The sequence below is a fragment of the Oryctolagus cuniculus genome, chromosome 9 (assembly GCF_964237555.1).
Source record: "Oryctolagus cuniculus chromosome 9, mOryCun1.1, whole genome shotgun sequence".
Lineage (NCBI taxonomy): Eukaryota > Metazoa > Chordata > Mammalia > Lagomorpha > Leporidae > Oryctolagus > Oryctolagus cuniculus.
The window spans coordinates 3,239,578-3,310,639 of NC_091440.1; the positions used below are offsets into that span (position 1 = coordinate 3,239,578).

General features: G+C 53.7%; 1 long non-coding RNA gene across 2 annotated transcripts; it reads right to left on the bottom strand.

Annotated features, from left to right (window-relative positions):
• Window positions 1–16,375: 16,375 nt before the first annotated feature.
• Window positions 16,376–33,315, bottom strand: LOC103349111 (uncharacterized). Of its 2 annotated transcripts, none has more exons than XR_007920868.2 (3): window positions 33,225–33,315; window positions 18,268–18,627; window positions 16,376–18,171 (listed from the first exon to the last, which is right to left on the bottom strand). It is a non-coding gene; the product is annotated as an uncharacterized lncRNA (long non-coding RNA). The 2 variants fall into 2 exon arrangements; XR_007920867.2 differs by having other exon boundaries at window positions 18,268–18,696.
• Window positions 33,316–71,062: the final 37,747 nt, after the last annotated feature.

The following is a 71,062-nucleotide window of genomic DNA, read 5'->3' on the forward strand; positions in this document are numbered from 1 at the left end:
GTTCCCTGGCCCAGGCAGACAGGGCTGGACTGCTCACGGCAGAGCCGCGGTGGATGCTGGGCCAGGTCAGCCCCACAGCTCAGGACCTGGCTTGCAGGCCAGGGGAGATGTCAGGAGCCGAGCGCATGCGCGAGCCCGGGGCACCTGCACGCCAGATGCGCAGAGCCGCTCAGCCTCACGTGGGCTGCTGTGTGGCCACACCCAGTCGCAGGGCCTTGCTCCGGTGGGGCAGAATCTTGGGCCTCTTGGTTCTCCTCTTCCTCTCTCTTTTCTTGCATTTTCTGCTTTTCCAATGGATTCAGTCCTTAGCTCTCCAGTCTCGGTTGCCTTTAGCTGACACTCCCCTTCCCCTCCTAATCTGATCGCACGGAAACCCTGGCAGATCCCCAGGCTTCTCAGCCCTGCCCCGCAGGGCCTGGCCGTCACCTGGAATGCTGGGCAACATTCCGGAGCTCCTTCCTCTCCCACCAGGCCCCTGCTGAATTCGGGAGGCTTGCGATGGCGTTGGGGTTACGCTGCAGGCATGTGGGGGGCAGGGGGGCACAGAGGCGCCAGTGCAGAAGGGAGGAGGTTCTGACGCAGCGGGGACCGGGCTCCACTTCCGGGGGGGGGGGGCTTTGAACAGAGGCTGCATTCTGTGGCCTGCCCTGGCGCCCACACAAACACGCCTGCTGCACAGGAAGTTTTTATGAACGGTTTGGAGCCGACAACAATGAACGCAAGAGCAGAAAGGAGAATGACGGCGGGGCTTGAATCTCAAAAATGTCAAGATTCCCATGCGTTTTGCGGCCTTCTGAAACAATGCAGTGAGCCGAGCCCGCGGACAATGCTGCCCTGTGAGGAGCGGCCCCCGCTCTGCTGCTCCCCTACCGGACGACATCTCAGCAGCACGCCGCCCTGGTGGTCGCTGGGCGAATGCCAGCTTAGTGAGAAATAATCTCCGCCAACAAACTTTGGCTCCACTGCTTTTCATTCCTGTTTTCTTGGTTACTTTAACGGGGACAAGGGACCATCGGATGTCACTTTAACCTCTTGCTCCTGTGCTCACAAACAAAGCTGAACAATGCTATGAATGTACGCGCGCGCTGGTTTTTCACTTCCAAGCCAAGGACCCCACCAACATGACCTGGGAGGTGAAGCTGAATGAAAAAGACAAATATTGTCATGCGTTGGGCTACTTGCATGTAATGGCTCAAGAAAAATAAAAGTGGAATAGTAATGTTTTCTTATAAGGCTATTTGTGCTTATATTTTGGACAAAGGAAGTTGGCTAAAATTCTTCTGTCACTCTCAGTGGTCATGATCTATACGTGATGCAAATCCTGAACCATTTCTCCTGGGACACGGACGGAGGCAGATGCCTTCGAGCCTCTGGGCACAGCATCTGTGCCGACTGACGAACACGAAGATGTGTTTTGTGCATGCTTCTGTTTGAAGTCACCTTACTGGATGTATGCTGTTGGCGCCTAAACACTGAACCCACGGCCAGCAGCATGGCTCTCATGCCATCTCATGTCTCAGTGAAGCTTGTCCAACGCTACCCTTTCTGGGTTTGTTTTATGATTTTATTTATTTGAGAGGCAGAGTTCCAGACAGGGAGGTGGAGAGAGAGAGAGAAAAGTCTTCCATCTGCTGGTTCACTCTGCAAATGGCTGCAATGGCCAGAACTGGGCCAATCAGAGGCCAGAATCCAAGAGCTTCTTCCAGGTCTCCCATGTGGTGCAGGGTCCCAAGGACTTGGGCTGTCTTTCACTGTATTCTGAGGCCATTGGAGAGAGATGGATCAGAAGTGGAGCAGCTGGAACTCAAACCAGTGCCCACATGGGATGCTGGTGCCACAGGTGCCACGGTGCCGGCCCCCGCAGCACAGCCTTCTCCCATCTGGGAATGGTAGCACCATTCTTGGGACCACTGTACATAGCAAAATCCCCAACAGACGTGAGAAACGTGGCAACCGGGACCCCTGCTCACACTGAGAGCTGGGACAAGATGGAGGGGCATCACCTTGTCGACTTGAGCTGATGCCTCGAGTTTGGGCCACTGCAGACTGTCCCCCGGGGACCCTGAAAGGACTCCGAGTGGTGACTGGGGGGCAAAAGCAGGTGAGTTTGCAGAAACAGCAGCGGTGGCTAACGGAAGGCTGGCTACTCTGCAAGGTCAGTGTAACGCATCTGTCTTCTGCATGAAAGCAATCTGTGTGGACACCCCAACGTCACCTCTGAACCCAGCTTTCAAATATTGCTTGGGAGCTGGAGCTGTAGCATAGTGGGTAAAGCCGCCTCCTGCAGTGCCGGCATCCCATATGGGCACTGGTTCGAATTCTGGCTGCTCCACTTCTGATCTAGCTCTCTGCTGTGGCCTGGGAAAGCAGTAGAAGATAGGCCAAGTCCTTGGGTCCCTGCACCTGCATGGGAGACGCAGAGGAAGCTCCTGGCTTCTGGTTTTGGATCGGTGCAGCTCTGGGCATTGCAGCCAACTGGGGAGTGAACCAGCAGGTGGAAGACCTCTCTCTCTCTCTCTCTCTCTCTCTCTCTCTCTCTCTCTTTGCCTCTCCTTCTCTCTCTGTGTAACTCTGACTTTCAAATAAATAAATAAATCTTTAAAAAAAACTCTCTTGGGATTTTTAGCAACTTCCCTTGGCTAGGACTCTCCACACTCACCCTCTAATTCACTAAGCTTCCCTTTCGTGGTGCGGCGGAAGGAACATGTGGCAGGTGCTGGCCGGGTCCCGCCCACATCCCTCAAGGCACCCTGAGTGTAACTCAGGAAGTCTCAAGTCTCGGCCTTTACACTGTCTGTTTCTTGCCCAAGGACGCTGGGGACGGCAGGTAACCAGCAGCCCTCAGCACTCTCGGCTTGCCCCTGCTTGGGCCAGCGCACCTCGAGTCCCCAGGCCTGCGTGCATGGCTCTGCGCCTCTTCCCAGAGGGACATCAACCCCATGGAACCAGGGCCCACCTGCGGCCCACCTCACTTGATGACACCTGTGGGGGCCCTGATTCCAAAGAAGGCCACGCACACTTGAACACACGATTTTCAGGATGTGGTTCACCGACAACAGTGCCTCCCAACCCTGCTGGACACAAAGTAAGTGCTAAATGAAGACACAAGCCCACAAGCAGAGGGGTCCCCTCTGCTCCGTGGTCCCGTCCCTGAGGATTGAAGGCGGCTATGACTCCCACTGCCATCGCTCATCGTGTCTTTGCAATTCCCTTCCCACCGCCGACGCAGGACAAATCCAATTACGGCTGAACTACAGGGAAATACACAGATCACGGTGTAGGAAAACCCAGGGAAAATAAAGCGCGAATCTAATTGACATCTCCTAAACGAGTTGTGTTTTCAGCCCTAAGTACTTAGCTTTCTAATGGACCCTGAGACACTCACTTATCGTTTATGGAATATTTTTAACCCCTGGGTGAAAGTAACAACCACTGAAGGTGTGGATTTCCTCCAGGATGACAATATAGCTCAGGTACAATCAAATCAAAACACCCACGTGGAAACTGTGTCTGGCCTGGCCCGGCTGGGGGTTCGCACATTTCCAGGCGCCACCCACACAGCTACATTTGTGCTCCCTGCTGGGGACTGTGGGTTAAGGGGGCTGATGGGATTTTTCTCCAAGTCAGACTGTATGCTGTTACAATTACAGTCCTGGAAGTGAAAACCACCGTGTAAATAAACTGATCTGCCAGAGGGCAGAGCCTGCCGCGGCTGCTCTCCAAGTCCGTTTTCTGTCCGGCTGCTTGCTTTGTGAGAGACTCTGTTTCCGTTTTGAATGCTCTGTTTACGCCGCAGCTGCCAATGCGAGTGAAAGCAAATTAGCCCGCGAAGAGGCTGCCGGGTGAGTGTCGGTGCTGTGCCCCAGCGCCCCTGTGCAGCCACCGCTGCCCTCGAAGCCTGCAGAAGAGCCATGTGAAAGGGTCACACCTACCCTGCCCCCCCTCCCCGCACCTGCCGCTGGACTCTGCCCCACCTCTCCTGCCCCGCCCAGTGGGACCCAGGCAGTAAAGCGCAGCCTCTGTACAGGGAGGAAGGGATACAGGGGTGGGCACGAGGGCAGGGCCAGGGGACCACGAGGGCTGGCTTCTGAGGATGCTGACTCATGTTGGGGCAGAAGAGTGACGAGCAGGAGGGGAGGTGCCATGGCATGCAAGCTCCACCCCCCACCCCTGACAGAGACCTGGGAGACTGGGTTACAGATGCCTGGGGACTGCGAGGGCTGCACACTCCATGCACCGCCACACACCGGGGCTGCTGTGGGCAGTGAAGGGGGGAGAGAGAAGGGTCAGAGCAGTGAGCTGCCATGCCAGACCAGCTAGCCAGAGTCTGTGACCCACCTGTGCACCCCTGTGACAGCAGCTCCGGGAGTCTGGGGACGCTGGCCCACAGTGCCCGCCTGCCCTGAGCGGGGTCTCCTTCCTGCCTCCCCTGTGGCTGCCACCTGGTCTCAGGCTCAGACCGCAGAAGGAAGGGAGCAGCTACTTCGCAGGGCACCTGGCTCCAGCCGGCCCCCGAGACCACTGCAGAGGGGTCTCCAGGTACAGAGGCACGGGGAGGAGCTCACTTCTGCCTGGGGACCTGTGGGGCCCAGGCTGGGGCAGCGGCTTGGCTCAGGCCGGCCTTGAGCAAATGCATCAAGTCGCCTAGAACCACGCAGCCAGGGCTGGGGCGGGAGGCACAGGCTATGGGTAAAACGGAAACGCTGCAGGTCAGCAACAGAGGAGAAGATCCTCAAGTGTTGGACACGAGGGCAGCAAACGACGTGGGACTGTGATGTTCACTTGCCTGCTCTCACAACTGCACAACAGATCCCCCGGTACAGCCGCGCACCCACCCGTGGGGGTGTGACTAGTCTCACGTTTCAGGTGGCAGCTTAGTCGGGATCACCTCGGGCCCAGTGATCGCGTCTCTGAGAAGGCGCCCTAAGGCAGCAGACCTAAACCTGCAGAATAAATACGTTTCATGGGTTGTTACAAGGTGCAAAGGGAAAAACAGTTGAGGAACCATTCCAACAACCACCCACCCGCTTCTGCAGGCTGCTATGCTGCATTGGTTAATGATCATGGGGACTTTGTAACAATACAGAAATAATCAAAGGATATTAAAATCATACACTAAATGCTTTAAATGCAGTATCAGGTAGAACATGCAATGCCACGTGGGAAGAAAAAAATGCATGCAAACTTATACATCATTTTCTTAAAAAAAAAAAAAAGCAAGCTTGTATCTGCTTCTATTATGTCAGAGTCTTGGAACCGACTGGTGAGAAGCAGTTGGATACTGGCCCCTACACGACTGGTCCAGTGAACCACGGCTTCCAGTGTAAGTCACCAAGGCCACGCCCCCTGAGTTACAGGTGCTGTGCCCAGCTCCAGGGCAGCCAGACTGAGAAGTCTTTGGGGCTGAATTTCCTGATGAGACAGACAGCCCTGTGCTACTCCTCCTGGCAGACAGCTGTCTCTTCCCAAGAGCAGGTGCGCGGGTGTCCAGGAGCAGGGTCCGGTGCAGGCTTCTGGCTGCGTGCATTGGGGGCTTCAGCCTCCCAGCGAGGGTCCTGCTTTTCTGCCCTGTGAGCAAGGTGCAGGCAGCGAGGGTCTGCCGCGCGGCCCAGGAGGGCGGGCAGGAAGAAGAGGAAGGAAGAGAAGGGGAGGAAGGCTGCTTCCGCAGGATCACACAGGAGACAATGAGCCACAAACTCACGGGTCCCGAGTCAGCCTCCTGGGACAACCCTGTCAGCGTTGCTGACGCTCAGGACACCAAGGGAGCCCCCAGCCAAGCAGGGATACTGAGAGAGGACCTGAGTCCCTCGTGGGCTGGCGCTGAGCTGTTCCCTCCCTGATCAGGAAGCAGCATCATTCCCCAGCTGGGTTCCCAGAGCCCTGGGGAGACGGCGGCAGCTTAAACAAGTGGAGCCAATAAGGAACCAGCAGCAGAGCGCGGTGGGATGGCGCCCGCTCAGTCCCTGCCCTCTGCCCCGGGGGCTGCCTCAGGCCCTCCCTTCAGCCTGCAGGCACAGCTGCCTGGGTAGGGACAAAATGTGACACAGGGCAGGGCCAGGATCGCAAGGGAAGGGGGACAAAGGGAAGCAGGAGCCCCTGGGCTGCCTTCTCCCTTCCCGGGCAGCCCTGGCTCCTGTCCTGTGCCCGCCGGGGCCAGCTGGCTGTAAATCAGCATCCGGTGCCTTGGTAAATTACAGAGCTCTTTAGAGAATTAGCCCGCCTCTTGTGAAACATCAGCCATAGGGGGTTTGACACAAGAACAAACACACGTGCACGCAAGCACACCGACAGCCAGCCTTGATCATTCTCACCGACAAAACGTCGTACATATTTACGGTGTTGCTGCCTGCTGGTTTGAAATGTGCATGTGCTGTGGCGTGGAGAAATCAAGCGAATTCACGTGCATATTATCTCGCACATTTACTTTGCAGTTAGAGAAACAGTGACAGAGAAAGAGAGACAGAGAGAGGTCTTCTATCTGCTGTTTCACTCCCCACATGGCCGTAACAGCCAGGGCTGCACCAGGCTGAAGCCAGGAGCCGGGAGCTTCATCTGGGTTTCCCACGTGGATGTCAGAGACACAAGGATTCTCCTGCTCTCCCAGGCGCACTGGCAGGGAGCTGGATGGGAAGTGGAGCAGCCAGGACTCGGGAATGTCAGCTCGGGCAGTGGATCACCTGTTGTGCTACAACACAGGCCCGACCCTGACTTTTAATAGTCACCAAAGCAGACGTGGCGGGGAGTGGAATGCCAGAGGGGCACACTTACAGCAAAGCTCAGAACAGAGCGAGCCCGTGGGAGGCTGAGGACTTGTCGGGCGAAGGCAGCCGAGGAGGGGCCCTGCTTGGCCAGGACTGTCCACCACCAAACCTCCCGGCTCCACGTCCTTGGGCAGTGAGGGTCAACCCCAGAGGTGGGGCTGCCCAGAGGCCGCGACGCCAGCACAGGAGCTGTTCTGGGGCAGAAGCCACCGAAAAATCAACCCTCCGAGGAGACAGAGAACAAACCAGGGGCCCTGGACGTAACAATGCGCCCACCTTTCTGGCCTCACTATCTCATGCAATATCAGGCCACAAATACGGGCTAAAAATGTGCTGCCAGCGTGTGTTGATGAGTAAACATTGCTTTGCGGTCTCCCACCTTTCTCATCTTTTCTTAAAGCCATTCTCAGTCTGTTGTGACCTAGATGCAAACATCCGCCCAGGGCTTTCTGCCTCCACTGTGCCTTGATTTCACTTAGGACATTGCCGGAAAGACTGCTTGTGCCAGCTCTCCTCGGGGGTCTCCCTCACTGTCCTCTGAGGTACTCAGGGGCCCAGCAAGAAAGTGATGGTGACATCACACAAACGAGACGGCTGCATGGAATGCCCAGGCGGAGGCCAAAGCCTGGGGAATCTGTTCTCCTGAGTGCTGGGGTTGGAATGGCTGGATAAGATGGAAGCCTGCACGAGGGCCCCCCTGCAGATGGGGGTCTGCCGGGGCTTCATAAGGGAGGCAGGAGTTGAGGGGTTAAAACCCCCGACTGTTGGCTAATAAGTAGAGGCACTGCGTTGGCTTCCTGGGTCTGCACAGCCGAGAAGCACCACACAGCAGGGGCTTCAACAGAAGTTGGCTTTCAGTCTGGCTTCCAGAAGCCCAAGGCCAGGGGGCCTCAGGCTGGTTCCCTCTAGGGCTCTGGGAAGCCTCTGAGCCAGGGCCTCCCCCAGCTTCCGGCGGTGCTGGCTGTGCACAGGGTCTAGGTGTGCACCGTCACCCCCGGGCTCTGCTTTCTCTCCCTGTGTGGGCACAGATCCCCCCTTTACAAAAGGACGCACTGATCTCGGGTTGAACCCCTTCTAATGACTTCGTCTTAGCTTGATGGATGAATAAAGCCCGCATTCGGGGGCCACGGAGGCCAGACTTCACTGTGTATTTTGAGGGGACAGAATTCAGCCTAGAAGAGGCACTGGTGAGAACCGCCCCTCGTCCCAGAGACGTGCTCCGTGTCAGCTGTCTACTGCAAAGAGCTCCCAAACCTCTGGCCTGAGCTCCTGCATGGCCAGGGAGAGCTTCCCAGTGCACTAGGATTCAGTATTTATCCCGATCCCTCCTAACCCCACCTACACAAGGGGCAGCCATTGTGATGCTAATTAGTTTTACCAGCATTTAGTTCTTGGCAGTGGAAGGCCTGCATGTAATTAGTTTGTATGAAAAACAACCCTGGCAAATATTAAATATTTAATAAGGAATATTTAATAACTCAGAGTAGCTGCATGTTATACTTGGCCACGAATCTACAATCCTGGACTCAGAGCAGCCCGAGTTATAAAGGATTCGTAAAACGCAGATGCACCCGACACTTTCAGCCTACCTGATCCAGCGGACTCTGGCCCTCAGGCGACCCTCATCACTCCCGGGGCTCCTCCCTGCCGGCATCCTTGCAGGCTGTGCACAGGCAAAACCAAAGCGCAATAATACTAGTGCATCTCCAAGCAGACAGCAGGTGTACGGACCTGATCCAGATGTCCGGTCCTGAAAGAGAGACAATGTATTCTTCCCCAAGTCCCAATTCTTAAAAGTAATCTTGTTAGTAAGCGATATATACGAGAGAGAGCGAACATTCCAGTGTCCTGGTTTTCTCCCCAAACGCCCACAGCCATCAGTGCTGGGCTGGGATCGAAGCTCTGCAGGGCGGCGTGGACTCCATTGCTGAAGCCACTTTCTGCCGCCTTCCAGGGTCTGCACTTGCAGGGGGCTGGAGTCAGGAGCCAGAGCCAGGAATCAAAGCCAGGCCCCCCGATGTGGGACGAGGATGTCTTCACTGCTGGCCCAACGCCTGCCCCAGGAGTGAAGTTCAGGAAAGTCCTCGTGCACTGTAAACCCTGGCCCAGGTGGAACCCTGAGCATCCCATTGCCAAGGTCGCTTCTTCCAACACTGCGAGTCTTGCCGGCCTGGACAGGTGCACCCTCACCCCCAGACCTGGGAGGAGTGTTTCGCAGTGCCTCCCGCTTGCTCCCCTGCTGCAGGCACGTCCCTAGGAAAACCTGCCCCTGGGTGTGGGCTGGAGCCAGCAGCCTGCTGGTGCTGAGCAGAGAGCGTGCAGTGTGCAGACGTCCCGAGGCTGGGAAGACGCCTGTGCAAGGAACGCTGGGTGGCCCCGCCGTCTGCCTGCCTCACGGCACGGCGGGGAGCAGAGGGGAGCTGGGCAGGTGCAGAAGGGGCCCCCTGCGAGCAAAGAAGCCAGAGTGGGGAGGGACCAGGCTTGCTCCTCTGTAGCAACTCATTCTTTTTTTTTTTTTTTTTTTAAAGATTTATTTATTTATTTGAAAGTCAGAGTTACAGAGAGGCAGAGAGAGAGAGGTCATCCATTCGCTGGTTCACTCCTCAGATGGCCACAACGGCCAGAGCTGAGCCAATCCAAAGAAGCTAGGAGCCAGGAACTTCTTCTGGGTCTCCCATGTGGGTGCAGGGGCCCAAGCACTTGGGCCATCCTCCACTGCTTTCCCAGGCCACAGCAGAGAGCTGGATCAGAAGTGGAGCAGCCAGGACTCGAACCGGCGTCCATATGGGATGCCGGCACTGCAGACAGCGGCTTCATCCGCTAGGACACAGCGCTGTCCCTGCACGTCTCTAAGACCCCACCAGTGCACCAGCACACAGGGGATCTTGCCACCGGTAGCAAACCATAGGCATCCATGGCGTTCGGCAGAAGGGATGGGATGTTTACCAAATAGGGCAGCTAACAGCGCTGCGCTGGTGGCCTCTCCTCTCTGTTTTCACGTTCCTGCTCTGATAAAGCAAGCTAGAAAAATCGCAGGCCAAGGTGCTGAGGGCAGCCTGTAGGAGATCACAGGGAGGAACCACCGCCATCAGTCTGACCTCCACGGGAAGCCGGTGCTGCCGGCCACTTCAGGAGTGACCATGGTTGCGAGTCATCCCGGCACAGCCTTGAGACAAATGCAGCCCTGATGGCACTCCGATGGCAGCCTGTGAAGCCCCGAGCAAGGGCCTCCAGCCGCGCCACGACTGGCTTGTTAATCTGTGGAAGCGGTCAGTTAGTAAATGCTGCTGAGATGTTTGACAAAGGGAATTGAGTTCCGCCCAGCTTCCCGAAGCCCTGGGCCCACAGTGCGGCTGTGTTGGGACAGGGCCTTTAAGAAGGAATCCGAGGCTGCATGAGATCGTAGGCTGGGACACTAACCAATCACTGCAGAGAGAGGCAGAGAAGCAGGGTCGTGCGTGACAGAGGGCAGCCCCAGCAAGCCTCGGAGAGAGGCATCCAGGGACAACAGACCTGCACCCCCCGGCGGACTTCCAGCCTCCAGCACTGCGAGGAAGCACACTCCCGCCGTCCACACTGCCCCTGGGTGGAGTTGTGCTGTGGCAGCCCACACAGGCCGCTATGGTCCAGCTGCTAAGTCTGGGAGTCAGCTGTGGACGAGCAACGCGACAGCCAACAGGGTCCCCATTCCCCCACACTGGGAGCGTGCACTGGGTTCCCGCTCGCTCTGGGCTGGGAGCAAGGTGGAGCCATGGGTTACAGAGCGGTAAATACCCAATGCAACAGCCAACGCACAGCGAGGTAGGGTCATTTGTCACACAACTACAGATCTACACAGCAGCAGGCACGCCAGGCTGGGATCAACGTAGTTAGCACAAGGCAAGACTTCCGGTTCTTACAAATCTCACAGTCTACAAAGAGATACCAGCAAATGAAGGAGCTAAAAGACAACAGCAGAAGGCCCAGGCTGTGGCACAGTAGACCAAGCCTCCACCTGCGGTACTGGCATCCCTTATAGCTGCTGGTTTGTGTCCCGGCTGCTTCTCTTCCAGTCCAGCTCTCTGTCATGGCCTGGGAAAGCAGTAGATGGCCCAAGTGCTTGAGCCCCTGCACCCACATGGGGGACCTGGAGGAAGCTCCTGGCTCCTGGCTACGGATCAGCGCAGCCATTGTGGCCATTTGCGGGGTGAACCAGTGGATGGAAGACCTTTCTGCCTGTCTCTCCTTCTCTCTGTCTATAACACCATCTTTCAAATAAACTAATACAGTCTGTAAAAAAAATCCATGGCAGAATTATGTGACTAGACAGAGGAGGCGTGGACAGAGGGGGAGGGAGACCGTCTGCTTTTGTGAAGGCTTAACGTGAGCCGCGGCACCGTGCTGCATGGCTGCCTGTGGGTGCCCCGCGCCGTACGAAGCAGCACAGAGCCATCGCCTGGGCTGGTCCTCCGGGGGACCCGCAGAAGCTATTCCTCCATCAGCTGCACCCAGGAACCCAGTAACCGAAGCTGAGGGAGGTTGAATCACCCAAGGTTGAGGGGTTCCTAGGATGTCAACAAGCACGCTCGGGTCTGCAAGGTGTAAGAGAAGTCCCCAGAGAACCCAGGCTTCCAAGAGGCCCAAGACAAAGGCAAAGGGGAGCAGTGGCGACAGGGAGGTGTGAGAGACAAGGAAATGGATGCCTGCCGGCACAGAGAGAGGCTTGTGCAGAGGCCGTGGTGTTTGCTGCCGGGGGCATCAGCCCAGACCCTTAGGTGGGCTACAGGCTTGGGGGTCTTGGGCGATGGGCTTCCCTGGTTCAGTGAGAGCAGAGACAAGATTCCCGTGCTGTGAGAGGGAGGGGAGGAGGTGCTGGCACCAGGAAGTGTGGCTGCGGAGTGACCCGGTCACCACACTTGAGGTCACCACACTTGACCCGCTGCCGTTGGCTGCTCGGAGGCTCCGCCCGCACACGTGCAGGCATCCAGCTCTGCCTCCTTGAGGCTCCTCCCCCTTCCCAGCTGCCCCAGACCTGGGCCTTCAGCCTGCGGTGGCGGGGGATGGAGGCCACAGGACCTTGTTTCAGCTAAGGGCCAGCACGCCACGCGGACACCATGTTCCCGTGCGTCACCGCCCGTTTATCCTCCGCTCCTCTGAGTCTGTCCCCAGCACTGCCGTGCCAGGCAAGACAGGGGAAGGCTGACAGTTGGGGGTCAGACCAGTGGTGGGGCCCCCCTCACTTCCCTCCTCCTACCCATCCTTCAAGGCCAAGGTCTGGACAACTCTTGCTTGTCATGCCACATTTATTTCTTTACTATTCAACTAATCCACCAAGTGCGATTTTATTTTGGTAGACAGCCCTAGAGCTTGTAAATTATTTTAAAATATCTTTTTGTTTGGTTCATTTTTTTTTTCATCAATCAGATAACAAAGGTCATGTTTGAATCATGACATTCTCGAGGAAGTTTCTAGAACCCTGGTCTTTCTGCAGCTGCTGGTTGGGGACATGGAGCCTACAGGAGACCCCTCAGTCCACCTGCAGGAGGAGACCCGGATTGCCCTGGGGGCCTGTCCTGGTGCACACAGCCCCACAGCTGGCCCAGCAGGGTGGGGAGACAGTGGCGCAGACACAGAGCAGAGCCTTGTTGGGTGGAGAACGCACCTCCGGCTTCCTGTTCTCATCCTGAGACTTTACGTCTCCACTGCTCTCAGGCTAAGCAGTGATCTTGGGGACAGAACCCGCAAGGACAGAAGGGACAGTTCGGGGCCGGCGTGAGGGTCACTCCTCCTTGAGTGCAGGTGGTGACTACTGATTTGCTCAGAGATGGACAGTGTGGGCAGCCTGCTCGGTGTCGGTCACGTCCGCTGAACAGAACGCGGGGACGGAGAACAGGAGAGGCGGGGTAGCCTGGCACCCACCTCCTGCTCACGGCTCGGCTCTCTGCTTTCCGCTCCTTCACCAGCCACAGCAAAGCTCAGTGCACAGCCACAAACAGCCTTCCTGGGCCCTGGGCACTGAGGGAGGTGTGGGGCCAGCTGTGTGGACCTCACGTCCACGCTTGCAGGAAGTGTGGGCGCCCGCGTGTCCTTGGAGCAGTGGTGCACTCTCCACCACTTTGTGTGAAATATTGGCTGAATGGGTCTGAGCAGAGACCGGAGTCCAGGGCTGCGTGAGTGACAAATCGAAGCAGGAGTCAAGGACAAGGCCGTGGGAGAATTAGACTTCCTCGGTGTCTGTCAAGACGGGGGGCACTGACAAACCTGAACTCCAGCGCACGGGACACCAGAGCTGCATGAGTCTACACCGTGAGTACCAGCCCGGCTGTGGGGCCTGGCTCTAGTGAGTTCTGTTTTGTTTTATTTTGTTTTGTTTTTTGTTTTGTTTTGTTTTTTTGTTTTGTTTTTGACAGGCAGAGTGGACAGTGAGAGAGAGAGAGAGAGAAAGGTCTTCCTTTGCCGTTGGTTCACCCTCCAATGGCTGCTGTGGCTGGTGCACCCCACTGATCCGAAGCCAGGAGCCAGGTACTTCTCCTGGTCTCCCATGGGGTGCAGGGCCCAAGCACTTGGGCCATCCTCCACTGCACTCCCGGGCCACAGCAGAGAGCTGGCCTGGAAGAGGAGCAACTGGGACAGAATCCAGCACCCCAACCGGGACTAGAACCCGGTGTGCCGGCGCCACAAGGCAGAGGATTAGCCTAGTGAGCCGCGGCGCCGGCCTTCTAGTGATTTCTTACAGTAGTTCAGGTTAGAATTCGCAGCAGATTGCGACAGCTCTGGGTCACGGTACCCATGTGGAAGGCAGGGTCTGGAGCCCCCACTGCAGTGCTGGGGTCCGGCGGCCCGGTGAGGAGGGGGCTGGAGTGTCGCGAGCAAGCGGCGGGAAGACACTCTGCAATGGGAAGTGATTAAAGAGCCAGTGGCGTCTTTTCATGATGAAGGATTATGCAGAGTGGAAACGTGACAAAGAGTGTGGAAGCCACTGCGTCTCCTTAGCTTCCGTGACAGCTCTGTGTTACATGTCCTTGCACTTCCTCGTCTGTCTTTGCCGAGTCGACAGGATCTGGATATCTCTAAGTGCCACAGTGATAGAGAGACCAGCAGTCTATCCATTGCCGGCTAGTGGGTCACTCATATTTTAGATCCACTGCAATCAGAGGCTACAAAATCTAATCAAGGGCTGCACTGTTGCATGCCTGTGAAGCCATTCCTTTGAAATATTGTTTTCTTTTTTTCTCTTTTATCACAAGAAAAGGCCACTACTTACATCGGATTTTAAACCTCTATTATTGAAACATTCAAGAGAATTTAGAGGAACCTCATCCTATTGGGCTCCCAGGACTGGAAATCTCAATATTAAACCTGAGAACGTTTTCCACATGGCAAAGAACAAAGTTTACTTCCTCTTCTTCCTCAGATTGGAGGTGGCTGGTGGATAGCATGCATAGCGCCATGTAAGAAGAGAAATATTTCTGTTATAATTATTACCTTTTTGCAACAATTTTCTTCTGCATTGTTGCTGAAGCCAGCACATCAAAGAGCGGGCCTAGATTCCATGTGGGGACCTAAACAATGATGGGCGTGCCCAACACGCTGGGTCCTGCTCATTTTTGGTGCAGATTTTCCCCATTCAGGACCTACTGATTTCTTATGATACAGGACATCTAAATGGGGGTTTGTAGTTAAATACTTGGGGTATATCCTACATACTGTGTCTTATCTTTTGGCAAGCTAAAGACTAGTGAGCCCATGGTGATTGTTGTAACTAGCCTACCATCAAGCAGCAGCCCGAGGTCATCACCATACGTCTTTACCTGCTGGAACCTGACGTAGTACATAGACTACTGAACTGCATGTGAGAGAAGACAAGATACAGAGATGTTTTCAGAAAATGATACACGTGTTCTTGTGTGGAACGAAGCTGTTGTGTGTGCATATGGAAAAATAGCATCGAAACAACTCCATCGCCTTACACACACCCTAAAATGGCTTTTCAAACACCCTCAGTGGGTGGTTCATAAAATCTGAATTTCTGGGCATGACATTGCTTGGTGCACGAGCGGGCACTCTTCCAAATCGGTGACTTTTTGCTGCTGTGAGCCCCTCGGATGGAGAGACCGTGTGGGTGCATGGTAGCAGGTGTGCCCTTCCTCAGGCTCTGTCAGGGACCTCAGTGAGCGCCAGGGAAGAGTGGGCAACACCTGGCATACCACACTAGCTTCTAGATTCTTCTACATTCACAGCTCTCTAAAGCTGCGGAAGCAGGAAGAGGGTGTGGGAAGAGATAAGACTCCTACAGATATTTTATGTTTCTTGATTTCATGAATAGTGATCGTGATATGGGCTGAGGTGTAGCCCCCAGAAAGGTATGTTGGGGTCCTAGCCCTTCCTACCTATGAGTGGGAGCTCCCGTTTAAGTGGGGTCTTTGTAGGATGGGGCCTTGGGCCAACATGACTGATGGTCTTAGAGATGGGGTCACCCCATGTGAAGAAGAGACGGCAGGAGGCCACGGGCTGGCAGAGGCAGAGGCTGGAGTGACGCAGCTGCCAGCCCAGGAATGCACAGACCTCTGTTAGAAGCCAGAAACAGAGAGGGAGTGAGGCCTTGAGTTGGCCGGATTCGAACCCCTGGCCTGCAGCTCTGTGAGACAGGCGGCTGCTGCTGCTGAAGCCTGCACGTCTGGGACTTGGTGACACTGCCTGGGAAACACCTGGGGCCTGCTGGCTCCCTCCGTGTTGCAGGCCTGGTGCTGGGCCAGCTTCGCACCCTGTTCCACAGTCACTCCGCCACTGCCGCTATGACTGTAGTCTGCCATTTTACAGACCATGGGGAGTTCCATCGTCCCGGCACGCGGCATTAGTGTCACCTGCGAAACTGCAGAAGTCCAGTGCTCGGCCCCTCCCCAGACCTAGCAACTCAGAAGCCCTAGGGGATGTCAGCGGGAAGCCATACGAGTTCAGGAAACTCCCCGGGATGGGGATCGGATCCAGCACCCTGAGCCTGAGCTCTGTGGACCCAGACTGGCCTGAGACAGACAGAGCTGGGGTTGGGTTCAAAGGCCCATGCTGACACTGGATTAACCGTGTGTGCACACAACCACACACACACGGGCACTCACATGGACGAGCAAACACACACACACACACACACACACTCCAGGCACCCCCCCTGCACACGCAGGCATCACATCTGGCCCCTCACTTCTGTTGGGGGGAGAGCAAGAGGAAGAGACAACGTGGGGCCTGTGGGTCCTCTCAGCCAAACCACGGGCGGGCGGGCCATCTGCACGTAGCTGAGTTTCTGCTGTCCCCCAGGGCCTGCTGGCCTGGAGGATTTGTCCCGACAACTACCCAGACCCCCTTAATATGTGTCAGGGCTGAATGCTAAATAGCCCAGACCAAGTCCCGCCTCCTTGGAAGAAAACTGAATAGGTTCACTTAAAATCCTGCATTTGCCTTCTTGTTTTCCCCATCTTCAAGGATTTGTGTTAATTAAGAAAGGGACTTGACCCTGCCAAATGCAAGCTCTCTTGCAGAATATTTTTACCTTCGTCATTGTCCTGATTCCAATCTGGGAATCATAGCGCGTTTTCTTTCTTTTTTTTAATTTATTTATTTATTTGAAAGAGTTACACAGAGAGAGAGAGAGACAGAGAAAGAGAGAGAGAGAATCTTCCATCCAGTGGTTCACTCCCCAATTGGCCACATGGCCAGAGCTGTGCTGATCTGAAGGCAGGAGCCAGGAGCTTCATCCAGGTCTCCCATGTGGGTGCAGGGGCCCAAGGACTTGGGCCATCTTCTACTGCTTTCCCAGGCCACACAGCAGAGAGCCAGATTGGAAAGTGGAGCAGCCGGGACTTGAACTGGCACCCACATGGGATGCCGGCACTGCAGGTGACTGCTTTACCTGCTAAGCCACAGTGTCGACCCCCATAATGCATTTTCGACACAGACAGACCTCATTCACTAAGGTAGAACAGCCATTCCCTGTTGATGACCTGGAATAAAAGAGCAAAGTAGAGCACAGTTCATGTTTTTACATTTTTTTCTGTAGTGAGCCTTAGCCAACCGTCTCTGGCTAATACAGTACCTGTATGGAATTCGATATCTGTAACACTGTTGATATAAGAATCACATCAGAAAAGCCCGTTCACCTTGTGTGGGAAGAGCTGAGGGAACCACCTAGGGAAGTTTCCTACCCGAGGCTTTGGGAGCTGCCCGGGATCCCGTGTGTGAGATCACTGGTTCACTCCCCAGAGGGCTGCAACAGCTGGAGCTGTGCCGATCAGAAGCCAGGAGCCAGGAGCTTCTTCCGGGTCTCCCATATAGGTGCAAGGGCCCAAGGACTTGGGCCATCTTCTACTGCTTTCCCAGGCCACAGCAGAGAGCTGGATCAGAAGTGGAGCAGCCAGGACTGGAACCAGCGCCCACATGGGATGCCGGCGCTGCAGGTGGTGGCTTTACCCATTATGCCACAGCACTGGCCCCAAGATGAAGTCTTGTAGCGGCTTTGGCAACCTCTACGCAGGGCCAAGCCCAGCTGCCCCTGCCTCCCTCCGCGCTCTGGACTGGGTCTGCCCTGAGCTCCTGTGCCTTCCAGTCACGGGTCCCTGGCAGCGCAGAGAATAACCACCCTTTAAAGAGCCGCTGATTTTCGTATCATTAATTTCCTGCTCCGAGAACTTCAGTGCCTTGTAATTACCCAGCTGTAGGAACACATAAGACGGCACTAAATTTTGCTTAAGTACAGCCCATTGCCAGAACGGAAGCCCAAATATGTAATTAGACTGGCATTAACATCCGCGAGCCGTGCAATTTCCCAGCGGCACCGGGGCTGGGGCATTGGTGAAGGGCAGGCTGTCTGGCCAGCGGTGCCCACCAACGCCAGCCTCCGAGGCCGTGGAGACGGTCGGATTCCACTCCTCAGTGGCTGCCAAGAGACAGGCGTCCCCTTTGTACGTGCACACCAGCTCTGAGCCCATAGATGGATGCAAAGAATAACGAGATTACAGCATTCTAGGCTGGACCCCACGCAGGAAGTCCATCTTGTCCAAATATATTAATCACCATCGCGCTGTTCCCAGCAAACCTTGCTAACAGGGCAAGGGTCACGATTTTCCATAATGCATTCCAAAGGAACTCTTTAGGCAAGGAAAGGAAGCCGGTTCCTTTGATCTGTCCCTGCGTGTCCCGCTGATGAGGAGGCACAAGGACTTCGTGACAAGTGTGCTGTCTCATCATCGGTCATCATGTTTAGAAATCCACAGTGTAGCCACGTGAAGGCCTTGGGTGAGAAGATAATAAACACTTTCTGCTCCGAAGTTGCTCCAGGCACCCGACGTGGTCTTCAGAAACAAGATGATGTTGTCAGTGTCGTGGGCTGCTGATCACCTGAGCTCTTTGACCTGGAAGAGGCGGGCGTCCGCCACGGGGGCTGGGGGGGAAAAAAGACCCTGATTACTGTGAATGAGATTCCTCGTCATCCAGCCCCCCGCCACGGCTTTTCCATGTCGCCTGTCAGGTTTCCTACCAGCGAGGCACCGAGGGGAACCCGTGCTCTGGGAAGCCGTGGTGCTGCATTCTTATGAGCCGGCAGGATCGCCTGTTTCTCACGGCGCTCACCACGCGTGGGAATGTGGGTTCAATCATCTCCCCAAATCAGTCTTTCCACCCAACGCTGAAAACTGGGGTCTTGGTGTGGGCTGTTTTAAAGGTCATAGATTAGCAACAACTGAGAGAAATTCCCCACCGGTGCCTTCTTTCTCGGTCTGTTCTGTTCCTGTTTAGAATGCGCGGGAGCGACCAGCCTTGTTTCCAAGCCTTCTGTGAACACGATTCCAGCGCTGGGTTGAGGGCTGCCCGACACCGTCCCTCACCGTCCGCAGCGGCCCTGTGGGGCGGAACAGGGTGCGAGCCCTGCCTGTGGTCTGCAACTTTTCTAGTGGCTGCATGTTTAAAGCTAAAAGGAAATAATACAGGAATTTCATTCTAAGAATGTGCTATTTCAGTGAGTATGTCCAAATTATTTTATGTCAACATGGAATCAACGTGTGCTTTTAGTAGCCTGCGCTCACAGCACGCCCCAGCCCAGGTTTCACAAACTAAGCAGAGGGAGGAGGGAGTGTCCACCTGCACAGCGCTGGCCCCGAGGGCACCACCCTCTGATTCTCACTTGAGAAGCTGGGAGACTGTGCTGAAAAATCCCCCAGCTGAAATCCCTTACGTGAAATGTTCCCTCTCTGGGAGAGGTTAAACATCTCACTGCTTCTAAGCTGCATTTCTAAGTTTGACTGCTCTGTCAAGATAAACTTCCTTAAAAAGGAAGACTTACCTAAAGGCATTGGGGTGATTGTCACCAGCAAAAAATGGCTTCAGCAGGAGCTCCTACATCTCACCATAAATGATTTGTCTTATTTTATTTATTTATTTATTTATTTATTGACAGGCAGAGTGGACAGAGAGAGAGAGAGAAAGGTCTTCCTTTGCTGTTGGTTCACCCTACAATGGCCGCCGCGGCTGGCGCGCTGCAGCGGGCACACCACGCTGATCCGATGGCAGGAGCCAGGTGCTTCTCCTGGTCTCCCATGGGGTGCAGGGCCCAAGTACTTGGGCCATCCTCCACTGCACTCCCTGGCCACAGCAGAGAGCTGGACTGGAAGAGGGGCAACCAGGACAGAATCCAGCGCCCCGACCGGGACTAGAACCTGGTGTGCCAGCGCCGCAGGCGGAGGATTAGCCTAGTGAGCCCCGGCGCCGGCGATTTGTCTTATTTAACGGTGCATTTACACCTTTGAAAGCCAGAGCTTCAGGGAGAGAAGGAGAGACAGAGATCTCCACCCATCATGGGCATAATGGCCGGGGCTGGGCCAGGCTGAAGCCAGGAACCAGGAGCCAGGAGCCCTCCACTCGGGCCATCTTCCACAACGTCCCGGGTGCATCAGCAGGGAGCTGAATCAGAAGCAGAGCAGCCGGGACGCCAACCAGTGCTGCTCTCTGGGAAACCAGCATCGCAGGCACTGCTTAACCCACCGCGTCACAACACTGTAAGAAATCTAAATTTTCCACAGGTAGACAGAAATCATTGCCAACCATTAATTTCTATCACATATTGATATTAAACAACTTAAAATAGTAAAATGAACTCTTATCAACAGTACTTTCAATAGACCAAACATCTGTAAATGCGTCCATGTTTGCTTATATGCAATACAACTAAATTATGAAAAATGCAGGTTTTTTACCTAATTAAATTTCCATCAAAACACAATGCAACTCTTTAGTATTACTGAGTAGTTGGCCCAGATCGTCCCCATTTGTGGTTTATCTGGCAATCTGACTACATCTAGCTCTTGATGGCCACTGCCAGCCATTTACAGGACAAAGGAAGTATTCTCAATCCGTACAGGAACTGTGGCTGTCTCATCCAGGATGCTGTGTGCCTGGCTCTGCAGGGGCCCAGAGCGTGCTGTGTGTGAAGAGAGAGGTGACCCTTACCTGAGGGCGTGGGGAGGATCAGGAGCAGCAGAGCCTGGCAGATGCACACACCAGGGCTGGGGAGTTCCAGCGAAAGCAACAGTTTTGTTGTGCTAGGGCCATTGCAAGCACTGTTTTGGGGGAAACTCAATTGGATGATGACTAAGACTTGGTCAGCTAGAGAGAAAGAAGAGCATTCTAGGAAAGAGGAACATTTAGAACGACTGCTGGAAAATCAGGTAAGGGGAAGTCGGGGTGGACTGGCACCTAATTCTAACAAAAAGATGAGTGGCGTGAAACAGGTGGGCACAGCTACAGCCTGGCAGGATGCTGCCAGTTGCTTCAGGGGGATACAGCCGTGTTCCAGATACAGTCGATGCCCCCAGGATCACCTAGCAGCGAAAAGGTAATCAAGAGGGAGGGTGAGCTACAAAATCTGAAGATCTCTTCTTTTTGTTATTTTTTTAAACAGATCCCATGACTTGGCGCTCAGCTGTGCCAGTCTACATTCTGCCAACAGCGTGTTAAGGCGCCTTTTCCCCACATCCTCGTCTGCATTCGCTATTGTTTGATTTTTGGATGAGAGCCATTCTAGCTGGGGTGAGGTGACATCTCACTGTGGTTTCGACTTGCACTTCCCCACCGGCTAGTGATCCTGAGCATATTTCCATGTGTCTGTTGGCCGTCTGTAGTCCCTCCTTTGAGAAATGCCTGTTCATATCCTTAGCCCATTTCTTAAAGGGGTGGTTTGTTTGTTTGTTGTGGAGATTCTTGAGTTCGTTGTGTGTCCTGGATGTTAGTCCTTTAGGAGATGTGTAACTCGCGAGTGTTTTCTCCCATTCTGTCAGTTGCCTCTTTATTTTGTTGAGTGTTTCCTTTGCAGTGCAGAAGCTTCCCGCTGGGTTGCACATGACAGTGTAACAGTGTGTTCAAACTTCTCAAGCCAAACATTCCACCTAAACCTTTCCTTACACATAGCAGACTTAGTTCCAATGGAAGTAAACATGTTAAAGTTTTCAGGGGAGAATTAGTAAAAATTCTGGCTGCTCTAATTGGCATTTTTTCCTCCCTCATGCATTCTGGTTTCTGGTTGGTGTCTTACCTGCTTGCTCTTCTAAGGTGCCCAACACAGCTCCAGCAGGGACTTCCAAGCCAGGGGGGAATTTACCCCAGCACGTTCCAGTAGACGGACACTCAGAAACTAAGCCAACTCCAAGAAACATTAAAAGATAACCAATCTGCTACATTTTCACACATTTCCAAGAATGATTTATTACACGCACTGTTCTCTAAGGTTCTAAGCCTAACAGAAAACATGTGAAAGTTTTTATACGAGTGACCTTGTCGACTTCTCATTCTTGTGTGTTCATTGCTGATGCGTGGGCTGAATCGCAGCATGAGGCATCCCATCATGCTCTTGGCTGGTTGTAACTGGCATTTCTGTTTCTTGATTATGGTTTCAGAAGAGACCTCAGTATGTTAAGCAAACTTCTGCACGACATATTAGGAATACCCATCTGGCAGACGAGAGCAGATCTGGTGGGGGAAACCTGGCACACAGCATGTTGAGCTAATGAGATGGAGAGGTGCAAGGCTGCAGAGTGAGACGGCGGCAAAGAGAAGGAGCTGGTGCCAACAAATGGAGATTGGTGCTGCCGTTGTGGTGCAGCAGGTTAAGCCACCACCTGTGACGCCGGCATCCCCTGGGAGCCCCGACTCGCGTCCTGGCTGCTCTATTTCTGATCCAGCTCCCTGCTGGTGGCCTGGGAAAAGCACCGGAAGATGGCCCAAGTCCTTGGCCCTCTGCCACCCACCTGGGAGACCCAGATGAAGCTTCACTCTAGCCCAGGCTTGGCCATTGTGTCCATTCAGGGAGTGAACCAGTAGAGGGATGGAATCTCTCTCACGCTTTCCCTCTCTCTCTGCAATTCTGCCTTTCAAAGAAATAAACAAATCTTAAAGACAAGTAAATAAATGAAGATGGAGTCAGCAGACCTTGGTAGCTGTAGTGGGTAGGCAGAGGTAGGAGAGACAAAGGTGGCTTGACGTGTCCCCTTCTGGGAGGGGAGTCTAGACAGGAGCAGGTGTGGGGAGGGCCAGAGAGGGAGAAAGGGACGCAGGGAATCATGCCCACGGGCACAGGCTCTGCAGAGAGGACTTTGCCCAGCAGAAGTAAGTACCCTTTTTTTTTTTTGACAGGCAGAGTGGACAGTGTGTGAGAGAGAGAGAGACAGAGAGAAAGGTCTTCTTTTTGCTGTTGGTTCACCCTCCAATGGCCTCTGTGGCCGGCGCACCGCACTGATCCGAAGGCAGGAGCCAGGTGCTTCTCCTGGTTTCCCATGGGGTGCAGGGCCCAAGCACTTGGGCCATCCTCCACTGCACTCCCTGGCCACAGCAGAGAGCTGGGCTGGAAGAGGGGCAACCGGGAAAGAATCCGGTGCCCTGACCGGGACTAGAACCCGGTGTGCCGGCGCCACAAGGTGGAGGATTAGCCTAGTGAGCCGTGTTGCCGACTGGTAAGCACCTTTTTAAACATCCTCCGTCTTAGCCTGCCATGGAACTTGCTGGGAAAGACAATCGGGTAGAGGGATAATAAACCTGCGCCTCTCAAGGGAGCGCTCTGAGGGGTTCAGATTCTGAAACTGTGGGTGACAAGGACAGGGAGGGCAGCGCCGCAGTCGGCTGTGGATGCGGGAGGCCCTAGCTAACGCAGCCGCGCGGGACGGCATCACAAGGAGGAGGCTGCTCTTGGCTCTGCGCTCAGGGGCGTCGGCCCGGCCCAAGGTGGGTCCAGCATGTCCTGTGAGCACCTGGAGGGGCCAATCAGGCTGTGCCTTCATCTCCCACACTTAGCAGCTGCTGGTGGAGTCAGGATCCGCAGCCCCGGCGAGCTTTCCAGAAGGCTTACGGCAAGAAGCTCCTGGGCACCGCCCGGGCCCACAGTTCTGGCTCAACAGGAGCAGAAGCCGCAGGCGTTTTCCAGCCGTCTCCCTGGACGAGAGCAGGGGACACAGACCTGGGCCCCGGGGTGTGCACTGCCCCACCTGCCCAGGCAGCTGCTCCTGGACTGGGAAGGAGGCTCCAGGTCCAGCAGTCAGCTTCTCCCAAGGGGCAGAGAACTCAGATGCGTGACTGCAAACCCATTCCAGCTGTCTTTGCAGAAGACCAGAGTATGGATAGGCACAGACATGAGCTGCCGGGCTGTCGATGAACGCGCCCTGGAGGCCAGAATCCGCAGGCTTTCCCGAGGACGAGTCGGACCTCATTTGCTTTCTGGCACAGTGACTGGCCCCGCAGCTCCCAGGATGGGGGTGCGGTGTGTCTGGGTCCCGTCAAAGCCTGTGGCAGAGCCCTCGTAACGCTTGTACGGAAACACAGAAGAGTGACATGAGCTGATTGGCAGTAAAATTGGATGAAACGGAAAGCAGTGAGGAACTGCTTCAAAAAGCGGTGATTAATGTACCGATATCAACCTGAAAGGAAGTTATTAGCAGCGAGCCAAGAGGTTCTGATATGATTAAGTCCGGTCAAATGCTTTTATCATTCACTTTCTTGAAGGCATAGAAAACACGCTTCTTGAATTAGCGGGTGATCCGGGGATCAGGGCAAATCTACTGTGGCACATGGGTCCATCAACATTCAAATCACCCAGCCACGCTCGTAGGAAGCCAAAGGAAAAGTCAGAAACTTCTTCCTTACAGATCCTTTAAAACATGATAGACACCCGTCCATCCAGAACTGCTTAGGGATTTCTGATTCTGAATTGAGTTTGGTGAATTAAAATCGACTTTTCTCCTCCCCCTCTAAGAAATAACTCCAGACTAAGAAGCACACAGCAGCCAGGGGACCTCGCTTTCGGGGACACACAAAGAGAGATGGCGATGATCAGGGGACCCCCAACAATGACAGCACAGGAAGCCCTGGAGGTGAGCCCTGTGCCGCCACCCAGCAGGCTATGAGACCGCGCACATTAGACTGATCCAACCTCGGGCCCGCAGGCGGGGACGTGGTGACTGCTTGTCCCGGGAGCATTCCCGGATGAGTTTTGTGCTGAGAAAAAGTAGAGGAGACACTTGGAGGGGAACTGCAAGAAGACGTCATGAAAGGTGGTGCTCTGGGCACACGAGGCAGAGCAGCTCGGCAGGGAGGCCGCCCTGTGAGCCGAGCCTTCTCGGCTGATACAAGGTAAGGTCGCGAACCTGGCACCTGCGGGACCCTGGTCCTGCCGAGACCACCTGCCTTCCCGAAGAACTCGCTGCTCCTGTCTGGGCAGGTTTCCCGGGTGGAGCTGGCGCACCCAGAGCTTTGTCTGTTCCAACGTGAGGCACGCTTAAGGTCACAGCACGCGCATAGCATCAAAGATCCAGATTTCGTACAATTTTACAAATGGGAAGGAAGAACACAGAACAGAATTTTCAGATGAAAAGATGCATTCGGAAAACATGGCCAGTAAATGAGGAAATCACAACCAACGGATCTTCACAGATTGAAAAAGGGAAACACACGGCCAAGACGCACTGGCGCCTGTGTGCTACCGCGTGGCATCAGAAGGAGGCGCTGTGCAGGCTGACAGCGGGTGGGCATGAGATGACGGTGGCAGACCAGCAGGTGCAGTGAGCAGGTGCACTCCGCATGCAGCACCAGGCCAGGCGGCAGGAATGAGAAGCACAGATAAGAATGGAAATAAACAGAGTTCGTGAGGTTACGGTGATCTTGCAAGATCTATGATGTGTAATAGATTTACCCAGGGAAAGTGACAGATAACAAAACAGCAAATATCTTGAGTCTTATTTAAAAAACAAAAATCCTGAAGCCAAGGGCTTACATTTCCAGTCTGAGAGAGTAATGCGTGCCTGACAAAACGCACGTAGAACATAAGACACAGCTGGCCAGCAGTCTGGATGCCTGGAGTTACAAGGTGTGTTTGTTTCCTGTTGCTACTGCATAGAAACACAGAGAGTAACTCCAAACAGCACGCAGTGGACATCCAACAGTTCTGGTGGTCAGAGTCCTGGCTGCTTTTCAAGGAGAACCCGTTTCCCTGGGGGCACCACCTTCACTTCTGGCCTCTGGTCCCCTTCTGCCATCTCCATGTCTCTGACCCCTGCCGCCACCGTCTCTCTCCTGCCTTGCCCCAGGTGCTCCTGCCTGTTTAGGATGGGACTGGCGCCCACCCAGTGAGTCCAAGACCATCCTCCACATGCAGGAACCTTAATTTGGCCACATCTGCAAGGCACCTGCTGAAGGTAGCAGATTCACAGTTTTCCTGGGTTAGGATCCGGGCATGGGGCAGGGTACATCATTCTGTCCAGCACAGAAAACGAAAGACAATGTCTCCTATAAGGTAGAACGTCAGAAACCTAAACCTCTCCAGACTTTCCCACAGGAGCAAGTGAGCTATTCGCTGCCGTCTGGAGAATCACCCCCATATTTAGTGGCTCACAGAACAGGCCTGTCCATGTCGCTTCTGCAGTGCAGTTGTGGCTCAGGGGGCCCAAGACTGTGGTTGGGATGTGGCCAGGCTGCAGCACCTGAGGCTGGTCCACTCACGGGCAAGAGGTGGTGCCTGGTGAGCTCTCACGATGACCACTGGTGCCCAACTTCCGGGAGAGCAGGAGCTGGGCTGGGCCCAGTGTACACTGGTTGTGCCTCATGCACCATACACAGCTATGTGAGTGGCAAAGTGGGCTCCAGAGTCAAAAGTCAACCCACAGATGAAAAGGACTTATTCGGTTCAATAGACAAGTACAAACACGCAAGAGAAGACGCATAGTGAGCTACGATACACTGAGAGGTGAGGTGCTAGCGTTGCAATAAAGCTCTCTCGCTAAAGGTGATAAACACACAGGAGCCTGTCTCAACTACTGAAACAAAGATCCTCGCGAAGCTTGATAGGAGAAGTCATTTCACTTTATACACGGGCACCAAAACATGAAGGTGGTCACTGAAAATACATAAAATATTTGTCAATCACGCCTCAATGCAGCAGGAAAAGCCACACCACAAAACAGAAAGTTGGGACATGGATTTTTAATAAAAACAAGGTTAAAAAATGTGTTTCAAAATGCTGAAATTCAAAGATTGGAAAGAATATAACTTCAAAATGCTCCTGATGTAACGCATCAAAGTCTAAATATCAGATAAGGTTACGTCTGGACAAAAACATCAGAAAGGACAGAGAGGTATTTGAGTAGTTAAACACTGCTATCCGCAGTGAAGATTAAAGGCAAGAAACTCTGGGCATAAAATATGTCATTAGCATTGTAAAGTAGAGATTACTATAATTTTTAAAGACTCAGACTCGGAATTAGATAACAATTACAGAAGTCAGTCCACGGCGGACCTCAGAGCGAGGCTGTGGGAGAACTCCACCAATGCATATGGGAACTTCAGCTCATTTTACTGCTTTGCCAATTGATCAGTAAACATATTACAACTCTAGCGAGACTGGTCTTGGCCGAAGTTCAACTCCCTGCATCACCAAAGAGGCCGTTTCCCTTCCTTTCTGGGGGGACACACGTGCCAATAAGTTTTGAGGGGGCCACTGGATCATTTGTTACAAGTTGAAGGGCTCAGAATGAGTCTTGATTTTTCTAGAAATTCCTTCTCCAAACGCATTTGCACGTTGGCAAGATGGGGTAGGAAACAGAGTATGCCAAGGGATAAAGAATCCATACTGATACCCATCAGTGATTGAATAAATAAATAAAAATGCATTTAAAAACAGAGAAGAATAGACAAAAGAACATGTGCATGAATTCCCAATAATCCGTGTAGATGCTACACTCGTGAAGACGGGGAGCAGAGCCTGCAGCCCCTCACTGCAGCACGCAGGGGCTTCCTTGCGAGTGTGCATTAGGAAAGGGAACAGCAATGCCACGGTAGGGAAGCCGCCCAGTGGCCGAGGCGGCAGCCACCGTCCCGGGGCCTGTGGGCACTCTGCACCCTCCATTAGGTGATGGAAGGAACGTTTGCACTCTGCAGGTGTTTCTTAAAATCTCGCAACCTCAACCTAATCAGGAAAACACCAGACCAGCTGCACAGATGGGCAACGTAGAAACGCCCGAGCAGGATCCTGACCACGACACGGTGATGGAAGAGACCGGCACAGCCAAGGAGGAGCTGGGACAGGCATGACGGCCAGAGACACAGGTGAGCCCAGGGGGAGTTCGGTACAGTTTGGCTGTGGTTGATAATAAGGACGGTAGTTGGCCACACGTGCGCTAGGGCGCCGTGAATGACAGCAGAAACCAGGGTGTGGTGGGCGGGACCTCCAGTAACTCCCTGATTTTTCTGTACTTCTAAGTCTGTCCTATAAATAAAATTGACTGAAACAGAGAGGACGGGACAAATGAAAGTCACAGCACACCCAGCCCCCTGGGCTGCTGGCAATGCCGTGTTCCAGCGGTCACCTGCAGCCTTAAAGGATCCCGTACCAGGGTCGGCATTAGCCGGACGCTGGAGTCGGGGGCCGGAGCTGAGATCCAGTCGAGCACTGTGATGTGAGACACAGATGTCTTAGCTGGGACCCTAACCAGCAGGCCAAGTGCCGCCTGCACTCTTTTCCTGGATACGTTTTACCCTTCATTCTCTCTGTGTTATGTGTTCAGTGTCGTAACATCCGTCAACAGAGAACAAGGCCCTGTTTCCTGTCCACTCGCATGCCTCTAATTAATTTTTCTTGTGTAATTGCATTGGCTAGTCCTCTGTGGAGATAGCCAGCATCCTTATCTTGTTCCAGCCCTAATGGAGATGTCCCAGGTATCTGCCGTAGTTCCCACTGCTTAGTGGGGTGCCTTTAGGACTCATATATCTGTCTCTGTGTCGCGTACATATCCTTGTCAAGAAAACATTTCTAAATTACTATTTTATCAAATGGAAAATTCTTATCCTTAGGGATAGATACTGTACTTTTCTAAAGGTATTTTCAACATCAGCAGAGATTGTGAACAAAAGTGAGTTAAATTTAAATAAATTTTTAAAACACTAAAGATATCCCAAATCTTTCCGTTAAAAAAGAAGCACTGAAAATCAAGGAGAATGTACAGCAAATCTATTTCCTCACGTAAGAAACGAATTTCAAACGCAAATTTCCTGGAGTCCTGTGTGAACAAACAATGGGAGCAGTGGAGTCGGCCCGGCCCCCGCCCCGGCCCCCGCCCCGCCCCGGGCCCCGCCCCGCCCCGGCCCCCGCCCCGGCCCCCGCCCCGCCCCCGCCCCGCGTTGGACACACGGCTGAAACTCGCGCTGCAGAGGCTGTCACGCACGTTGCTCGTGCTGGCGTCAGATGGCTGCCAGCGCCTCCCGCACTCTGTCCTCACGGTGGCCGCGGCTCACAGCCCTTGCGGGAATCTTGTGAAATCTGCTCAATGAGAAGCCCCGCCCCCGCCCCCGGCACGCGCAGGAACATCTGAAAACTCAGTAGAGTTCTCTTCAGAATTAAACTCTGGAGAAGCCAGCTGGTGCTCGGGGAGTGAGTGACCGGTCACGTGGAAGGAGACTTTTGGCAATACAGCGTGCTGGTGCTTTGACTGATTCTTTTTTTTTTTTTTTTTTTTTTAACAGGCAGAGTTAGACAGTGAGAGAGAGAGAGACAGAGAGAAAGGTCTTCCTTCCATTGGTTCACCCCCCAAATGGCTACTACGGCCAGCACTGCCCCAATTTGAAGCCAGGAGCCAGGTGCTTCTCCTGGTCTCCCATGCAGGTGCAGGGCCCAAGCACTTGGGCCATCCTCCACTGCACTCCCGGGCCACAGCAGAGAGCTGGCCTGGAAGAGGAGCAACCAGGACAGAATCCGGCGCCCCGACCGGGACTAGAACCTGGTGTGCCAGCACCACAGGCGGAGGATTAGCCTAGTGAGCCGCGGCGCCGGCCTTGACTAATTCTTTTGCATGCATTTTGTTTATTCCTTGTGAATCACCGAGGCTTATGGAGGTGAAACTATATGACGCAGGAATTATCTGTGCTGTCTCAGGTTCTGTTTCTTTGTCTTCCTGTGGTGAGGAAGGCAACAGAGAGGATATGAAATCCCACGCTGCAGCGTGTGACTGCTTTATGAATTGAATTCTGAGAACAGAGCCGCTGCACCTGGCATTGAAAAAGAGGCAGAAAGACGCGAGCGGAGGAATGCCGTCCGTGAGCGCTCACGTCGGCACTTTGGGTTTGCAGCCCTCGTCTGGGTTTGCTGGCTCGTCTTCAAGGCTGACTTTGCTCCCCCTTAAATACAGTAGGTGAGTTACACCTGCAGCGCGGTGGTTTGCTTTTTCCTGTGAGGACTTGATTACGTTGTCCTTCACTCTTCCAATAGGCGTAGATGATTTTACTCTTGCAACTAGAAGCCCATCAGCTGGTGAAATGCCAGCAGCTTCCCTGTTGTCCTGAGAGGTGCTGCTAAAGCGTGCCGGGCAGCAGAGTGGGTGGTGACCGGCCTGGTGGGAAGGCCGGGCACCCCAGATGCCACGAGCTGGCTCTCTGCCTTGAGTCACCGACCTCTGCTTTCGTGTGCAGTGAGTCGATGAGGTCCACGTTCGATCTTCATCTGTTCACAGGCATTCGAGGACTTTAGCTGTTGCAAACAAGCATCCGCAAGACCAAAGAGTATAGAGGTATGAAGAACATGCGTTTACGTAGTTCCAACACAAAAATTGTCATTTCGTGGCGTGAGCTTCGTTGCATCGCTTTGCAGTGAAATTGGGCATTTTCTAAGCGTCCGTCTCCGTCTCCACGGTGCTACTCCCCGTCGGCTCATCCCTGCACGGACGGCTGCCTGTGGCATTGAGGACTTGCATTTGACTTAAGATCCGTGGCTCTAGTGGGGTCTCTGGAGTTCTGCCTGATTCACCTTCCAGATCCTTTTGGGCTGAGTCGGTCTCCACTGCCTGCTGGCAGATTTATCCTGAGCCTCTAGGCTGGAGTGCGTTTTCTCAGGAAAAGCCAGCGACAGCCTTGCCTTCATGAAGCTTCGTCATTTAGTTGTGTGCGGGTCTTGAGGTGCGTATTCATGGCAGTAGGAGTGCATAGCCTGGGCAGACTGACGGGAGACTAGATCCCTGGGCTCTGTATCCCGACTACATTTTCTTTCTTTGGGAAATACTTTTGAGAAAGCAAATGACACACAGATCAGACAAGAATTACCATTACTTTGAAAAAAACAGGACCTATCTTTTTGCTGACTCGGGGAAGGAACGGGCTGTAGGAGCCAGACCAGTTCCTGGGTCTGATAGGACACTGTTCCCAGCAGGAGGGACGTGGCAAGAATTGTGCCAGACCTTGCTCCAGCCTTCCTGGTGGCGGAACACGGGGCCTCGGGCTCTGGCCCTGGAGGCACAGGCGGAACTGACTATGAACTGAGGCCAGGGCCGAACCTCTTCCATCAGAAGCACTTGTGGTCTTTAAGTGACTCCGCCATTTTCCCAATTCAAGACACTTTTCCTGGATATTTCCCGCCACGTGCTCGTTCCTGGCAGCTGGCCAAGCCTTCACACTTCATTGGCCTGCCCAGCTGTGTCATGAACTTGAACTTGTGACGAGCACTTTGACACAGCTCCCTGTGCAGAATGGAGGATCCGTCTTGGCCAGCATCCACGTGGGCTCCTCCTGTTCCGTGCTTGGTGCGCTGTGTTGCATTGCAGCCGACCTGCGTCTCATGAGCTGTCGCCTTGACGGACACAAGAGAGTAATGGCTATGGTGTGGTGAACGAGCAATAGCCAAGAGCCAGCTCTGCTCTCAGAACGCCCTCCCAGCTCAGCCAGGCTTCCTGAGATGAGATAACCCAAACAGATGGCACTGGCAGCTGGGGGAGCCAGGTGTGGATTTGGACAGGTTTCAGCTGGGATCCTCCACGCTGTGCTGGTGCACACAATGGACAAAGGGGCTGGCGAGGAAATTGGAGGCCCCGAGAGCCAGCCATTCCTGTGGGCTGCTGGGCCAGCACACCCTGACGCACCCTTCCTGGGCACCTGTCTCAAAGCCCGACTTCTTCCTGCCGTGAGATGTCACAGCAGCTGCACCAGCAGACGCAGAACACCAAGGAGCGACATGAGCTGGTAAACAGACCCTGTCCCGGCCCCGCCCGGCTCAGTTCTAATCAGAGATGCAAATGTGCGCCAGTGTTCCCCGGATACCACCTTAGGGTACCGCTGGGAGCTTGCTGCCCTAGGCAAAGTGGGGGAGCAGAGCCACAGACCCAGGCCGCCCCCTCGCAGCTCGCAGACCCTTCAACCACAGAGTCACTAACACATTTTGCTGCCCTAGGCAGCCACCTGCTCTTCCGGCCTGCTAAATCCATCCCTGGAACAACTCAATTCATCGCTGCCGGATGGAGCCGTATCGCGAGCAGACAATCTGAGGCCGGAGCAGAGGAACAGCTCAGATGCGTGCTCATGTCAGATGGAACGCTGACCCCTCACCCCACCACCCTGCGTCGTATTCCTCTTTGCAACCCGGGGACACGTCACTCTCGGCATTGATGGCAGGTTTGCCGGGATTACAGATTCTCCAAAACTGTCTAGGAAGATGGCGAGATAGGTGCTTGAATGGCGTTCTTATCAGAAACACATTTTATCTCTTTTCATCTCTCATCTGACTTGTCTTCCAATTTTCTCGTTACTGTGTATATCCAATGTCCATTTGGACATCAGCTAGTCAGTCACTATTTTTTAAGCAAAAAATTCTATTTCTAAGTAAGAAAAAAAATTAAAAAGTCAAGAAAATTGCTGTGGGCTGCGCTCTGTGTGATGCCTCTGCTGCTATGAAACCTACCCCTAAGCTCTATGGGGTCACGTGGTGCTGCAAATGGAGCCTTTATAGCTAATATGCATACATGTTACGCCATATGCATACGTGTTACGCCATATCCTTGCACGTTACAAAGTGATAACGAAAGCAGTGCTCCATTAAGTAAGATGGTCCTGCAGGGCTGCCTTGACACACCTGGCCAGGTACTGAGCCAAGGACCTCAAGCTCAGGGCTCAGTTTAGGGTCCCAAGGACCCTCCAGCCTCCCAGCTGGAACAGAGAGGAGCCTGGAGTGTCGGCTCCGCAAGCCCCCTCTACCCGGCTTGGGCGTGGCTGTGTGCACGGGGGCGCCCCGCGCTCAAGCCTGGGTTCCACCCACAAATGCACACGTGGCTCCCGGGGAAGCTGCACGGCAAGTGCCACTCAAGACTGGCTTCCTCGGACTTCCCGGGACCCTGGTATGAGACGGGAACAGGACACCGAAGGACCGGAGGACAAGGTCCCCTCGGCGTGTCAGGCCTCTCCGGCTCAGAGGACTGCCAGGGGCCCTGAATCGCAGGTCCACACCAGAGCCCCGCCTTCTCCGCCTGAGAGCGACTCCCGGCAGCCAGTGATCTTGGGTCCGGGGTCACAGCCCCTGAAGGGGGTCGGCACTCACTCATCTGCCCCTTACAGGCCTGCAAGGTGGGATGGCGCTGAGCAAGCCAAGGGCCCTTGGGGGCGGGTGAGTCGCATGTCCCTGCTCACACCCAGGCGCCCCGTGAGGACCCTGCCTGCTTCTACTCTCACCGCACGGGCTTAGCAAGCATCAAGAAAAGGCGGAAGGATGCGTGGGAACCCTGCGCTGATCCTGGTGCCGGCCTGTGCATGGGAGAGGAAGGCGTGGAGTGTCAGGAGCCAGAGTGGAGGGCGATGGAGACGCGCAGGGAGGGACCGCCTCTGGACACAGGCCTGCCCGCTGAGCCAGTGGGAGGAGGTGCCCACCCTGCATCGCCAGGGACCCTCTGCAGCAGCTCGCTGTCCTCGGGCGGCTGCTGCCTCAGCAGGGCCCAGCGCCCTGAACCTCCTCTCTGTTTCTGGTCCCCAGCGCGGCTGGCCCGAGCTTTTCCTGAAAGCTGAGGCCGTACACCTGCTTGGAAAGCGCTGGCGGCTGCTGACGTGGTTCTTAAGGTCTCTGTAATGAGCTGATGTATCGGGGGCTCTCTGACTCTGCCGGGAAACCTGACACCCCCAAGCTGCGGGCCTCTCGGCAAAGCCCGATGCTTTGTATTCTGATACCTCAGTTTCGAGTCATGTTCCAAACCCCGAGAGTCGGGGCTGCGAGGACAACATTCCCAGTCCGCAGGCCTCCTGCCTCGCGGCGGTTTGGTTAGCGTTGCTATGGCAACCTCCAGTCTGTTTTATGATCCGCCTATGATGACTGAGTCCGTGACAATGGGGAAGTCTCAGGTTCCAAGGGCAGCCGCGCCGCACACATCCTGTGTGATGAACAGCCGATTTCCCAGCAGAGAGAGGGGTTGGGCCTCGCAGGAAGCTGGGGTGGGGACGCGGGTCATCACAGACAGCGCGGGTCTGCAAATATTGATCGTCAACATCATCAGACACCGCGGTCTGACGTGGGCTTTTGTCTTCCCGAGGGGTTGCATCAGCGCGTGGTCCTCAGAACTCCTCCACAAACGGCTTATGGCGGAAGGAAGACACGCAGTCGGTGAAGTTCTTTTGTGGGTAGATGGAAACACAGAGTGCCTGTGAAACACAGCCTTCTCACCGCACGGGCCTGTGTGCAGGGCAGGCGGGAGGCAGCCCGAGCAGCACTGTGGCTGTCCCCGGCAGCTGGCGGAGGAGGCTGGGGGCGCCAGAGGGGTGCGGGATGCTGGGCTGAGGCTGTGGCCTGCAGCGGGCATTTCGTTTGCCACACAACACAACAAGGGAAAGTTAGGTAGTGCTGCCTGAAAATTAAACTGGCTCAGAAAAATGACGCACAGGAAACTTGCTTCAACCACGTAGCCCAGGAATAGAGCCCTTCTTCAGCGTGGCTGTGCTTGAAACGCGGTATTTATGCAACATCGCCGGCTTGGAAAATGCGAACAGGAAAGAATCCTGATTAAGGTTAATGGGAAAATGATGACCTGTTTGCTGCTGCCATCATGAGCACGTCAGAGGGTTCTCATCTCGCAGGAAGAGCGGTTTTGTGGATGTAGTTGAAAAACCTGAGCTCACTGTGAAAACCAAGCGATTGCTGACGCGGGCAGAAGCAGTCACAGGGCTGCTCCGGTGACTCATCGGGTCGCAGACGAGTCTCGCAGCTCCGCGTGCAGTCTCTGATCCTCTGATAGCCAGCACACACCGTTCCTTAGCTGCTGCACGGATGGTCACTGTGCGTGGGTGGCAGTTTCTGGCCCCGGACTTTGGGCTTTGGGTCGGCAATTTGGGATATCCCGGTATGTTTCAGTAGAAGGATGGATTTAATAAAATCAGCGAGATGATCGGTTTGGTCACATGACAGATTCCGCTTGAGGATTTTCACCCCCCGCCTCCCCTAGCGTGGTAGAAACGCTTGGAAATGAGTTTTAAAATGTGGTGCTGGGGCCCCATCCTGGATATATGGGTTTTAGCACCTGTGGGAGAGAGAACCAGGCACCTGTATTTTTACATAAGCGTAACACATATTTCCTCTTTTTTTTTTTTTTAGCTTGATGTATTTACTTAAAAGATAAGAGTTGCAGAGAGAGAGAGAGAGAGAGAGAGAGAGATCTTCCATCTGCTGGCTCACTCCCCAAATGGCTGCTACTGCTAGGGCTGGGCCAAGCTGAAGCCAGGAACTCATCCTGGTCTCCCACATGGATGCAGGGGCCCATCCACTTGGGCCATCCTCTGGTGTTTTCCCAGGTGCATTAGCAGGGAGCTGGATCAGAACTGGAGCAACCAGGACATGAACCGGCACCCGTATGGGATGCCTGTGGTGGCTTTACCTGCTACGCAATGGTGCCAGCCCCAGGTTCTAGCCATTTCTAATTGCCCCCAGGATTGAGAGCTATGACACAGACGACCCCTAAGATTTCTGTAATTCTGGAAGTTTGGTGTGCAGCCAGCCACCCTCAGTGTCTCCGCCTTGGTGAGCCTAAGAGAGACTGGTGCTGGCATTTCTAGCAAGTTCCTCCATTGTGCTGAGCCGCTGTTGGGGGAAGGCTTTGCGAATCACCTGGCCAGGGTACGCATTGCAAGAACACCACGTGTCTTAGCGTGTAACACATACCCGTCTTATCACTCAGTGACTGGCGTGAGCTCAGCGCTGTCACATCCCAGCGACACAGACTGCCCGCGGGCATTGCTGCATTTCTGGAATTGGCTGGTGGCGACACAGCCGAGCTGGCCACAAGGAGCACCCAGAGGTGCCTGCCCTGAGCCTCACTGATGTGTCTTTGATTTCAGCTCCGTGGAAACACACCCAGAGTGACGGTGCCCTTCCATCCCTGCTCAGAGCTGTGTGTGCCGCGCCGAGGCTGCCGCCGTCGCTGGATGCCATCAGCACACCATGGGTACTGCTGGTCCCTGACTCCGATGTCTCACCTGGGCAGAGGCGGCAGAGCCAGGGCCTTGGGACTCCCTCTCCCCAGTGCTGCTCAGCAGGTGGTAGTCCCGGGAGGAGGGGTTTTCCACAGAGTCTGTGGCTGTTTCCTGTGACACCCCTTGGCCTGTCCACATGCTGAGCAAACAGTAGCAGAGACATCCAGTCTCCGTGCCACGGTTCCTGCCCTGGCTCCCCGTCCATCCCTGGCCTCCAGCACGGGCTTGGAGGCTGGGAGAAATATCAAGAAAGAGGACGCAGCCTCATTCGAGCGGATGCCCTGTCCTCCCATGTCCCTCCAGCTGAGAAGCTAGAAGGGTCGTCCTGCCCGGTCCCTGACTTTGGCAAGGGCCACGTGACCTGCTCTGGCCAGGGAGTCACACACCCTGCCCTGCCGACATTACAGAACCGCCTCCAACATGCAGCCTCCCTCCCAACACACAGGTCCTGCTCTCTGTGCTTGGCCATGGAGCGGGACTGGGCAGGTGTGGTGGGGTCAGAGACGCACCCTGCTCCGCATCTCTTGGCAGACCCGAGGGGTGTCGGGCCTGACTCGGGCCCAGTGCTGACTGGGCCAGTCTGTGGACACTTAGGGCAAGCTCTCATTCCCTGCTTTGGCTATGGGTTGTGGCTCTTTGGGACCAGGACTTCCTCATGTACCGCTCCAAAAAGACACATGGCAGGGTATTTAGTGCTCACCAAGAACGTGCCATCCAAGCCCAGTTTCTCAGTTTTCATGTTAATCATTCTTCAAGAAAGTGACATAAGCCGACAGATACCAAGGAGACCTGAGGAAGCCGGGTATGCGGACCCCAGCCCGGCCACGCCCCTGCCAGCCCACCGCGCGCTCTGGTGAGACTGAGGCAGACCTGTTCCTGCGGGTGCGTGCTTACCTGGAACCTCAGGCCAGCGGTGCCTCTCTCTGAGGCTCACCTCCACCTCTGCTCTTGGGAGAAAAGCTGACTTGGAAGGAAGAGGTGTTCCTACTCAGTGCCCCCAGGGGAACGCTGGGTTCATCTTCCCGGACTGGCCTAATCGGAGCCTGTGCTTCCCAAGGGTCTCACCCGCACCGGGCACTAAATAAAGGGCTCAATGTAGGGCCGGCGTTGTGGCGAAGCCAGTGACGCCGCCCCCTGCGACACCTGCATAGCACATGGCGCTGGTTCATGTCCCCTCCACTCTCCTGCTTCTCAGCTCCCTGGGAAAAGCAGTAAAGATGGCCCGTGTGCTTGGGGTCCCTGTCACCCACGGGAGAGACCCGGAAGAAGCTCCTGGCTCCTGACTTTGCCTGGCCTGGCCCTGGTCATTATGGCCATTTGGGGAGTAAACCAAACAAGGAAGATTCTCCCTCTCTCCCTCCCCGCCCCCCCCCCCGTAACTCTACTTTTCAAATAAACAAATATCCTTCTCTTTTAAAAATAAAAAGTGGGGTGGTGCATCCCCATGATGTATTCAGCTCTCACAGCTGAGACAGGAGTTGCATCGATCCCATTTTACAGAGGAGAAAATCGAGTCTCAGCAAGGCGAGTTTGCTGCCCGACGTAAACAGGAGTGGCAAGCTCACGAGGACCAGCGTGCACGTCCAACACTGGCAGATGTGGAAGGGGAGTCCCATCTGGGTGTCCTGCTCCTCAAGTCTGCTACCAGCACCGCGTCTCCCAGCCTCCTCTAAGAGGGAGATGATGGTGGGCGGAGACGTGCCTGGGGAGGGAGGAGGACGCTTACCCAATTGTTCTATGTAGCATGGTCAATACACAATAAGCAATGGGGATTTGCTAAATTGACCTGCCACGCTGAGAGACAGATTTTGTCCCTTTAAAGCAGATGTTTTGCAGAGTATCTTCTTCTATTTCTGAATCTAAAGCACACCTAGACAACTAATATTCAAGCCACAGATGTTTTTTCCTCATACAAGTGTGTTGAGTTTTACAGGGTTCCCCATAAATTCACAAACAAATGGAGAATTCTTTTTTTAAAGGATTTATTTATTTATTTGAAAGGCAGAGTTACAGAGAGGCAGAGGCAGAGGCAGAGGCAGAGGCAGAGAGAGAGAGAGAGAGAGATTCATCCACTGGTTCACTCCCAAATGGTCTCAACAGCCGGAGCTGCACCGATCAGAAGCCAGGAGCCAGGAGCTTCTTCTGGGTCTCCCATGCAGGTGCAGGGGCCCAAGGACTTGAGCCATCTTTTACTGCTTTCCCAGGCCATAGCAGAGAGTTGGATCAGAAGTGGAGCAACCGGGACTAGAACCGGCGCCCATATGGGATGCCGGCATTGCAGGCGGTGGCTTTACCCTCTACTTCACAGCGTCGGCCCCTGGAAAATTCTTAAGTATAAAATCTGACCTCAGAAGAGGTTATATAAGTGCAAAAAGGGACATGGGAATTGGATGCCCTGCAGAGACTGGAGTCATGTTAGAGTCCCCGAAGTTGTTTTCAAGAATAACGGTCCACACGACTCTTCCTGCTGGTGAGCTCCGGCCACAGATTATTTTCTCTGAAGTCCTTCTGTCTAATTCACTCTCAAGATCGGTAATGGGCACTTCTAAATGGTAGCCAGAATGGAAATGATGACCCAGTAAGAGGTGCCACAGTGGCGGCCAGACCGAGCAGCCCGGACAAGGCACGGCGATTCATTTGCGGGGCGTGTCTGTCTTCATTTGCCCCCTGATAGTCTCGAAAGACAACACTGCATGGGACAGAAATTCTACAGGGCTGGAGAAAGGCGCTCACCAGCCCGGGGCCGGCCCTGCAGTGCACGGAGGACACTCCCAGGAGGTGGTGCGCCCCCTGTTGGAGCACCACCTGCCAGTGATGGGCTATCCCTCCGTGGCGCGTGGGAGACACAGAATTAACACTTGTAAAAGTTGTGAGGCTGCTTTGTTAAGCTGAAGAGAATGTGCTCACCAAAAAACTGACTTCTTCAAAGGACAAGTGAAAGCAGACGAACTGTTAGTTATGCTTCAGGAAGAAGCAAATAGGACGGGAGGAGGGGTTTGGAGACAGGAGAAGCAGCCTTGCCCTCAGCAGAGAACAAACCTCCTCTGGTTTCTCTGGGTGTCCCTGAGAGCTGCAGTGGATCTGGCGGGGTGGGGGGTGGGAATCACTTTTCAAGCTTCTGTCCACTTTGGAAGCCAAGGAAACAGCCGTGGGTGTCTGGCGTGCCACCCAGTGACAACTGGCAGAGAGAAAAATTGTCTCTTCGCTGGTCCCCGGCTGAGGATGGGCCACGTTGTTCTCCTAGGCCTGTTCCCCTGGGAAATCCTGTGTAGTGATGCAGAAATGCGAGCCAGGCAGCGGCAGGAGCGTCCTCTCCCGACTCAGCCAGAGGCGGCTTTGCTGAGCGTGGTCCGCGGGCTCTTCCTGCCACACGCTGTGTCTGTCTGATGGCTCCTTTCACCCGTGCCCTGACACAGAAACCGGGCGTGCCTTCCCAGGGTCAGAGAGAGCACCACCGTTTGTTTACCGGCTCATGGCTTTGGTCACTGTAGCCGCCTGGAGAACGCAGAGCCGCCTTCCACCCAGCTCGGTCACGTCCAGAGATAAACGTTGCTGGTTGAACAGGAGCTGATTTTTCTACCTTCCGCTGATGGAACAGGCAATACAGACGGCCCTCACTTTTCAACATCCATGCCCCAGTAAGTTAAATGGGGGCTAATTGCATTGCAAGTTGTTTCTCTATTCCAGTTCAACCAAAGAATAAAACTGGCATTGATTGAGAGCACCCTCTCCCTCTTGCATCTCACTGCAGAACACAGACACCAAAGCTGGGGAGAGTGTTGGGGGACACTGTAGCTGATTCTGATGTCCCCTCCTCCCACTCTAGGTAACAGCTCATTCCCTCAGAGTAGTGGTCCAAGTGGACAGCTCCCCGGGACACGATGCAGCAGGATGAATTGTCCAGCACCCCATCCCCCACCCCCACCCCCACGCCTCCTGCTCCTCTCAGTAATGCATGGAGCACTGCTGAGCAGAAGGGTTAAATCTGCGTGAGAGCGAAGGCATTTTGGCCGGAAGAGGAGCTCTGAGCAGACGACCATGTCCTGATGGGGAGTACATTGGTGCTTTCTGCCCACACAGAATTCCACTTTTCCTCCAAAATAGGCTTCTATTAAATGAGCGAGAGTTTTGGTTTTTAGTCATAATTATTAACTCTTACTAGAATAGCTAGATTTTTAAATTTTTTTAAAGATTTATTTTATTATTTTATTTGAAAGGCAGAGTTACACATAGAGAGGAGAGACAGAGAAAGGTCTGTCTGTTGGTTCACTCCCCAATGGCTGCAACAGCTGGAGCTGCACTGATCCAAAGCCAGGAGCCAGGAGCTTCTTCCAGGTCTCCCACACAGGTGCAGGGGCCCAAGGACTTGGGCCATCTTCTACTGCTTTCCCAGGCTGGATTGGAAGTGGAGCAGCCAGGACTCGAACCGGCGCCCATGTGCAATGCCAGCATGGCCATGCATGGCGTGCGCACGATGTGGGCCCCGTGATTCCCAGTTTCCGAGCAGGGGGAGGGTCTTACTCCAGTGTTGCAGGCCAGTGCGCTGTAGAGCGGTGGATACTCTGGGCAGGCCTCTGGGGCCCTTGTCCCCCTGACATTTGTGTGCCTGTAAGGGGCCACTCCTGACGGTCTCTAGAAAGATTCCAGAAGGAGCACTGGGCCCTGCAACACGAGCACAACCACTCCTGCTGGTTAGTGTGGGACAGCAGGGGCTGGGGTCACAAAACCCCCAGATGAGCTGCCATCAGGGGCGCCTTCCTGGTGGAGGAGGCACCTGGCCTTGCCCTTGGCCTCTCAGGGTGTGTGTTCCTGCCTGCCTTGAGCAGTGGGATGTGTGAAGCCCAAGCCCAGCAGACCCTGAGCCCTCCACTCACCGCCGTCGTCATGAATCAAATGTTCTTGAAAACGGGGGGCACATCTTTGGTGCAGAGGTGGAAGAACTTTGTGCACCCGATCCTGGATCTGAGCGGGGCTTTCCTCCGCGAGTCCGATCGCTCTGGTCTCAGCAGGCTGCTGTTTGCATCATCGGAGATGCGTGGGCAGCTCTGGGGAGTGGTTAACCATGCCCTGCAACGGAGCTCCTTCCAAAGTCAAAGAGTATCTTCAAGAAGTCTTGGGAAACTTGCCTGTTTGGCTGTTCCTGCCGTGAGAGCACCTGCTGAACCGAACCCGGAACAGTCCAGGTACAGGTTAGCTCGGCGGAGGAGGGAGGGGGCTCTGAGCTGTTTGGGTCTCAGTGACACTGTGTCAGCCCCATCCCTATGCACCTGCTGCTGGCTACACCCTCACATGTTCTCTCCACTAGGCCAGGCAGGACGCTAAAGCCCTTGTTGCTTTCTTCTGCTGAGGACAAGGAGAACGCTCTCAGCGCTGCCAGAAGCAGCCGTGTCGAGCATTTTCATGGATCGGATCATCCGAGTGTTTGCCCAATGCCTACTAGGGTCGGTGCACGTCGGTGCACTGGAAACGTGACCCGCGACAGCGGCCACATCCTTGTCACACAGGCTGGATGAAAACAGCCCGGCTGTGTCTTCAAGACTGGGACACTTCAGCAGTCCATGAAAGGGGCCAGTGTTGTGGGAGGGTGGAAAGCCGCCATCCCATATGGGCATCAGTTTGAGTCCCGGCTGCTCCACTTCCGATCCAATCTGCCTGGGAAAGCAGCGGAAAATGGCCCAAGTGCTTGGGCCCCTGCACCCACGTGGGAGACCCAAGAGAAGCTCTGGCTCCTGGCTTCAACCTGACCCAGCCGCAGCCATCACAGCCGTGGGGGAATGAACCTTCAGATGAGAGATGTCTCTCTCTCCCTCTCACTCTGTAACTCTTTCAAATAAATAAATAAATAAAATCTTTAGAAAAGTAAAGTAAAAATTCCATGAAACATGGCACTGGAAGACGAATTCGTGATAGAACATTCTGAAATCCACACACAGGGAGGTCTCCAGCAAGTGCATGGGAAATGCATGTGGTTCAAAAACTGGATTTCAACCTTGCTGGCCTAGGATAAACCTAATGTTGTAAATCCACCTTTTCACAAAGGTTTCACACCTGACCCAACAACCGGGCTGCACGAGTGTGTGAGAGTGTGTGAGTGTGCATGTGGGTGAGTGTGTGAGAGTATGTGTGAGTGTGCGTGCGGGTGAGTGTGTGAGAGTGTGTGTGAGTGTGTGAGAGAATGTGTGAGTGTGCGTGTGAGTGAGTGTGTGAGAGCATGAGTGAGTGTGCATGTGGGTGAGTGTGTGAGTGAGTGTGTGAGTATGAGTGAGTGTGTGTGTGGGTGTGTGAGAGCATGTGTGAGTGTGCATGTGGGTGAGTGTGTGAGAGTGTGAGTATGAGTGAGTGTGTGTGTGGGTGTGTGAGAGCATGTGTGAGTGTGCATGTGGGTGAGTGTGTGAGAGTGTGTGTGAGTGTGCATGTGGGTGTGTGAGAGAATGTGTGAGTGTGCATGTGGGTGAGTGTGTGAGAGTGTGTGTGAGTGTGCGTGCAGGTGAGTGTGTGAGAGTGTGTGTGAGTGTGCGTGTGGGTGAGTGTGTGAGAGTGTGTGAGTGTGCATGTGAGTGAGTGTGTGAGAGAATGTGTGAGTGTGCATGTGAGTGAGTGTGTGAGAGAATGTGTGGGTGTGTGAGAGCATGTGTGAGTGTGCATGTGAGTGAGTGTGTGAGAGTATGAGTGAGTGTGCATGTGGGTGTGTGAGAGAATGTGTGAGTGTGCATGTGAGTGAGTGTGTGAGAGTGTGTGTGGGTGTGTGAGAGTATGTGTGAGTGTGCATGTGAGTGAGTGTGTGAGAGTATGAGTGAGTGTGCATGTGGGTGAGTGTGTGAGTGAGTGTGTGAGTATGAGTGAGTGTGTGTGTGGGTGTGTGAGAGCATGTGTGAGTGTGCATGTGGGTGAGTGTGTGAGAGTGTGTGTGAGTGTGCGTGTGGGTGTTGAGTGTGTGTGTGAGAGTGTGTGACTGTACATGTGGGTGAGTGTGTGAGAGTATGAGTGAATGTGAGTGTGTGAGAGTGTGTGAGTGTGCATGTGAGTGAGTGTGTGAGAGAATGTGTGAGTGTGCATGTGAGTGAGTGTGTGAGTGTGTGAGAGTATGAGTGAGTGTGTGTGTGGGTGTGTGAGAGCATGTGTGAGTGTGCATGTGGGTGAGTGTGTGAATGTGTGAGAGTATGAGTGAGTGAGTGTGTGAGTGTGTGAGAGTATGTGTGAGTGTGTATGCAGGTGAGTGTGTGAGAGTATGAGTGAATGTGTATGTGGGTGAGTGTGTGAATGTGTGAGAGTATGAGTGAGTGAGTGTGTGAGTGTGTGAGAGCATGTGTGAGTGTGCATGTGGGTGAGTGTGTGAGAGAATGTGTGAGTGTGCGTGTGGGTAAGTGTGTGAGTGAGTGTGTGAGTATGAGTGAGTGTGTGTGTGGGTGTGTGAGAGCATGTGTGAGTGTGCATGTGGGTGAGTGTGTGAGAGTGTGTGTGAGTGTGCGTGTGGGTGTTGAGTGTGTGTGAGAGTGTGTGACTGTACATGTGGGTGAGTGTGTGAGAGTATAAGTGAATATGTGTGAGTGTGTGAGAGAATGTGAGTGTGCATGTGAGTGAGTGTGTAAGAGAATGTGTGAGTGTGCATGTGAGTGAGTGTGTGAGAGTATGAGTGAGTGTGCATGTGGGTGAGTGTGTGAGAGTATGTGAGTGTGCATGTGGGTGAGTGTGTGAGTGTGTGAGAGTATGAGTGAGTGTGTGTGTGGGTGTGTGAGAGCATGTGTGAGTGTGCATGTGGGTGAGTGTGTGAGAGAATGTGTGAGTGTGCGTGTGGGTAAGTGTGTGAGAGCATTGTGAGTGTGCATGTGGGTGAGTGTGTGAATGAGAGTGTGAGTGTGTGTGTGGGTGAGTGTGCATGAGTGTTTAGGTGTGTGCCACGGAGATCTTGGCCCTTACCCCGACTAGTGAACCACGCTAGTGTGCAGGCAGCCAGCACTGAACTTGGCGTTCTTGGTCTCTGCAGTGCTGGGAGGGCTGTTTTGGGCATCAGGAGCTCAATCACAGGCGCTCACGCCCTCAGCCCCCTCCCCGACGCTGGCGCCTTCCTCTCCCAGTGTGGGCCCCGCCATGAAGAGTTCCAGAAAAACAGGGCAGTGTCATCCTGCCCCAGAGGAGTGTATACGCTGGATGAGAAGGTTTACGGGCCAGAGCAATCGAAGATGACAAGGGACTAGGTGGTCAGGTACGTAACCCTCTGTCCATAGGGCCAGTTCTTTGGGAAGGGTTTGATGGGTATTGAATTCTAAGAAGGAAGCCTTTTTGAAAGAAGGTATAAATGGAATTGGATTTTGAAATATCGTTATTCCATGCATCCGGGTAGCTTTGTCAAAAACTGTGTATGCACAAAATGCCATGGCCTGTGACACAGGCACACGACGGAGTGAGGCACCCCGCTCCGGCGACGCAGGGCCAGCCGAGTGCTGACAACTGTGCCGTGTCCCTCAGAGTTCCATCACACTGACTGTCACACAAGGCTGTTTGTTCCGTCAGCCTTGGCCACACAGGAAGTCATCAGGGGCTCTGCACATTCCGGGGGCTTCCTGGGAGATTCAAATGTGCAGTCGGGGTTGAACACATGCTAAGTTTTGTTGAGAAATTTCCTATCCACAGCTGGGATCTCCTGGGTGGGTGGGCCCCTAGCGACCCCTGGACACCTGTCACAGACCTCACCGTAGCCACGCAGTCTCTGCTCCCTCCGCCTTCCAAGCTGCTGGTGCGGGAGCCAGTCCTGGACGTGTCGCACCGGATGAGGCTGTGGGGGTTGAGGTGCCAACTCCTCATCCCTGGTGGGCACCCTCACAACACAAGCATTGCAACCTGCCCACACCACCCCATCCGTGGGGCGCCCATGGGCTCCTCGTCCAGGTCCCTGGGGCAGGCTCCTGTGCTCTCCCAGAGGGTCAGCCATGGTGGGCTCTGAGCACGTCAGAGAGTGCCAAGAACCCCGTGTATCTCAGCAGCCGTCTGTGGTCAGAGAGCACAGGGTGAGGACCTCTGCGTGCGGGAGACCTGGGAGAAGTGGGCGGCACGAGACGGGAGCCGGGTGCTGTCTCCAACCCGCAGCACACCCTGTGTCGGAGAGCTTCCGGAAGCTTCTTCATGACCATGGGCTGTGCGTGGGGCACAGAGGGACCGCTCTAGAGAACCAATCTGAGCAGTGGCCGTGGCAGTGGGTGCCGGGTAAGTGAATCATTTCAAGGTAATACTGGAGCAGTCAGTGCTTCCACGATGCTTCAGTCTGCAGGTGCAGGCACAGAAACGCTCTCCAAGGGTCTGGGGAACCAGCCGGGCCCCCGGATCCAGGCTGAAGGCTGAGCCCAGAGAGTCAGGAGCAGGGCTGGAGCAGGGTGCGACCCGGCCAGGGGAGGACTGGCGACTTTTCAGGAGGCAGTGGCCTTCCCAGGACAGCGGAGTCCGGCCCCCTTGGCCTTGCACGCCGAGTCCAAACGGCCCTCCAGCTCCGGCGCCTCTCCGCGCTGGGCCCCCTCGCCGTGCTGGGGCCACTGTGGCTGCATCACTGCTCTGCCCCTCTTCTGTTGTCTCCTGAGCCCCTTCTGCTCGCACCGAGCCCTCCTCAGCCCGGCTCTTGCCCGAAGGGTGCTGGTGGCTCTCGGGGGACAGCTTGGAGCCCTCGCATCCGTGGGCTCCTGCACGGCTGCATGGGTCCCTCCATCGCCTCCACGTCTCTCCCGGCTTCCCGCCATTGAATGTCCGGGTCCCCGCCTGCTCCTTGCTGCTTCATTTACCCAAACTCCCCCAGGGCCTCAAGCGCACACCTCCTGGTCACACCCACGCCCTGAGACCGTCGCATGCCACTCTCCAGGACACACCAGTCCCGACTCTGTAGACCACTGGAGCTGGCACTAGGTCGTGCACTCAGAACAGAGCCACTCCCCCCCCACATACACACTCATGCTCACACTCAGTCACTCACCCGTCCCTGCATATGCACTCACATTCACACTTGCATATTCTCACACACACACACCCAGACCTGCACACACACTCACATTCACACATATTCTCACACACCCACACCTGCACACACACTCACATTCACACATATTCCCACATACCCACACCTGCACACTCACACACCTGCACACACCTACATTCTCACACTCACCCACACCTGCACACACACTCACATTCACACATATTCTCACACACCCACACCTGCAAACACTCCCTCACTCACACACTCATGTATAGATACACATACATGCACATATACTCATATTACATATACTCATGCACACTCATGCCCACACCTGCACACACTCAAATGCTCACATTCACAGATCCTCTCACACACCCACACCTGCACTCTCATTCACACACTCAAGTACAGATACACACACACTCATGCACACCCATGCACACTCCACCCACACACAGGCTCACGCATTCACACTCACCCACACCTGCACACATACATTCATACTCATATTCACTCTCACACTCATCCACACTCACACATATCCACACTCACATTCACAACATTCTTGCATGTTCTCATGGTCACATCTTCTGATTTCTTTGTTCTTTTATTGTTTTAAAAGTTATGACTGTGTGCATTTATTTATTCAAGAGGCAGATTGAACAAAAGATGGACAAGCTGGTTTGCGCCCCAGGTGGAAATGAGAGTGGAGATGAGAAGAAATGTGAAACTCCCTGAGCACGGGGCAGAGGTTGGTGTACAGGGTGTGGTTGGAGTAAATACTGTCTTAGTACTCCTTCGGCCCTAATATTGTGACCGCCAGCCGTCCTAGCCCTAAGGCTTCCAAAACCAAACAGCATTACTTGTGTCCACTGTGTGTGGTCCCAAGATGAGCAGAACAGCATCTGGGGCCATGGTCGGGCCACGGTTGTCCTTTGAACAAGGCTCTCCTCGGGGCAGGGGTGCCCACCCAGGCGCTGGGCCCTCCCTCAGAGCGAGCTGCAGGAGACCTTGACTATCCAGTGTGCAAAGAGTATCGGGCTCTGCGGGCGCATCCTTTCCAAGGTAGAGACAGGCTGGGGGCCCCAGGAAGCCAGTGGCCGTGTCGGCCGACCCTGGGACGCGTCTCAGTGGTGTTCATTGTGGGGAGCAATCCGGACTAGACTGAGTTACTGGAATTAAGACTTATTCTATGCATCTGCTCTCCCACAATATGGCGCTGGGAGAGAAGTAAACAGCTTCCGCACAGCTGCCTCCAGTTCAACCAATAAACTGTAGGACTTGCTCCTGATTGGAGGAGAGCAGCGTACTCGGCGTGTGGGCAGCTGAGTTGGGATTGGCGGAGGAGGACTATAAAGGAGGAGAGAGACGGCATGCACCAGGAACATCTATGGGGAACATCTAAGGGGAACATCTAGCTGAAGGAACACCCGTGCAGCCCCCGAGAAAGCCGGCCAGCGGTGTGCCGCTCCCCTGCGGAAGTGGGGAATGTGGCCAGGGGGAACTGCCCTTCCACGGAGGTGGAAGGGATAGTAGCCAACCCGGGAAGAACCAGCAGCAAACCCGGGGAGGGCCGAGCAGACGAAAGAACAACGCAGGGTTCTGTGTTGCTCCTCCACGAAGACGGGGAGCGACATTCATGATCACTTTTCTGAGCTAATTTCTTTTAACAAAATCATTTTTTTTTTGCATGGAGTGGCCAGGGGAGGTTCTGGTGTTTTGAAGCTTGCTACCATGTCATGCAGGGAGCGGCTTCTACTCCTTGGATACCTCCTGCTCCCTGTGGTGGGACATGATGGGAAAGAAAGTTCCTGGCAGGTGGAGCTGTTGGTTCCATTTGGAATCTTCAGGGTTGAACCAGTTCACCTCCTTTCTAACTTGTTTGACTGCAAGACCTGTGGGTGAGGCCAGGGCTTCTCAACTAGGTCCTTGGGACTTCTTGGGTCAGATACTTCCTGGTCGGGGCTGGTGTTGTGGTGTAGCGGGTAAAGCCACCGCGTGCAGTGCCAGCATCCCGTATGGGCACTGATTCGAGTCCCGGTTGCTCTACTTCTGATCCAGCTCCCTGCTGTGGCCTGGGAAAGCAATGGAAGATGGCCCAAGTGCTTGGTCCTTGCACCCATGTGGGAGAGCCGGAAGAAGCTCCTGGCTCCTGGCTTTGGATCAGAGCAGCTCTGGCCATTGCTGCCAGTTGGGGAGTGAACCAGCAGATGGAACACCTCTCTCTCTCTCTCTCTCTCTCTCTCTCTCTCTCCCCTTCTCTGTGTAGCTCTGACTTTCAAATAGCTAAATCAATCCTTAACAAAACTTCCTGGTAGCAGGGGCTGTCCCGTGCACTGTAGCACGCACACACTGTCCCCTGGGCTCCACCCACAAGGTCATGTGCTTCTGCGGTGAGCAGACACGGCCACACAGCCCCTGGTGGGGGGGGGGGGATGACAAAACCACCCCGAGCTGAGAAACGCTAATCTAGAGGCATCTAGATACAATGTATTCCTCTGAGTGTTTCCCTGTCCTGAAGGAATACAGAGAGAGCCCAAGGAACCAAGCACCTTGTTCCTCGAATGGGAAATTCAGAGACGGTTTTCCTCTGGTGCATTCTTTTTTGCCGCATGAAAGTGGAACAAGACACCTTCTGTGAATTATAAATATTCTAAATTGCTTTATTGCTTAAACATGCATGCTTTAGGTCATCCCTTCTCCGCTGAAGGGGCGCCACAGTGTAGCACCATGCACCGTCTCCTGAAATGACTCAGTGGGCGATGGAAAGCTAAAACCAGGATTGACGCATGGCGAGGAGAAGCAGTGATAGCTTGTTCCCCCAAAACGCCGCCTCCGTTTCCATCAGCACGTTCTCTCGTGGGCTGTGAGTTCACATTGTTGTTGTGCATTGTGTTATTGATTACTTCACACTTCACGTTTTGCTAGAAGTATCATTAAGATCATTTATTGTTAGGGATAAGGTGCATGAGATGTTTCTAGCAGTCCCATTTTGGAAACACCATAAATAGCTATCATCAATCCAATAGCCCAGAATTAGAATTTTGATTCGTGCGTAATCTGTGTTAGCACAACGGAATAGTTCATTTCCAACACAGCTGCTGAGCCAGATTACGGCCACCAGCTATGTACAAAGGTAAAAAAAAATTAAGAAATTATTGTTAGTATAAATAATTGATTATCATTTTTATGAAATAATTACCTTTAAGCAATTATCACAGTTAACAAGTGATGGCTGCAGGATTATTGCTTAATTACTATTAAACAACAAAGTACATATGGCCTATGATTTTCATTGTTTATTATTATTTTTACAAGCACAGATGGCTTGGTACAATCAAGAAGACTAATGGAAAATAATCTTTTTAATGTAATTACCACATGAATATGTCAAATGATTTTTGTTTGTTTTGCTAACATCGTTATATTATTTTCATTACTGTGCTTGGGATAGTAATTATTCCCACACATCTAGACCAAAAAGAAAAGCAAAAGATATATATCTTTAAGCTTTATTATAAAAACATTTCTATTTTACAAGGATTTACCACATTAACACGTAACCTCACTTGGTCTCAGCTGAGAAATACATTTGAAAAATCTCGTGACCCAGTGACAGCTTGGCGTTTGCCGGGACTCTAGTGGGCAGTATCAGGATGCTGCAAACGCGTCTTGTGAAGGTGTGCACGGTTTAGGGGAAAGGAGGGGATGACAAGGACAGACAGCGGCTGTGACAGTGCCCAGTGCGGACTTCAGACCTGCAGTGTGGGCAGCGTGCACGGAGGCTGCGTGTGACTCCACACTCACAAATGCAGCACGTGGTGCGAGGTACAGTTTCTTCATAGGCAGAAGTCTCTGACTTCCTTTCGTGTGCTCTGAGACCACAGTGCTAAGCCCAGGATGAGCACTGGTGAGCAGAAGGCAAACCTGTGCCTGCGCCATGCAGATGGAAGACCTGCTCTCTCTCCGCTTCTGCCTTTCTGTAACTCTGCCTTTCAATAAATGAATAAATCTGTAAAAAAAAAAAAAAAAAAAAGCTAGTACTGTGACTGTGGGATGACTTTTACATTTTATTAAGCTTTAATTGTTTTGAATTTAAACAACCTCGTGTGGCTAAGGGTTGCTACGTTGGCAGCACAGGTCTAGGTTACTCAGTGGTACTATTTGCTGTTAGGTGATTTGCTGTTTAAACAAGCAAACCTATCATGCAAACTCTGTCAGAGCAGGGATCTGGCTGCCATCAATCCCTCGTAACAGCTTTTCTCAGCTCTACATTGGCCCCTCATCCATGAAGCCAAATTTCTTTGGCCCCAGGCAAAGTCTCCTTGGCTGCACCACCCCCGGCTCACCTCCGTCACTTCCCAAGACTCATCTGTGCAACATCGTTGTCTTGAGTGCAATAACCGGACCTGAGATTGAATTATTTGTTGAGAAAGTTGACCCTGAAATAATCACGTAGTCTTTCATGCATCTATTTAGTCAGAGTATAATTAATCTTTTAATTTACTTTTTATTTATTTATTTGAGAGGTAGAGTTACAGGCAGACAGAGGGAGAGGCAGAGAGAAAGGTCTTCCATCCTCTGGTTCACTCCCCAAATGGCCACAATGGGCAGAACTGGGCTAATCGAAAACCAGGAGCCAGGAGCTTCTTCCAGGTCTCCCACATGGGTGCAGGGGCCCAAGGACTTCAACCATCTTCTACTGCTTTCCCAGGCCATAGCAGAGACCTGGATCGGAAGATAAGCAGCTGGGAATAGAACCAGTGCCCATATGGGATGCTGTCACCACAGATGGAGACTTAACCCACTATGCCACAGTGCCAGCCCCTAATTAATATTTTTACTGCATTATCTTTCATGCCAGGCACTATATGAAATTATTCAACACATTTTCTATTACAGATTCCATAGTAACTCTACTGACCCTGTGAGAAATAGCTTTCCCATAGAGTCTAACTCAACGGGCAAGCCCCCTGGGACACGAGGCTGCTGAGCGTGGCCCTGCCTCATTCACTTGGTTGTCGTCACCTAGCAGAGCACCTGCCACCCAGCGGACGTCCCAGTAGTATTTACCGAGCAGGTACGTGAATCCCAGTTTAAGTCCCTGGGCTTCCAAAGTTCGCACGTGCTCTTGACTCTACCGTCCCCCAGAAAATCACTTGAAAGCATCTGGAATTTTAGCCTGTCTAACGCAGGGATTGGCAGAATGGCTCTGGGACGGGCCGGATAATAGATAATTCAGTTATAAGGTGTCTGTGCCACTCCTGTCCCCGCCGCTTTGGAAGCAGCTGCAGGCAGTGGGAGGGGGCGTGCGGGGAGCTGCAGAGGCACCAAAGCACAGCAGTGCCTGGACTCGAGCCACCCCTGCGGCCTGCTGGCTCCTGCTCCACCCTGGCAAGTGGGAAACCTCCATCGCTAACTTAGCGCAAAGCGGATCACGCGCTTTGAACACCACACACAGCAGCCTTGCGTGGCAACCGCAGCCCAAACCTCCTCTCCTCGCCGCTATCAGGCTGTGAGTATTTTGGATCACTTCTTCTTCCCTTAAATCACGGGGAGAAATCCTGTTGGTGATGAGTGCCCCTGAGGGCAGGCTGGAAGGTCACAGGCTCTCACGAGGGCAGTCACGTCTGCCGTGGGCTCTGAGTCGCTTCCCGGATGCACCATGCAACCGGAATCTCTCCCGACGCCAGGTCTCAGACGCAATGATGCAAGCTGTGGTGCGCTGTGCCAGGGAGGGAATCAACGCTGTCCACGCTTCTGGGCAGACGTTTTATTTTGCCCTATGTTATTTCATCCATTTTGTCCGGGTGGACCTTGACCCGATGAACGCTAAGGTCACGTTTCACAAAGGATCTCTGTTGTTGATCTGCCACGGCTTCAGCCTGATGAACTCTCCCAAGAGCCACAGTGCCCCCCCGCCCCCGGAACGTCCCCCAGAGGTGGCTATAGAGATGTTCCCCGGTGCTCTCCACCAGCCTGTCTCGTGTCTGAAGCCCGTCGGGTGTGGCCACGAGCCCATGTGCCCGCTCTAGGCAGGGGCTGTCAGCCCCGGCCCTGGATAAACAGCAGAGAGAGAATGGCGAGAGCCAGCCGCCGCCTCCTTGAAGAAACGCCAGGCCTGGATTTTCAGATCATCGACTACTGCAGTGCTGTGAACACTCTCGTGTGCAGACGTGAGCACATTTCCTAAAGTTCTTGGAAAATGGAATTTAAAAGCGAGTTTACTCTGGTGTTTTTACTCATGCATAGCTTTTCCGTAGTGCACACTTTCCACAGACTCCGTGAAGCACCTCGTCTGTTTCACCCTCCACAAAGCGAATGTAGCACTTCAATGGTTTGTCTTCCCAGGAGGATGCCGTGGGAGCAGGTGCCGCCTCTGATGGCACAGCGACCTATCCGCTATGCAAACCGCTGAGTGGGGCCTGGCGCGAGCCCTGATCTGCCCACAGCACACGCCATTTGAAGAGGAAGACTGCCTGGCCCATGTGCAGCCGACCCCAGGGAGGCCGCTGTGCCTACAGTGCCTTCCATGGCATCTGTAAAAAGATTGAACGATTCGGCGATAAAAGGAATGAACCATCGGAATGGATTCGAAAACTTGCTTCTCCTAAGACCAATTCATCTCGAGTGCTTATTTATGAGCATGTCTACACTAGCGTCCTTCTTGCCCTATTATCAGTTTTAATCCGGAGTTAATCCAATGAGCTCTCAAGAACACACTCAATGCAGCAGACACGTATTGATCACCGTAGTCTCTGCCGGGCGCATCCTGATGGTGGCCATCTGAGCATCGGCGGCAGGGGAGTGCAACTGCAGACACACACGTTCCTCCCCTCTCTCCTTCCCTCCTGTCTTCCTTTCTCTTCCTCCCTCCCTCTTCCCTTCCGCCTTCCTTCAGCAATCTGTTTAGTGCCTGCTCTGTGGCAAACACTGAGCCCCTGTCGGTGGACACGCTACACAGTCTGCTGTGCGGAGTCTAGGTAGGAGGAAACGACAAATCGTAACTAAGCCAGCAGCATTCCAAGGCACGGCTTGGAAGATCACACAGAGGAGCACGCTAAGCGTCCTCGGGGGCTGAGTCTGGTGTCACCTTCCGTGCCCTCTGTTGGAGCCCTCAGCCCCCGTGTGGCTCCCCGGGCCACCACAATGGCTCATTGATGGGATCCACTAGGCACTTTCTCGCACACATTCTGTTGCTTCCAACAGAAGCGCCACTATCTTTCTCACCCTGTTTGCGTCTGACCCCTCCAAGCACTCTGTTCTGTGCAGATGCAGGGGCAGCGTGTTAGAAGGACAAGTCTGTGCTTCTGATAAAATAAATACAGCAGCCAGCTGTGCAGGAGAGGCTGACGGGAGTGAGCTGGAGCCCTGGGCTTCTCAGCACCTGGCTGTCCGCTCGGGAGGAGGCTGGCGCTATGACCTATTGGGACATCGTCCAACACGGGGTTCTCTTTCAGGTGCCACACGTGTGGGAGCAGAACGAGTTTTCCCTGGAACACAGTGGCATCAACCGAGCTCAGTCATGTGAGGCAGAAACAGGTGGAATGTGAAAAAAAAATCCTAGACGTTAATCTCACAGGAATTTTCTATTCGCTTTTTTTTTTTTTTTTTTTCTCCAAGGATCGTTACAACCTCAGAAACTACTCCAGAATTGATTTTGCAAACCGTATAGAATAAGTCTACCAGGGGCTGGCGCTGTGGTGTAGTGGGTTAAAGCCGACTTGCAGCACCAGCATCCCATATGGGCGCCAGTTCCAGTCCCGGCTGCGCCACTTCCCACCCAGCTCACTCCTAATGCTCCTGGGGAAGCAGCAGAAGATGGCCCAAGTGCTTGAGCCCCTGCACCCACATGGGAGACCTGGAAGAAGGTCCTGGCTCCTGGCTTTGGACTGGCCCAGCTCTTGCCATTGGAGCCATTTGAGGAGTGAACCAGTGAATGGAAGATCTCTTAATTTCTCTCTCTCTCTCTTTCTCTCTCTCTCCATAACCCTGCCTTTCAAATGAATAAATAAATATTTTTTAAAAAGTAAGTGTCCCAGACATCAATCACTGCCTTTTACTTACACAGGAAAGAGTAAAGTACAGTCAATTTTATTAAAATGGTGATGACCTTCAGGACCTGGGTTGTGCTAGGTTTGGCCCAGGCCTTAAGTGTGTGGATGGAGGAAGCCGTCTGTCTGTCACTGTAGTCACACAGGAGCGAGAGTGGAGATCTCTGGCACCGCGGGTGTTTGCGGGTTTTTCACGTATTCTAGGGTTTCACGGTGTGGTTCCACACGAGTGTTCAGCAACGCGACGGCAAAACAACTCACAGGCAAACTGGGCTGAATCTTTCCAGACCTTCCCCTGCTTCTGGTCCACTGTTTTCTTCTGTTTTGCCTTGATCTTGCCTTGTCTTTCTGTCCATGCCCTCTCCCTTCCCAATGGCAACACGGCTGCTCTCTTTTGGAACACTGGGCTTGTCGAGGTGGGCAGGCCCACACCGTGACCACTGCTTTGAGAGGCGAGGCTAACATCATCACTCGGGGACCCCCAAAACCCGGCCAGTGATTTAAGGGAGGGGAGGGGACTGTGAAGATGGATGTGAAACACCTAGGGACAAGTGTTATGGCCCAGCCAATTAAGCCACCTCCTGCAACACTGGCACCGCATATGGGCGCCCTTCCTGTCCCAGCGGCTCTATATCTGATCCAGCTCTCTGCTCATACCCTCGGAAAGCAGCAGAAGATGGCCCAGGGTTTGGGCACCTGCACCCACGTGGGAGACCTGGATGAAGCTCCTGGCTCCTGGCTTCAGCCTGTCCCAGCCCTGGTTGTTGTGGCCATCAGGAGATGGAAGATAAGATATTCTCTCTCTCTCTCTCTCTAGCTGCGGCTCTGACTTTCAAATAAATAAATACATCTTTTAAGAAAACCAAAACCTATCTGTCCTAATTTTTCCAAGCCATGTAGACACTTCACTGCTGCTGACTGACACCTGCTATTCCTACGCAGCGCCCACAGTGGCTTCATATGTCCCTGTTGGCGATACAGTCCTCCATTCCCTTTGCGGAATCTCTTACTTCAAAGCACTGATGGGTAAAGCGGTCTCATGGGAGCAGAGAGAACAGTTGTGGGAAGAGGTTGAGATGCTGGTGAAAGGCTACAGAATTTCATTTTTTTTTTTTGTGATGAATTTGTTCAGGAGCTCTGGCGTGCACAGTTCATAACGATGTATTGTATCCTTGGAAATTGCTAAGAGGGCAGATTTAAAATGCTCTCACACAGAAGGGTGGCAAGTGTGCGAAGGCATACATGTGTTAAGTAGCTCCATGTAGCTGCTCCAGAGGTATACTTATCTCAAAACAACGCCTATAGCACATGGCCAGTGTTTGCCTGTAAAGAATGAACGCATAAGTATGTTGGGAAAATAAACGTTCTTGCTTACCTGTCTATGTGCCTGCTCTCTTGCTTCCTTCCAAAGTCTCTGCCTGTGGAGTTGCTGGGGCCCAGGTTGTTGACTTTCGAAGTTTGAGTCATTTTGCCAGAGGGCTATCCAGAGAGGCTGGAAAATTGACAGTGCCCTAGAGAACTCCCGAGGAGGAGGCAGGAGCTAAGGTGGACCACTACAGCTGAGGAGGAGGGCGTCTCCGGGGACTTAGGCTCCTGGTGGCCCCTCTTCTGCTCTCACAGTTCTTCTCTCCACTGCCTAGGGCGTCCCAGTCGCGGCAGGAAGGAAGCCCCGGTGGCTGGGAAGCTGGGCAGCATTGCAGGGCCCGGTGATGCGGAGCCCTGGGCAGTGTGTGGTCTCAGCAGGGCTCCCGCCCCCACTGCTTCTCTCAGCTCTCGCGCTCTGCCTTAGGCTGTGGCAAGATCATTGCCAAAGTGGGACACTGACCCTCACGTTTGCCTCTGAACGGTGACATTGGAGGGGTACAGGCGGCATCTGTTGCATTTCTGCCTGCAAAGATGTTGCTAAGATATTTTAAAGTATATTTTGAAGTTTGTGAGTTCTGGATGTTAAACTAAATGTGTCAATGAAATTGATGGGTTTTTACTTTATTTTTAAAGATTTTACTTTCAGGGCTGACGCTGTGGTGCAGTGGGTTAACACCCTGGCCTGAAGCACCAGCATCCCATATGGGCGCTGGTTCTAGTTCCGGCTGCTCCTCTTCCAAATCTGGCTCTCTGCTGTGGCCTGGGAAAGCAGTAGAAGATGGCCCAAGTCCTTGGGCCCCTGCACCCACGCAGGAGACCTGGAAGAAGCTCCTGGCTCTTGGCTTCGGATCGGCGCAGCTCCAGCCATTGTGGCCAATTGGGGAGTGAACCATTGGATGGAAGATCTCTCTCTCTCTCTTTGTGTGTAACTCTGACTTTCAATTAAATAAATTAATCTTTAAAAAAAGATTTTACTTTCATTTATTCAAAAGGCAGAGTGACTGAGAAGGAAAGAGAGAGAAAGAGAGAGAGAGAACTTATACTGCTAGCTTACTCCCCAAACGGTCCTAACACCTGGGGCTGTACCATTTCAAAACCAGGAACCAGAAACTCAACCTGGGTCTCCCACATGCGTGGCAGGCCCCAAGCACTTGGGCCATCTTCCAACGCTATCCCGGGTGCATTAGCAGAGAGCTGGATTGGAAGTGGAGCATCCGGGACTTGAACCGATACTCATATGGGACACCAGAGTCTCAGGCAGCAGCTTACCCTGCCACGCCACAGGCTGGTACCTCAATGGAATTTTAGACAGTAGAGGTCTACTATAGGGAAACCTGTGGTGGAAAGGATGGGGAATAAAATTAATCCACACAGGTAGGGGTCCGTATGCTGGGGTCATCTTTTCCCTTGCAAATTCCACACTAAACAATTGTATGATAAGTAGCAGGATAGAGAAGGTGCTATGTTAGGAGTTAGAGACACCGAGAACACAAAGCAGACACAGTCTCTGTGCAGTCTGTTGAAGAATGAGGTATTGTTTCATTCATGGCACATTCCTGAGTATTACAGAGGCAATGATTGTAACTGACACACACCTGTCGCACATGCTCGTCTCAGGGCTGGTACGCATCAGCCGTCTTCAATTATCACCGCCACCCTGAGGTTTGGGTACATTACCCGACTGCATAAGCAGGAACTTAGGAGTGAGATGCTACATGATGTGAGGGATCAGATCTGAGCTATCATCAATGGAAAGCTATACCGTGATTTTATGTGCTATAAAAAACGCTGCCTAGTAACAGTATCAAATGCAAGGGGTTGAAAGACCGATTTCGTAGAGAGCAGCATGTGTGTCTTGTATTCAGTGAACCACGGAAGCCAGCAAGTGTTCAGGGCTGGAGCTTCACCAGCGCCTCGTCCCCCGCCCTCCACACCCGTCGCACGCAGCCCATGCTGTCACATTCCTGCCGACTGCTGCACCTTGGCTAGGCCACGCTTTCTGCTATTAGCACGATTCCAAGGTAGCGGCAGGTGAGGGTGGGAGTGCGGTGGGCTGCACCAGAGGTGCTCTCTGGGCCAGCGAGGAGGAGAGACGAGTGGGACCCAGGCCAGGGCAAGTCGCAGCCTGCAGCTCAGAGCAGCAAGGAAGGAGGAGGAGAGCAGGTGCCACGCGTGGAGCACTCTCCTGACCAACGACGCAGCCTGAAAGCCACGTGTTGGCCGTGGCCTGTGAGGTCAGGGGCTAAAGGTGGGCACAGAGTGGAGGGAGAATGGACTGTCCAGGGGATCGCGACTGTGTGAGCTGCTGTCCCCAGTGTCACCTCCCACAGACCCAGCTGCAACGCTGAGAGATCTGAACCCCTCCAGTCTCGGGTCAGATGCCATGTGACCGCCTGTGTGGGGCCACGTGCAGGTGACCAAGCCCTCCGAGAATCTGCTGTCGTCCACTGCTTTTTGTCCCTATCATTTCTCACTACGAGTTTCATGGTCTGTGCTTCCGTCCCCGCCCACCCACCCCACCCACCCAGGGCTGCAGCTCCACGCTCTGGGGCCATCTTGCCTTCCCCACCTTGGGGCTCCCCATTGTAGCTCTGGGACCCACACATTCGCAAGGACACTTCGAGCGTCCAGTGTGGGTGTGAGAGGAAGTGGGGGTGTGCTTCATGGTGATGCCCAGGTGTTGATCCCAGAAGACCAGGAGACGATCGCCATCGCGGGCAACAGCAGAGGAATGCGGGCTGATGATTTATGGAGGGACAGTCATGAGCTCATTTTTGGCTAGGTTGACTTCGGGAACATGTGGACAGGAAGCTGGTAACTGAATTTCTGATTTCCAGCCACAGGTACACGGAGGCAACCAGAGGACCTGCTGATCCCTCCTCGGCCTCTCCAGCGGAATCTTCCGTCTTCCAGCGGAGGAGATGGGGGCGCTGGACGCCGAACGCCGACCTCGTAGGTGGTGATGAGGAAGAACTCAGAAGAGTTTTGCAAAGAACGCAGCAATCATTACGAAACGTCTAAAAATGATGATGCCTGGGACATAGAGCTTGGAGGTCAGATGCCACTGGATGCCTGCCGCACCGGATGGTTGCTGGGTGCAGTAAGTCGGTCCACGGACACTCCCTGGTGCAGGCTCTGCGTACGGTGACAGTTCAGTAGAGAACAGAACACTGCCTCCCGAGCCGTGTTCCCCACTACGCTGACGGGGAACTGGGAAGGAGGTGAGAGGGCTGTGCTCATCTACTGCTGTGTCAATGCAGGAAACAGGTCTCCCTGGGGCCACATCACTTCCTCCCCCGGGTCATCTTAGAGGAAGGATCTCTCTCACGGTGTCTTCTCAGAGCTGGCTTTAAGGAGAGCTCAGGACCACCCAAGGTCCGCATCTCTCTCGGGAACATTCAATCCCCTGTCCTCTCCCTGCAGGCCAAGGATGGTACCTCCCTCGGTCTCCAGAGAGGCAGAAACGCTACTGTGGTCCACACTTCCCAGTCCCTCGTCCAGGAGGGACTGCGGGGACAGGAAGTTACCTTCCGATCTCCACCTCTTTTCTGCAGAACTGGTCAATTCTATGCCAAGCGGAAACAAGGAGGGCTGCAGGACTCTGCTGGGCACTGAGAGCCCGGGCGAGGAGGCTGCCCGCCTGCCACCCATCCCCCAGTGGCTCCTGACCCCCAGCAAGGTCCTCCTCAGCCCCAGCCCGCAGCTGTCACCATGGGAAGTGTGCGGATGTGGGACGAAGTGGACGCGGGTCCCCGGAGCTGGGCTGCCCCTGTGCGCACTCACCTGAAGTCTGAGAAGTTGGCTGGCAGCTCTCCTGCTAAATTTAGCCTTTGAATGGGAGGCCAAGACCACGCCTCCAGGGCCAGCTGAGTAAGAGCTGGCGCCCCGACCTGATTTGTCTCCCGCGCTCAGCGGGGGCTCCCACGGAGCTTGGCTTCGCTTTCAGTCACTGGTTTTCTCGGGAGATTCCGTTGTGAGCAGGGCAGAGCACAAACAGTAACCTTCACTCCCTTTCACCCAGAGGTCCATGTTGTTTAAAAAAAGGAGGAAAAAGCAAAGCAAAACAAAACATCTCTAGGCAACCGGTTAAAAAAAATAAGAAGATTCCCCTGTTAGCAAGGCATATGCCCGGGCGCTCCTGGTTGTTGCGATATATATGTTTGCTGTTTAGCCTGATGATTCAACACATCCTTCTGGGATGAGATCCCCACGAATACGTTGTTAATTGCTTAAATTTTTGAGATTTTCAAGCACAATGCCAGCCAGCCAACTGCCTACCCAAACGTGCTGGTTATTGTACTCTACGGACTCGGCTGAGCTACAGTACCCGCATATCATTGGTCAGAAATTGTGTTGGGTGTTTCTGCGAAGATATATTTAAATTTGGGCTTAATTTTAAACTTTAAAACAGTAGATGTTGGCCGGCACTGTGGCTCAATAGGCTAATCCTCCGCCTTGCGGCGCCAGCACACCGGGTTCTAGTCCTGGTCAGGGCGCTGGATTCTGTCCCGGTTGCCCCTCTTCCAGGCCAGTTCTCTGCTGTGGCCAGGGAGTGCAGTGGAGGATGGCCCAAGTGCTTGGGCCCTGCACCCTATGGGAGACCAAGAGAAGCACCTGGCTCCTGGCTTTGGATCAGTGTGATGCGCCGGCTGCAGCGCGCTGGCCACGGCGGCCATTGGAGGGTGAACCAACAGCAAAGGAAGACCTTTCTCTCTGTCTCTCTCTCTCACTGTCCACTCTGCCTGTCAAACAAAACAAACAAACAAACAAACAAACAAACAAAAACAGTAGATGTTGAGTCAAGTATCTGACTTGGGTCATCTGGGTGGGCTGAAGCCTGGAGGAAAAGGAGCTGCACTCCTCCGACGTAGGGGGACTTCCGCTGGCCTTCCGCTGGCTGTTGCGGGGGAATCGAGCCGCAGCTCCCACAATTCCCTGGTCCCCAGCCTGCTGGACACCTGACCGGTCTCTAAGGTCCTGTGAGCCAATTTCTTAAAGTAGATTTCAGCCTCTGTGTGTGTCTATACACACACACATTTCCACATGCGTCTATACACACACCCACACTTACATGTTTTCACACTCACACATTTTCACTCACATCTTCTCACACACTCACACATGTTCACACTCACACATTTTCACACTCACATTTTCTCACACACTCACACATTTTCACAGTCACACATTTTCTCACACACCCACACATTTCACACACTCACACACATGTTCACACTCACACATTTTCACACTCACATTTTCTCATACACTCGCACATGTTCACACTCACACATGTTCACATTTACACACTTTTACACACACATTTTCTCACACTCCCACACATTTCCACACAGCCACACACACACACACACACATACACTATGGGCTCTATTTCTGGGTCAGATCCCAACTACTACCCTCACTGCCCCATGAGCCGCCATTTCCTAATATGTGTCCCCGACAGGGGCGTGAAATCCCCTTTAGCAAATGCAGGATAACTGGTTAAATCTGAATTCCACACGCACACTCAATAACTCTTTTAGCGTATGTTTTAGTGAAAATTCTTCAGCGCATCGTGTGCAGCATTGGGGCCTACTTATATTAAAGGCATCTGCTGTGTGTCCGACCTCCAAATCCCACGCACCCTGCGCTGCGTTCCGTCAGCAGCCCTGCGCCCGTGCACTGGGGATGGGAGTGCCCGCTCTGCTCTGCAGTTAAGACAACACCAAGCTCAAAAAAAAAAAAAAAAGGGCCGGCGCCGCGGCTCACTAGGCTAATCCTCCGCCTAGCGGCGCCGGCACACCGGGTTCTAGTCCCGGTTGGGGCGCCGGATTCTGTCCCGGTTGCCCCTCTTCCAGGCCAGCTCTGCTGTGGCCAGGGAGTGCAGTGGAGGATGGCCCAGGTCCTTGGGCCCTGCACCCCATGGGAGACCAGGAAAAGCACCTGGCTCCTGGCTCCTGCCATAGGATCAGCACGGTGCACTGGCCGCGGCGGCCATTGGAGGGTGAACCAACGGCAAAGGAAGACCTTTCTGTCTCTCTCTCTCTCACTGTCCACTCTGCCTGTCAAAAAAAAAAAAAAAGACAACACCGAGCTCAGCTGCTTCGCCAATCTTCAGGTTTCTGCTTTGAGCTCCAACCCAGTCGAGGACGGGATGGCCACTCTCCCGGTAACCCCACCCCCATCATCTCCAACAAGGCTCTGGTGGTTTCCCGATGGGTGTTGCATGCATTGCCTCATTGGCAACATCAGAGCCCTGTTCTTTCTGACATGGTTGTGAAGGAGCTGCCTTCAAAGTCCCGGATGTGGGCCAACCTCTCTGCTGTATCTAAATGTCCACCTTTCTCAGCCCTTCTCCACCGTGACTGGCAGCCCCGTCTCTCTCTCCTAGGAACGCCAGGAGAGGTCTCCCGGCTCCCAGAGCACCATGGGATCCACACCGTAGAAGAGGAGGCATTGGATTCACCATGACCGGCCATCCCATCCCATCCCGGGCACTCGGGAAATATTTGGGGAATGAATACATGAATGGCCCTATGCCTTGTTACTGGCACACTCCCTGGGGACCCAGACCACTGTGAGTCCACGTCCCTGTGGCCACCATCAGGCTTCGTGGAGCGGGTGCCGAGCACTTGCCCAGAGGAGGGACTCACTGATGCGCGTTGGTGAGGCGTTTCAGCGTGCACCTGCTCAGAGGAGGAGCATCCTTGAATGCGCAGGATCGGCGGAAAGGGTCATTGACAGGGCACTGAGTTTACTAAGGAGCCCCTAACTGCTGGGCACCGGGGAAGGTGCACAAAACAAGCCCCCGCCCCCGCCCCCCAGCCAGAGGGATCCTGCAGCTGGTGGCAGCCGACTGCCCACAGCTTGTCTTCCCCAAGGAAGTACTGAGCACCTAGGAGGCACGGATCAGCTAAGATCTCGGGCTCCGGACCCAGTGCCCTGGCTCTGACACAGACTAGCAAGGGCTTCGGCCTCCTGGAAGTCAGCCCCTGATCATTCAGCCAGGTCCTGGAAGGATTAGGCTGGTTAACACCGTGGAAGCGCTGGCCCTGCTAGTGTGCGTCTCATTCCACTCCAGAGGTGGGGGACACACCCGGTGCAGGCCCCCTCCGGGTCCCTGCACAGCTCCTAGGAAGGCAGGAACGTTGTGAGGCAGCTGCCGTCGGATGCCCGGTGTTGATAAATGCTGTGAAGGCAGAGGGGGCAAAGGGGAGGGTGGAGGACAGGGTCTCCCCCAGGAAGAACACACGGGGACTTGGAGCCAAACCCTGTAGGCGAGAGCACAGATGGCCAGGAGCCTCACGCCAAGGAGCTCCGGGAGTCGTGGGAAAGTGGTGGACGCCTTGGGGAGGATTCGTGTGGACAAACAGGACTGGTCTGGAGACCAGACAGGACTGGTCTTCCTCACCGAGGAAGGTGAGCCACCAGCTCAGAGACCCACCAGACACACGGTGGGCCGCTCACCCCCAAGCCCCAGTGGGGTCTGAGAAATAGTGGAAAACACTTCTGAACAGGCAGAACAGAGTCAGGTTACACACATCTCTTTTTAAGAGATTTTTTTTGAAAGCAGAGTAACAGAGAGAGAGAGAGAGAGAGAGACATCTTCCATCTGCCGGCTCACTCCCCAAATATCCACAACAGCCAGTGCTGGGCCTTGCAGGGGCCCAGGCTACAGTGCCGTCTTCTGCTGCTTTCCTAGGAGCATTAGCAGGGAGCTGGATAGGAAGTGAGGCGCCAGGGACTCGAACCTGCTCCAACATGGGATTGCAGCATCGCAGCGTTAGCCCTCTGCGCCACAGCGCCGGCCCCACCACACACCCTGAGAGCCAGGCAGATGAGCAGGTTCCGCGTGGGGGCAGGATCCAGCAGATGTGTGGGCGAATTTCCCGCAGCACACGGACAGTATTCAGGAGAGCGGGGCTGGCAGCCTGCAGAGACCCAGCCGGGGGCCATGGCTGGGGAGCCCAGGTGTCCAGTGTGGAGAAAGACCGACAGAGAGCCTGGGAGAGGCGGGAGGGAGGGTAGGAGCCCCAGGCTGCTCCTCCTCCTGGGCAGCGGCGGGCGTCTGGGGCGTGCCTGCGGGGCTGGCTCTCCGTCTCCTTCCCCACTGCTGTTGATGAGCCACAGGACAGCGAGGATGCCCTTCGTACAGTTCAGGAGCCTGGAAGTCTGAGATCCCAGCTGCACACCAAGCAAGTGCCTTCCTGCTGCGTGGTCGCTTGGTACCAGGCAGAAGGGCAAAGAGAGCGCGTGCAGCAGAGAGCGCCAGAGGGGCGGGGACTCTAACAAAGCCACGCTCCACTCCCGCCATGAGGACATGGATCCACTCATAAATGCAGAGCCCTGGCGACCACGCCCCCTTTAGGCCCCGCCTCTGCACGCTGCTGCCCTGGGGGTCCAGTTTCCAACACATCTGCTTGGGAGCCTACGTTCAGCCCACGGTATCACACTGCAGAGGGATGCCGCCGTTGGGTGGCTTGCAGAAACGCTCATGTATTTTTGGAAAGAACTGTGAATTCTCTGTGCAAACCAGTGGGACGGGCAGAGAGGAAAGTGTAGGGGAGAAGGACCCATCTCAGAGTTCAAGGCTGAGAAAGAAGACAGATGAGCAGAAGAGAGGACAGCTAATGCAGCGCCAGCCTGATGAGACTCATGGGAGCCAAAGCAAACAGGGAGCCTGCGTGAGCTTGGGCCCGGGTTCACAGAGAGCGGTGACCAGCCAGGGCGTGGCTGTGAGGTCCTAAGCCTGGGACACCTAGTGGCGCCGTGTGTTCGGAGCCTCACTGGTGTCTCTGCGTCTCCGTGCCTTTCCTCCCGGTGTAGAACTCGATAAGGAGAGTCCTGCCTCCCCCGAGGACACTCAGGAGCTCTTTCATAGCCGCTTCAGGGAGGCAAGGCAGGAGGGCACCGAGGCTCCCTCTCTGCTCTTTCCTCCAATGCCAGGGGCCACGCCTGGGGGACGTGCTGGGGGCTGGGGGCCGGGGGGGGGACGTGTTCTGGACCCATGAGTAGTTCTATGTTTCCTTCCCTCCTGCTCCTTCATGTACAACTCATTCTGTTTTGTTTTTTTTAAGGTTTGTTTATTTATTGGAAAGTCAGAGTTACGGAGAGAGAGAGAGAGAGAGAGGGAGAGGGAGAGGGAGAGAGAGAGGAAGAGGGACAGGAAGAGAGCGCGCTTCCATTCGTTGGCTCACTCCCCAGAGGGCTGCAATGGCCAGGGCTGGGCCAAGCTAAGACAGGAGCCAGGAGCTTCTTCCAGGTCTTGTTGTATCCACTCATCAGCTAAAATGGAATATTACAAAAACCAGTGACAGTCACACACTAATGTTATTGAAAAATGAGAGGCAAGGCAACCGATCAGGACCAACACTCCTTACCAGAGCCCGGTCCCCAACAGCGAGTTACACAGCTTTTTATAGTATTCTGTCCACTAGGGATCACAGTTTTGAACCCCTGGTATGCAGTGAACAATAACAAACCCAGAATATGATTGTAAGATAACCATTAACAGTAACAAACCCAGGAACAATAACAAACCCAAGATATGGTTGTAGGATAATGGTGCAAGGCACATATCTGTCCACTTAGGCAGAACACTCGGGTTGTGCCATTGCTCAGTTCCTGGAATTTGGGCCCACACAGTTGCACAAGATGCACCGTTGGCCTTTAGCAAGCAAAGCTAATATGTACAAAAGCAAGAGATCTGCAATTAGCTGTTAGCCTCACTTACTCCATTTTGGTTGTGACTTGACAGTCTCCCACATGGGGGCAGGGACCAAGCACTTGGCCCATCCTTTGCTGCCTCCCCAGGCCATTAGAAGAGAGCTGGATCGGAAGCCGAGCAGTGGGGACATAACCTGGAGCCCATATGGAATGCTGACATCACAGGCGGTGTGGCTTTACCCGTTTTGCCACAGTGCCAGCCCCCCTGTTCTATTTGTAAAAGGCTTATTTTTGTTTATGTATTGGGATGGCAGAATTAGAGATGGGGGGAAGAGTTGGGGAGGGGGAGGAGAGAGAGAGAGAGAGAGAGAGAGAGAGAGAGAGAGAGAACTGTATGCAACCCAGGTGGGCAGGGTGGAGAGGTGCACCTGCTGACCTGCACTCTCTGGAGGTGGCAGCCAGCCCAGGGATCCTATACTTTGGATCCTTATCAACACCCCTCCTTCCCTCTTACGATGCTCATAAAGTCTGCCCTCAAAAGATACCTTTCATGAAAAGACAAACATCCTGCTTGGTTTCCTAACTTCCCCAGGCCGTCCGTATTCCATGGGGCGTCTTTGGCAACCCCGAGCCTCACGTTGGAGAAACTGGGGGCTGGACTGTGTTCCACCCTGTGGACTTCACGCCAACACCTCTGTGCTGGCTGCCGGATCCTCTCCACAGTGTGAGGCTGGCTCCTCACTGGACTTCTGGTGTGGCTTTGGGTGCGTGTGTGTGTGTGCGTGTGTGTGCCTGTGTGTGTGTGCGTGTGTGTGTGTGCGTGTGTGTGTGTGTCTGCCCAGGCACGTGAGCACCCACTGCACAGGTGCAGGACAGAGAGCTGGAGCCCTCTTCCCTCCACGGGCTCCTGGGGCATCCTCACAAGTCTGCCCCCTGCCTTTTTGTCCTTTTGAGCAGGTTGGTTTCAGACAGTGAGTAGCTGGGAGAAACATTCGCACCCCAAGCTACCTGCTTCCGAATTGCAAGGCCAGGAAGCAGGACCAGGGCTCAAGGGCCCGTGCTCCTCTGGAGGAAGCAAGCCCCGGCTTACACCTCCAACAGCCCCGCTTTAGCGAGTTCAATCTTTCCATTAACCTCTGTGACCCTGATGACTCCCTAATCCCAGTTAATTAACACACACGGCGGCCACCGGATGGTCCCAGCGAGTGTCCCCATGTGGTCCGTCTGCTAGCTCCAAGAGCCGGCCTGTCTTTGTTCCACCCGGCACTTTGCATCTCAAATGAGCGGCCTAATTAATCTTCCCCACCACCCTTTAGGATGGGTAGGCCTTGTCCATTATCTCTCCTTTGCCAGAGAGTAACCATTTAAGGGACTTGGCTGAGGTCACAAGGAAATTAGCATCTGAGCCAGGAGAAAATCCCGAAACCCTTGTCTTCCCACTCCGTTCCCCAGACAACACGGTTTCGTCCTCTCAGCGGATGATGAGCAAGTGTAGCAGGACCAGTGCCTGGCGCACGGGCCCTCCGGGCTGACGGGGCTTTTTGAAACTCAGGGCCCGAAAGGCGATGAAGCGTGCTTCCTGGAATGTCTCACAGGACGGCTCTGCTCACCACGTGCGGATCCATCCCCGGACCACGGGATGTCTCGGCAGGGTTGGAGCAGGTGGGATTGGGGGGAGGGGACTCTTCTCCTACCTCACAGTGAGTGGCTCTCTCCCCCTGCAGGGCTGCTCTGTGCTTTGTGGAACCAGCTACCATACAGGAAGGGATGCAACGCCACGGTGTGGAATTCAGCCCAACAAGCCCTCACTCAACACCGCCAAGTGGCAGTGCCTGGGGCGGGTCTCCCAGAAGGATTTCAGCCACCTGTATCATTTGCTAAAGCCGAGGGAAGACGCAGAACCCTTCCTTTCCCCACCACCTCAGATACTAGGAACGCAGAGGCTGCTTTCTGTAACACCGACCTGGTTAGGGATGAGTCAACAGGAACCTAACCACCCTCACCATTAACACAAAAACAAGTTCTTCCAAGTCGGTGGGCTCATAACTGAGGAGTAGTTAGATGTCTTTTGCAAGTCACTGGAATGGAATCTGGGGTGGACCTTTTGGTAAAGGGAGAGTTCTTGGATAATGCAAACCCATTCTTTGGATTCCAGGCCCCAGCTGGTGTCATGGTGGAGCTGGCTTGGAAAAAGTGGAGCTGAGGTAGGAGGGAGCATGGGACCCTGTGAGTCACCGCCCACCTGGAGCTCTGCCTTTGTCCCATCTGCTTTGAGAATGAAAACCATTTTCCCCCAGAGCAAAAGCCATGCTTTGCCACTGAGTTCATCATCAACCTGTGGCACTGGAGAACCTTCAACGCTCATTATTATATCTCAATTGATGATTGAAAACAGAACCATTCTTTAGAAAATTGCAACCGATAAGAGACATTCGTTGTACCACACATTTAACTTTTGCGACACAGAGAATGGTTCTGGAAAATTATCCAGATGAATGCTATGGGAGAAATGCGCTCTCTATAAATCTTAAAAACTGCATATCTTTAGGAGGGAACGACAGATCAAAATTTGGAAATCGGTCCAAACGCTGATGGACCCTTTAACGCTGACAAATGGTCATCAGCTCCATTAGTGCTGAGACAGCACTCCGCCGTGGAGGCTGTCGCTGCCATTGATGAATCGGTTGATTATTTCAGACAATAGTGTTGCACAAACAGACATTAGTGTGAGTGATGGCGGCCTGTCACTTGCGTGCAAGTGCCTTCAGCAGGTGCGTGTATGACAGCTCCCACGCAATCCGCACGCTTGTGTTTATGCAACAAGGAAATGGCTTTCTCCCATGTCTTGCTCCATCAGAGGAGGTCCCCGACTCGAGAGACGGCGGCAGGCTCCCCCGGCAGCTCCTGGTGCTGCGCTTCCGTTTGCTCCGTGTGTCAAACTGAGCAGCCAGGCCTGAGGTCTCCGTTGTACAGGGGACGGAGACCGCGTGAGGCTTTGGAAGTTCTCAGTGGACAACAAGGCTCATGTGTCACGAGGTGTGGAGGCCAGGGAAGGAGGCTGAATTGAGGACATCAACTGGGCTGTGGGAAGGCTGTAGTCTGGGGCACCGTCCCCCAGCATCCCAGCAGGTGCCCCAGTGTGGGAGCACCCAGGTGAAGTCACGCCGGCCGGCCCACACCACCTCTGCTGCTGGCAGGGGCTCTGTCCCACGGGTGGAGGCGACACGGGTGATGTCTCGGCAGCTCCTGAGGTTGAGAACAGCTTCTGTCCTCCCCCACGGTTCTGCTAGGGAACAAGAGGCAAAATTAGAATTCGTGCTTCTTCTTCTTCTTCTTCTTCTTCTTCTTCTTCTTCTTTTTTTTTTTTTTTGACAGGCAGAGTGGACAGTGAGAGAGACAGAGAGAAAGGTCTTCCTTTGCCATTGGTTCACCCTCCAATGGCCGCCGCGGCCGGCGCACTGCGGCCGGCGCACCGTGCCGATCTGGTGGCAGGAGCCAGATGCTTCTCCTGGTCTCCCATGGGGTGCAGGGCCCAAGCACTTGGGCCATCCTCCACTGCACTCCTGCACCACAGCAGAGAGCTGGCCTGGAAGAGGGGCAACCGGGACAGAATCTGGCACCCTGACCGGGACTAGAACCCGGGGAGAACTCGTGCTTCTTTATTCAGATTCAGGTTGGGGTCTTTGGGCTTCCCCGGTCCTGTGGTCGGTCATCGGGGGGCCTGGTCCGTGTTGAACACTGCAGGGCCAGCTCACCAGGCCGTCTCTGGGCTCAGCGGGGCTGCTCTCTTAGTTCACTGGCTAAGACGGGAGCCTGTGATCACTGCACGTTTCTGAGGGTGCCATGAGTGTCCGCTCAGCTTCCCGTTGGCCTTTCTCAGAGGAAAGCTTAAGGCCAGTGTCTCGGATGAGGGGGTTGAGAAACAACTGTCTGCTTCCCACCTGAGGCCCAAGTGCTTGGGCCCCTGCACACACGTGGGAGACCCGGAAGAAGCTCCTGGCTCCTGGCTTCTGCCTGGCCCAGCCTTGGCCATTGTGGCCATCTGGGAGTGAACAAATGGATGGAACAGCTTGCTCTCTCTCTCTCTCTCTCTCTCTCTCTCCCTCTCTCTCCCTCTCTCTCCCTGTAACTTCACCCTTCAAATTAAAAAAAAAAAAGTCTGACTCAACATTTCCCAAAGGTCTGTGTATTGCAATGGATTGTCTTACCTCTTAGATCTCTTTAATACATAGATCCGGTTTCTTTTTCCCCTTTCTTTTCTTCCTTTGTATATTGAAGGAATTGGGTCACTTATCCTGAGAAGAATTTGACAGTCTGGAATTTGCTATATGTTTGTTATAGAATTCCTTGAATCCTGCATTTCCTATAAATTGGTAGACCTAAATTTAATAAGTATTCAGGGTTTTTTTTTTTTTTTTGGTATGTTTTACATTTTATTCAAAACCCCTCAGACATCATTCTATATTTCATTTCATTTTAAAAAGATTTATTTATTTATTTATTTATTTATTTTAAAGTCACAGTTACACAGAGAGAAGGAGAGCCAAAGAGAGAAAGAGAGAGGTCTTCCATCCGCTGGTTCATTCCCTAATTGGCCACAATGGCCGGAGCTGCGCCAATCCGAAGTCAGGAGCCAGGAGCTCCCTCTGGGTCTCCCAAGTGGGTGCAGGGTCCCAAGCACCTGGGCCATCTTCTACTGCTTTCCCAGGCCATAGCAGAGAGCTGGATGGGAAGTGGAACAGCCGGGTCTCGAACTGGCACTGCAGGCAGAGGCTTTACCCGCTACACCACAGCACTGGCCTCTCTTTATTTCCTAAATCAGGAAGTGCTGCTGTCTTTGTGTGAGGCTGGATGCCATGAACGATGTGCCCACTATGCCTGGTCGGGACAGCACATGGCCCCAGAGCTGCAGCCCAAGCCGTCCAAAAACACCGCCCTACGAGGAGCCTCACTGATTCTCTCCACCTCTGAGGGAGAATTAGTACAACACAAGCCATGCGTGTGCTGGGCTCAATCTGCCTACTTAGTACTTGGCTAAATCAACTGTTTTCTTAGCATCCTCTAACATACGGAACAGCATCTCTGATCTTGTTTGAGTTACTGCATCTGTTAGTCTTACTCATATTCAAATTTACCCATCAGTGGCTGGTAGAAGCCATCGAATGTGGGTCCTGACTTCTCCGGTCCCGATGCCTGAAGTCTGTGTTAGATCCTGGCCTTCTAGAAAGAAAACAGAGATTGAAAACTCCTCTGTCACTTTTCTTCCCTATACTGGAAGCAGCCATTTTACCAAGGAGTCTTGGTTGCTTTTGGAGGGAAATAGCATTTGCAGACTACAATCTTGATGCCATGGGTACTAATTGCTACTGGGTTAGTTCTTATTTCGAGACTTTCAGAGTATAGAACTAAGAGACACACACACAAATCCAGGAAGGTGGACTACAACGTGGGCTCACCTGGCTCGCTAATTTCAAATCGAATTCAGGACTGCAGGTTCTTACTCACCCCGGTGAGCGTGGAAGTTCTTTCATTTACGCTGAGAACTCCAGTCTTCTCTGACAACGGCATAATTTCTCATTGGATTTATCTCACGATGATTGTGCATCACATACACAATGTAACCCTGAAGTCTCAGGATAGCTATATTGTTAGCATTGCTAACACTTTGATTATTGGAAAGAGATAAAGATTTTTCTCCAATGTCTAACCCAGCGGGGATGCATCCAATCAATACTCTCTGAGGTCATACAGGATTTTACGCTCTGGTTGAATATGATACCAACTTGCACAACAGGTTCATTGCTTTCATTTTGATTTTGATTTTGAAGAACTGACTTTCTAACTTTAGTCTTAACGTGACAGCAAGTGTTTGCATGAGTTCTGCAAATACACAAAGCGGCGAGTGTTCAGGGAAGACTTGCTTCTGTCTCTGTCTTCTGTATCTATTCTATTCCTCCATGGTTTTTGTTTTTACTATAAGTTGTTCAAATCAAACAGATTTTGTATGCATGTGTATAAACTCACATGCTCGTCTTAGCCAAATGTACGGGAACCACCTACTGTTTACTTCTCCATTGGGGCTGTAGCTTAGTGTGTGAAATGAGTCTTGCACCAGGGAACACTGTGTTCTTTCTGTCCTTGCAGGGGGTCACAATGCTGAAGTGGACAGTCTCACACACCTCTACTTCTCTCTCTCTCTCTCTCTCTCTCTCTCTCTCAGTGTACTCTCAGAATCGATTCACAGATGCTGGCATTGTGATGCAGCAGGTTAAGCCATTGTTTGCAACACCACCACCACCACCACCACCAACAACAACAACAACAAACATCCCATGCTGGAGTGCTGGTTCTAGTCTAAGCTGGAGCATTTCTGATCCAGCTCCTGGCTAATGTGCCAGGGAAGGTAAAAGAAGATGACTCGAGTATGTGGGCCCCGCCATGCGATGCCTGGATGGAGTTCCTGGCTCCTGGCTTTGGCTTGGCCAAACCCCGATCTTTGCAAA